This window comes from Corvus hawaiiensis, chromosome 26 (assembly GCF_020740725.1).
Source record: "Corvus hawaiiensis isolate bCorHaw1 chromosome 26, bCorHaw1.pri.cur, whole genome shotgun sequence".
NCBI classification, from domain to species: domain Eukaryota; kingdom Metazoa; phylum Chordata; class Aves; order Passeriformes; family Corvidae; genus Corvus; species Corvus hawaiiensis.
Window position 1 is genome coordinate 15337662 of NC_063238.1, and position 72089 is coordinate 15409750.

At 41.7% G+C, this 72089-nt stretch overlaps 1 protein-coding gene and 1 long non-coding RNA gene across 2 annotated transcripts; one reads left to right on the forward strand and one right to left on the reverse strand.

Moving 5' to 3' along the window:
• The first annotated feature begins 13907 nt into the window (after positions 1–13907).
• On the forward strand, positions 13908–53374 carry STMN2 (stathmin 2). The gene is made up of 5 exons (XM_048286946.1): positions 13908–14136; positions 38777–38872; positions 39505–39677; positions 49507–49698; positions 52015–53374. Exons 1-5 carry the CDS (start codon positions 14118–14120, stop codon positions 52072–52074), a joined length of 540 nt encoding a protein of 179 aa, XP_048142903.1. The 5' UTR covers positions 13908–14117; the 3' UTR covers positions 52075–53374.
• A 6445-nt stretch (positions 53375–59819) lies between these two features.
• On the reverse strand, positions 59820–64926 carry LOC125317379. Its single transcript, XR_007200040.1, has 3 exons — positions 64704–64926; positions 61827–61934; positions 59820–59964 (listed from the first exon to the last, which is right to left on the reverse strand). It is a non-coding gene; the product is annotated as an uncharacterized LOC125317379 (long non-coding RNA).
• Positions 64927–72089: the final 7163 nt, after the last annotated feature.

Sequence of the window (72089 nt, forward strand, 5' to 3'; positions counted from 1 at the left end):
CTGCCAACAGCCCCTGCTATGTGAACGGGATGAACACACTTACTGACAATCCCAGGGAGAAACCTGCAAATGATTGTACAGACACACATCATGGTCTTCCATCCCAAATCCAAAACCATTCAAAGCACTAACTGAACTATTTGTTGTTGTCTTCACTGTTATGGTTATACACATACATAAAGAAGTAATCTGGTTTTATGCCGTAAAAAGAGTGATGCAATACAAGTCATGGGCTACAGCAGTGTAAAAGCAGACATCTTCACTCTTAAACAGCACTCATTTTTCTTTACTTGTCTCAGTCATGCACAAATGCTGCTCAGAGACATGCTACAGAGTGAATCAATGCACCATTGTGGTAGTGGGAGTGGAAATGCCACCTGAAAGCCTTGTTTTGAAAAATATGGATGTCTCTCAACATTTCTGAAAGGTGTAATAGCTCCCTACCCAAGGCTACGAGGATCCTGGATGGTTCCTATTGCTATTACTTGCATGTATGTCATTCCCAACGCTTCCACATTATAGAATTTCTGAAGTATCTGCAGAAGGTTTCAAATTAACTTCAAATTTCAACGTGATATCCAGGGGGTATTGCACTGAATTCATTAGGGTTTGCTTTGAAGCAAAGACCTTCAGGCATGAACCCCAGAGTTTCCTAAGCCTGAGTGAAGCTTTCAGAAACCACTGTAAGCAGTTCAAAACAGCGGTATGACAATGCTCTAACATAAAAGTAAAACAGCACTGTAAAATGTAATCTTTCATATAAATCCAGACTAAACCCATGGAAATATGCCTACTAACTGCAGCTGGTCAGAGCTGTTACACATGGCTTTACGACATTTGGTGAGGCAACAAACTGCTTTTAAAAATCTACTGAGAAAGCAGTGGAGCTGCTGAGCATGACAATTAATTGTTTCCAGTTCAATCAGATGAAGGAAACAAACACTGGAGACCCATGGAAGCTTAGCCTAGCATCCATATTGGGAAGTTCAGCAGACAGTTTTTTGGAATGCTGCTGCCAAAACCCTTCTAACACAAAACTCTTCAGAGATCAGCTCTGAAAGCCTTGGGCAAGGAGGTTGCTACCTCCACCTCCTGCTGGGAATCAGATCAAGTCCTGAGGGTTGGCAACTGTTCTCATCAACTGCAGTGAAAGAACTGTGGTGTAGCCAGGCCTCCCCTCCTCCCTGGCCCCTGTTACTCCCTGCTCAGGGACTCCTGTTGGGGCCAGGTCTGTTTCCAGTTCTTCAGGAGAGCCCAGAAAGCAGCTTTCCTCCAGCTAAGCAAATAATCCACATTCCCTGCCCAGGCCTTGGCTCTTTGCACCAACATCTACAGCCGGCAGGACTGAGCCCAAGCTTGCTCATGGTGTGCAATACTTTGGCTTGAAAGTTGGCACCCTAATGTGCAGAGGATTTCTGGCACATGTGAGTGTGCATAGCAGAATCAGACTGCTATTTCAAGGAATTGGACCAATCTCATCCCAGCAAAGCTAGTGGTAATTTTCGTAATTAATGCATTAGGAACAGTCCTCAGAACTATGCTGAAATGTAATTTTCCATTAGCCTCCACAGGGCGGCAGTTTTACAATGTGACAATTATTCAAATATCATTTCATTGTGAAAATTACAGATTTAAGCTGTGTCATGGGTTTTGACATTTGATAAATTCATGATACTTTTTATTACATGTTCCTACTCAGGTGTTAATGTGCAAAATCTCATAAATGCAACAAAATAGAATAAAACTTCTGACTTAAGATATTAATTAGGTGATTAAACTGTCACACGAGATTTGTTTGTCCTTTATAAATTAGTAACTCAACCCTCACAATTTATAAGCAGAACAAATAATAAAACAAAAGGCTTGGTTCACTGAAAAAAAACCACTAAGCTTTTGCACAAGGCCAAAAGCAGTCCTGGAAAATTGATTTTCCACAGCTTACGCAGTCTTGAATAGGCACTGCTTTGTAAAAAATTTTTTACTGAGTGAAGCCAAAACTCATTATAGCTTAGACCATTAGGAACAGCGTGTGTTTGCTCCATTATTTCTAATGTCATCAACATCACATTTTAATCTCACGTGTTAAAGTGAGAAGAGCTCAACGATGTATTTGCATTTTATTACCAGGGTAAAAGAAGGGTACTATGCTAGATCTTTAGTAAAATGTGGGCTGTTGGAGAAGGAAAACGATTATGCATTATTTCTCAGAGGATAAACTGTGGGTAAAGAGCAGGTTCAAGGCAAAGTGAAGCAGCATTTTTTCTACAATGTACCACTATGGAACTCATTATCATTGAACCTCAGGACAGCCAACACATAAACGGCACTAGACAAATTTGGAGAACAGGACATTCCACACAGCATTCCAGGTGCTGCCTAAGAAATCTCTTGACCAGTGATCACTGGAAGCTGGGAAACCCTGAGCAGCATGGACTATCCTGCCTTCAGAATCTGGCCTCACTATGGGAAACAGGTTGGACCGCAGACCTCCTGAGGATGTCTTCCAACTGGAATTATGGTACATCACTCTATCCATGCCCTTGTCTTACACTGTTAACATCCTGGCTGGCATCAGAAAAAAAGTTAGAGGGCTACACGGACGTTTGATTTGAACTGGTATGGAAGACTTTAAGCTGTGTTAATAAACAAAATTGTGTCACCTGATCTGAGACATATTAAAATCAGCAGTCTGCAGTAGCTTCTCTGGTCATTGAACTGGTCTAGTTGATTTTGCCAGGATTATCATTAATAAATTCATTGAGCATACTCTACACAGATGAATAATATTTGCATAGGGTCTGGGCAACCTGCATTTTACAGTTGATACAATTTCTGATCCACACAAGAACCACCAGCTGCTCACCCAGCTCTTGGCAGAGACCTGATCTCATGGAGTCACAGAGTTTAAATCCAGAGTTGCCACTCACGATCACCTAATCTGATCTACTTTTCACAGGCCATTACCTTTGTACCGAGCTCAGTAACTTCGTGTTTGACTTAAATACATCTTCCAGCATGACATCCTGTCTTAATCTGAAAATGAGAGATGGGGAATCCATCTCTTCCCTTCATCATGTACTTCAATGATTAATCACTCTTCCTGTTAAAAACGGGCACAGAATTTCTAATTTTAATTTGGCTGGTGACAGCTTCCAGCCATTGCTTCTGTAGTACTTGGAATTTTCTTACTGTGAATATGCGCAAGCATTTTAATGAGGTCACCTCTGAGTCTTGTTTTTCATTCACTGACATGCCAATTCCTTTATTTCTCCTGGGATGAGCTATTTCTTACAGCTCATGAATCATTTCAGTAGTTCTTTCCCTTGCTCTTTTAAATCTTTGAACCATTTAAAAATATTAATATGAACTGGATACAATATTCCATTTCTGTGCAGAGAAGTAAGACATCTCCCCACTCCTATCAGGAATCTGTTTTTTAATGGACATCCTACCATTGACTGGAATATACAAACTGGATTTGTTTGGCTGAAATAAAGTCATATTAGAAGACTGACAGTTACTATATGAGTGAATTTTCTTATATGAAAAGCTTTAGTTGAGCACCCAAATTCCTGAGTAAAGATAGCAAATTTCTTAGTGAAGCTTGCTGACTATCAAACTGTGGCCTTTTAAAAGTCAGATTACCCCCTGATCTCAGTTTCCATAACTATAGAATTGGAACAAAATCTTGTTAACCCTGGCACACCAGGAAAAAGAAATGTTTGCTGTAATACTGTCATAGCAATTCTGTTCCTCACCACTACTGAAATTTTCACAGAATTATGCCACATCAATGGGATTGTTCAACCTGGAGAAAAGAGAGCTGCAGGGAAACAGCTGCAGGGAGCAGCCTTCCAGTACCTAAAGGGGACTACAAGACAACAGGAGAGGGACTTTTTAAAAGGGCATGACATGATAGTACAAGGAGGAATGGCTTTAAAATGAAGGAAGGTAGACTTAGATTAGGTATTAGGAAGAAATTCTTTACTGTGAGGGTTCTGAGGCACCGGAACAGGTTGCTCAGAGCTCCATCGAGCCGGGCCTTGGACACTTCCAGGGCTGGGACATCTATGTCCAGAACAGGGAGGGTGGAACCAGATCATCTTTCAGGTCCGTTTCCGCCCAAACCATTCTATCATTCAATGAAAAAATAATTTTATGCAACAGTTCTTTCTTCTCCATGGGCTATTCAAAGCAACTTCTTAGGCTGTAAAGCCCCCATATCTGTAAGAAAAGCTTTTATCCTAGTGCTACAATGGTGAGATAGATGACTACTGAGGTAAAAAAAAAGGGCACGGGCTGTACAGTATTAGTTCAAACCTACTGAATTTTGCAAACTTTAAGCTGACAATTCTCATTTTAGAATCGTTGCTGCCATAATAGATGTTTAATAATGCCAATTTAAATGCGTTACTGAATTGAAAAAAAGAGCTCTCTAAATGTGCATTATTTACTTTAGAAATTATTCCTTTCTAGCGATAGAGATACATGGTTTCTCAGAAATGATGGATGCTGCATTCCTTTTGCTGTTCAGGATTCTTATCATCCTTTCAGACAATTGAATTTCTTCCATTTGTAAAATCTATTACCAGCAGAAGGACTGCAAGTAAAAACCAATGACTGGAATCAGAACCGGTTTGGCAATACAGGAATACTTCACTGAGCCATAGTAATACCCAGGAATCCCATTAAAAAAAAATAAATAAAATAGTATTTACTTAGAGACTTAGGAATTAGAATTTGAGCAATACCATGAAAAAACTCACAAGGGATAAGAATTCATTATATTCATACAAAAGATTTCTGTACAATACACTTTAATTTGAACCAATTTGATGCTTTGATTTTTGGAATTGCACTAAATAAATACAACCACATTTAATGTCTAAAGGCTGATTAACCAGAGAGACTGAAGAAAGCAATAGTAGCTTTAGCAACTTTATCCAAAGAGGTATTTTTAGGCAGAATCTACTTTAAATCAGATTGAAGGAGCATTTCTTAGTAATCTAAATGGGACTATTAAATTGATGCTAGTAGATATGAAATTACTAACAAAATTTGTGATTTCATAAATAATTATTTGCAGAATGACTCAGAGAAAGTAATAGTCCTTTCCAGATTTAAAAATTTATGAACTGATTACACTCTATTGATTGGAGCATTTACTGCACTTTCAATAGGTTTAATTAACAAAAGTGCTCACAAAATTAAACATAGTACTTAGCAGGATGACACCATGGCCCAGTCCTATGCAAACATCTCCACAGTCAAACACCTTCATCCTCATGGAGTGGCCTAAGGAGGAGCTGAGTTAATGAGTGTTCCTCATTAACTTCAATTATCTTATGCTTACCTACATATGAATATAAAGCTACCTAGAAAACATGTAACTTGCAGGATCTGATCCTTGATGAAACAATACTGCTAAAAATCAGATGTAAAAGAAGACTTGGTTTGCTTCTTCTATCAGTTAACTTTAAATCATTACTATAGCATGGAATATGTGGAAAAATAAATTTGTCACTTTTTCAAATAATATAAATTTGGATTTTAATATGTTCCAATGCACAAGTATAGTTCCAGCAATAGGCAGTCTAACATAGCAGAGAACAACATCCTGGAAAGCAGTCTTAAAGTGATCTGCAGATCCCAGTGGAGAAATGGCATGAACTCTTAAAAGCAGCTATATTATGACAAGGTAAGCGAATACAATTTTTAAACATGTTAAAAGAAATAAGCAAAAGCAGAGAGGCAGTTTTTGTCTGTTGATGAGGTCATTCTAGAATAATATGTTTCTACTACATTTTTTTTTAAAGATGTTAAAAAACAAGGACAGAAATGGAATAAGAAGTGTCAGAAAGCTAAGACTTAAGATAATGCCTTTAAGCAAGAAATTTCAGGGACCAAATGGTCTTGGTTTTTCAGGAAAACAACTGAAAATAGACTGAAAATTCAAACAGAAAAAGACACAAATAAAATCAGAAGACAGAAGGCAGAGAAATTCAGATGCTGAACTGGAAGTTTTCATCTAATGTGTTTTTCCATGTTTGGTTATTAAAATGGCTATGGTACCATGGAGCCATTGACAAAGATGGACAGCTTTTTCCTCTTTTTTTTTTTTCCTTTTTCTGTCTAAAATTCTTACATTACTTGAATCTAATAACATTTGACTGAATAGGAAATCAGAGGTAAGTCAGGAATTTTTCAGCCCTAGAAAAGATAAAAGTGAGTTACAGCTTCAATTGGCCATTGAATTAGCTCATAAGAATAATAGCTCACGGTCTTTTCAAGTTCTGTGGCTTAATAAGACTTCCTTTTACTTCTTTGTCTGAAGATTTACTGGAAAATATTCATTTCTTCTCAACATAGTGATTACATTCAAACTTCAGACATGAAAAACGAAATAGCTATGCAAAGCAAAAAGCGTAAGTAGCATAAGCTGCTGGGAACACAGGTTTTTTACCACCTTCTGTATGTCTGCTACAGGACAAAAACTGGCAGGGCACACTGGGACATGGGATTGCACCAGACAGGCTTTGCAGGGCTGCATATAAAAATAAGAAAAGACAAAAGGGGACAGAACAGAGCAGAACCATCACCCATGTCACAGAGCTGGAACTCAGGTTGTACATTGGCTTTTGTAAGTTCAGAGCTGAACTAACAAACATGAGGAGAGATTTTATGCCATTCAAAACCTGAATTCCTACTGAGCCCCATACCTACAGTGCCTACAAGCAGACACTAACAAAAAGCCACCTTGTGTACAACAATAATCAAAAGGGTCAATACAGAAGGAAACCATTCTTTATTCTCTGTCATGAGTTACTAAGCCTGTAACTCTCTACCTGGATAAACTCTTACTAAAACACCATTCTCCTTGCAAACAGCAGCATTAAAGATGTTTAGTTAATCTCCAACCAGTCACAAGCTGTTAATGCATTGGACTATTTTCCATGACACAAATTAAATATCTACCTAAGTACTATTCATTCTTAGTGCACCTAACCACACTACTCAGAGGCGGTGGCTGTATGGGAAGTAGTTTGGAGTAAATTTCCATGAGAGACAGGACCCTTCAAAAACTCCACTACCTTATTCCCTCAGCACAAAGTGCACTCATGAACCCTACACATTTAAAATAGTATAGCCATTAAAGTACTCATCAAAAACTTGCAGCTCCATACTACCCAAACAAGCGACCCTGCCTAGAGACAGAAAGAAACACATGGGTCATCAGTACACCTTTTAATCCCCCACCTGGAAATCTATCCAGTACAAGGGTGCTAATAATTCCTGTATCTATGTCATAGTCTTTAATTGCTATTTTTGCATATGACCACTATGCTATATTCACCAAACAGTTAATCAATACTTTGCTTTCACCTCATAACACTGTGTGGCCTGTGCTTTGTTCACATTATTCAATTGCCTTATGATGCCAGAAATATTAATTTCCTCCAGAGCTTCTCAATTCTGCTCATCACTTCAACATCTGAGTGCTGCACAAATTCAAATTAATTCACAAAAATCCACAGCAGCAAATAAAAGGTACTACTGCTGTTTAAAATACAGGGCAAGGAGGTGCAGGAAAATTACAGGCAGAGGTATTCACTGAATTTAGATCTTACGTCTGAGGCATTACAAATGTAATTTAAAAGTATTTAAAAATATTTCAAACACAGACATTGCAATATCACTTGCAGGTGTGATTGCTGAGAAAATTGGATTTAGGGCTCTAAAAGGGGTCATTAAAACTTAGATAATTAGAAGCTATTAGACCATTAGAGGTTCCACACAGAACTGGTTTAAGCATCTATATTAGCACTACACAGGAAAAGTATCTTTCATGCAACAGTGCATTATTACAGTCACATGGCCTTTCTTTCCCCTCCTATTGTTCATTATTGACTTCCCAGCAGAAGCAATAAATGAGGCAGGAGCCACATGGGCATCACTCGTCTCTCCCGCACAGCCCTAGTACATCCCCAGAGCAGGTCCATCCTGCACAGAGACAGAAATCCTGCATAAAGACAATATGTGATCACCCATGTATCATAAGGGGACCAAATTAAGGTTGCCAAGCAACCACCTCCCCACATTATGCCACAAATCCCTGTTCTTCATCTCTTCAGCAAACACATGCCAGGCCCTGTCTCACAACCCGACTCTCCCTTGTCTGCTTCTGTGACCCTAATTACCCATTCTCCCAAAGGCTTCTTCATTGCAGTTTCTTTGTCCAGCCAGTACCCATTTTCTCTCATTATTCCAGTTGTTACGCTGTCTTTCTGTTCTTCATAATTAGCATTTAGTTCATCCCATTTTCCTATTTCCCTGACCAGCTCTCAGTCCACTGACATAGCTAAAAAAATAAGGGGCAAGCACCACTAAAAATGTCAGATTAAAATAATGAAGTCTGGAAAAGCCATAAGAAAAAACAGTTGTTAAATTAAATTTCCTGTAAACATTTTAATGTACTAAGAGCAAGACTAGAACTAAAAAGTTCTCTTACACTTCATTCTCAAAGTGATTTTCTGACACTGTTTCCTCCTAAGTGTGAATTTCACACTAAGATTTCAGCTAATATCTTCAAAGTCTGTTTTATCTAACCTCAGCATATTTTTACTTTATCATCATCTGTTGTTTTGTGTGCTAAATCACTAAGGCAAAATAAATTTTAGTTGCACAAAGAATAGATTATGTGCCTGGTATCAAGAACCATATCTTTATTTGACAGTCAACAATAATATAACAATTCTTGTCCTAAAACAAATATATCTATGGATATGCCTGTCTACACAGAGAAAAATGGTCTAGAATACACTTGGAACATCAAATGGCCTGTTGGTCTTCTCCAAGGCATGTGAGAAAAAGACATGATGAAACAGGTGATAACCAGCCAACAGTGACAAGAAATTTAGTCAATTCAAAGAAGAGCAAAAGAAAGTTAAAATAGCTCAGTACTTTCTCACAGCAAGCAGTAAGGCAGACAAAGCAAAGTGAATTAGGCACTTTACAGCATGATTTTATTGCTGACTTCATGTAACATGAGGCATTTTGCTGTTCAGAAAATTACAGTCGGGAAAACAAATCAGAGCCATGTCAGGATAGGGCCTCATTTTGGCATCTCATTTGGATAGAGCACTTGGAGAACACTTTACAACTAGGCCTCATGGTCTCATGCACATGTTGTCATCATTCAGAATGATGTAATTGGTTTTCATCTCAATTTTCCCAGTCTTCCTCCACCAGGCCTATGGCAGTTTATATATTTTTGGCACAGCACAGATCAAGCTGCAACCAAGTCCCTCCCATCATGTGGCCTTGCACAGCTCAAGCTCACATCTCATGGACAAGGTTGTTGAGGGAGATCTCATTATGTACAATCCCCATGCTAGCACTAAGCCACTGCTTACAGATTTCTATGAAAATTTAAAAAAAATAAATCCACAAATGCCATAATACCATTATTCAGCTTCCCCACGGTGATCCTGAATGCTGCTGAAGGAAGCACCATGTGCAGCCATGCAAGTATGAAAGCCTGCATGAAACCAGGCGAGCGCTACAGCTGCCTTACTCCAACATGGATGTGGAACAAGCAGCAACCGGAATCACTAATGGCGACATTGTTTGCAGCTGCCTTATCAAGCTGCTACCAAGCTTCTTTACAAGATGATTTTTAGATAGGCTATGCTCAGCAAAAACAGCACAACTTCAGAAGTGGAGAAATGCTAATGGGAATGTAACAGCACCCTACTGCTTTATAGCACGAATGTTACATAGGGAAATGAAAGGATAAGAAAGATAAAAGTCGAGAAGAAAATGGTGACCATGCTTCAGATACAAGGCACAGTCATACACACATATATATCTCTGCTCTTTCTTTCTCCCAATGTTTTCAGCACACAGCTAATCTTTTCATCTGCTTGGTATATTTATACAATTCTACAGAAAATTTCAGAAAAAGTTAGCAAACAATTCCAAATGTTACAAAGATTATGAAAATCACACATGCATATATTTGGAGTCTTCTCTCTCTAAATTTCACATTAAAATATGCAGGGCTTATCTGCTTATTGAAACACAAACTATACTAACATCTTCTGATCTGTGGTTAACCTGCTGTGAAAAGTAAGGCAAGACAAAAGATTTTTTCACCTATGTTAGGAAAATATTCTGGCAAACATTCCTGCAAGAAAATCTTTATTGTACCCATGCTTTCAAGGACACAGAGGACTGTGTCAAGGTTCTTTTTTATGAGAACAAAATGAAAATAAAACATCAAATAGTGCTCAAAAAGGGAGTACCATCCATCTTGCTATGTATGTAGAGAGAAAAAAATAGCATGTGAGTATAAAATTTAAAACTCTATCATTATATAAATGCATAGGAACAGTAATTAAGGTTGTATAGGCACCATTCTTCTTTGAGTTTTGAAGACATCATTGTACAGTCTGAACAATATCTTTTATCATAAGTTTTGGCAAGGACTTGAAAGTAACAGGGATGTAAACAAATAATGAAATAATTACTAAGTAATTTTCTAAAATTTCATAGACACAAAGAGAAATCACTCTGGAAGGCCTAAAGAAGGAGTAGAATTGAACAAATAGAAAAAAAAATCAGCTCCTATGAATAAGGTCCATTACATTTCCTAATGACAAAGGTTAAGTGTAAACAATTCTCCCAAAATTCAGTGGGAAAAAAACCTGACTTTTCAGGTTATTAAAGAAAACTAAACAAGGTGGCAAAGCCTCCCAGCCTATGCAGTGGAAATGCATAGCACACGCACAGAATAAGAGATTCATGACCTATTCCCATCTCTGTGATTCACATTTCAGTGCCAATGCAGTTCATTTACTTAGCAGCAATTGCCTTCAAAGTGCTGCACAAACGTTTTTCTTTCCAGTACCACCTCCCCTTCTCCCTTGTCTGCAATGGGGTAAAATGTAAAATATTTTCTAACAAATGGAGAAAAGAACAAATGGGAAAAATGAACAAAGGGTTTTCAGTGATCTGGCCATGGCTAGAGAAATGTCCAACAAAAATGGGATGAAAGCCACGCCCCACTGCTATTTAGAAGCAATTCAGAGGTGTTTTGCTCAGTAGCACATCCTTACAACCCATACAGCCACAGACCTGGAGGTAGTCTGGCCTGCAAACACATTTTAATGTCAATCAAGAAAAGGCCCAGACTGTGAAAGAAAACAAGTCCTAGCCTTGCTAGGACATGGTGGAGCTTAATTCATGCTCCTATGAAATTTATGTGAAACACAACATCAAAAAGTGGCAGTCCGTGGAACAGAAATGATGTATGAGGTGTCTGGTAACTGCTCCTGCACACGCCAAGATTTGACATGACAGTGATTGCCAAGCAATTTCTTGCACCACTTTCTCGGCACTCCCCGCCCTACGAGCCCGGGAACTGCTCCTGAGGGAGACCCGAACTGTCATCCTCGCCGTCCCACGCCCCCCAGGCCTCACAATCCTCGGAAAGGACTGCGAGGAGTCCCGGCCCCGGCCTGGGGCACCCGGGGATCGGGCCGAGGCGCCGTTCCCGGTGGCGGAGGGAGCGGGGAAGCGCTGCTGCCACTGCGGCGGCTGCAGGGAAGCGGGAAGCCAGCGCCCTCCTGCAAGGGCGGGGGAGCCTTCCCACTGTGCCGGCCGTCCCGTGCCGCTGCTTTAGCTCGGAGAATAGGAAAATCAGAACTAAAGAGAAGAGACAGACGCCGGGGCGGGTTCGCTTCCTACTGGGCGCTGCCTACAGGCGGGGGATGGGGACCCGAGCAGAGATGCTCTGTGTCAGCGCACCCCGGTGTCACGTCCCTCCCCGGGCAGCTGAGCCCCGCCGAGCCAAGCCGAGCCGCGGTGCCACCCCGTGCCAGGAAGGCATCAGGGCGACAGGGAGCGGCGGAACCGGGCGGGGCCGGCACCGAGACCCTCACCCGCTCCGCGGCTGCCGGGGTCAGCCGCACCTATCCCTGCCGGCCCCCTCCTCGTCCCTCCCTGCCGCCCTGCTTGTCTCCCGCCCCGCGTCCGACTCCCTTCCGGCCCCTCCTTGCCTGCCCGTCCCCCATCCCGCCCACCCGCCCGGTCGGGCTGCAGCTGCCCCGGGAGCGCCGCCGCCTCCAGCACCACGGAGAGCGCCCGGGTACCCTCGGCCCGCCCCGCCCGGGGACAGCCCACCCCTGCCCGGGATGGGGCCTGCGGGCGCCCGCGGCTGGGGCGACGCCCCCCTTGTATGCGCAGCACTGCGTCGTTGCTCACCATTTCCTCTCGGGAATAAGCTCCTCTGACGGACATCCAGGCACAATCCTGTCCCCTGCTCACCCAACGCCCCACAGAACCAAGGGCCCAGAAGTGAAACACCCTAGAACGCCGCCGGGTCCCGGGGCCGTCCCGCTTTCCGCGCGGGCAGAGCCTCTCAGGAAGGTGGACCGGCCCTGCATCCCGATGCCTGGTCTCATCCCCTCTGCCTGTGCCTCGGCAGGGAGCCATCACGGCGTCTGCCCCGCCTCAGCTCACATGCTGGTGTCTGTGCACGGGGATGTTTCTCTCCCCAGACGCACTTCTAGACTTTACTATTCTCATTTAAAGAAAAAAACCTAGTTTCTGCAATTCAGAAATCGTCATTAGTGTCTCAAAAGAGAAAGCTAGCCTCATGCTCATGCTCATGGTGATGCTTCACTCAAAGATGCTCTTCACTGACTTCAAGGAAGCTTGAGAAGCATAATCGTGGGTCACCTGTTCTAGGGAAGCACACACAGAGTGAGACCATCGCAGTTAGTGATGGCACACAGCGTGGCCTGTGCAGCTGCAAACAGCCCCACACAAGGAAGAACAATGGTGCCAATACCCTGCTTTTCCCACCCACCCATACACACACCATGAAACAGATCTATAAGTAGTGTCCTCCAAATTGCAAGCCCTGTGCCCTGTCTGTCTGCAAGCAGTGTGGGAGTCTGTTATCCCTGAAAGCTCTTAACAATAAGGCTGGTTATCCCCTGGGAGAGGAAAATGAGCTCCAGCTGGACAGTGTAAAGATGAGAAGGTAAAGGTGGAGCATCCTTCTCTTTGTGCCAAGGTCTTGGCTCCTCTAGGCCAGCAACTGCTTCCAGGCCTAGGAGGTGTACAAACAGGTCCCATCGCTGCCATGTTTCTAGCAAGGAGTTCAATTAACCTCCACCACATTTGTTTAGTGGCTGCCAGTTATGGCACTGGCTTTCCTCTTGCCAGGGATAGAGAATCCTTGAAATTAGTGGAGGGAATCCTTAGAACGTGTCCATCCCTTTTCATGTAATGCCCACATCAGATCTCATTCTTCACACTTTATCAAGGAAATCAAGCTCTCATCTTCCCAGTGGCTCTTACCATAGTGCATCAGGGAAGTATTTACTGACTTCTGTCCAAATTTATCCTGGTCTGGGATTTCCAGAGCCCTTTGAGAGCGTAAGCAGGTCCAGGTGCCGTTTCCCAAGGTTAAGAAAAGTTCTGCAAGACCAAGGTTAGGTCTGGGGACACTAAAACAGGTATTAAAATACAGAAATATTCAGTATAAAACAATTGTATAGGATATCTGTGTACCCTTGCAGGAGGCAAAAATAATCTGAACAGCTGTTTTACTGAAATGGTCTAGGAAATCCCTTGCAATGGTCCCTCTTCTTGTTGTATCTTTGGAATGAAATACATTAAAATGAGTTTGTGCATGTTTTACAGGTAGCAACAGCAGAGCCTTCAACACCAATAGGCTTTTTTCATGTAAGACATAAAACATTTGACATGGAATGTACTATTAACGCCAGACCGAGGGGGGAGAAGCATCCAAGGACTGATTTCCATTTCAAACTGCATTCTGGCACTTTGTACTCCAGCACCATTGGTGGATCAATATTTAATGCCCGGAGATTCTGGCTCTGCAGGAGTCATGTCAGGGGACCTCTCGAGCCAATCTGCTTGGGTAGAGGAGTGATAATTATTCATGGGCTCCTGCCTCTTGCTCCTTCTCTTGCACAGCCCCACTCTGCTGACTCAGTGCCTTATTCAGTCTTCTCTCTCTCTCTCTCCACTGCTGTAGCTGGACCCCTTTGCCTTCACCGCCTCTGAGAGCTGCAGATCCCAGCATGGCTAAAACAGCAATGGGTAAGAAAACGCCTCTCTTTTCCTTCAGCCAGTACTACGACTGCTCTCTCCTAGGTCTGCTACCTACACTGTGTGTTCTTCTCGCTATCCCAAAAGTTTAGGGAAAAAAAAAAAATCGAGAACACTGAACATATTTTTAATTTAATTGATCAGAGGAAAAAAAGCAGGGTGGGTGGGACGCGGGGCTGTTTTAGCATCGTAACCAGAGATCGGATTAATTATATACCGGTGGGTGAGGTCGGCACATGAGCACGGCATAATTTTGAAACGGTTTTCATTATTTTAAAGATGAATAGATATTATTATATATAGATATATAGATATATTTTTATATATAGATGTGTGTGTATAGATATATACATATAAAAGAAAGAAAGAAAATTAAAACAAAAACGAACGGTAAAGTTATCCCTGTTGTCAGTGTGCCTCCACCCGTCCCCGCCGGCTGGAGTCAGCGCTCCCCTCTGCCTCTGAAACCGCGTGGGGAGAAGAAAAGAGGCAGCGGGGAGAGGCACCGCCGCCCGAAAGGGGCACGGCGCGGCTCGGGGGGCTGCGGGCGGGGCCGGCCGGGCCGGCGGGGGCTCCGCGGTGCCGGGCGGGGGGGGCTGCGGCGGGGCGGACCCTGCCAGGCGCGCACTGCGGCCGGCCGCGCCCAGCCCAGCCCGGCACGGCGCGGGGCTGCGGGAGGGGGCGAGAAGGAGCCTGCGCTCGGCGTTGCCCCGGCGCTGCCCGCACCTGCAGTCTGCCGGGGGGGCCGGGGGGCCGGCTGAAGTAGGTCACTGCATCACGGAGAGCTGGTGTGCGCTAGCAGTGCCCGCCCCGCTCTCTCTCCCGGGGGGCAGCTGCCGGGGCTGTTGTTACCTTGCGTTTTCCAGCGGCAGGGAGAGCATCTCCCCCTCCCCCGCAGGAGCCGCGCCCTGCCGCCGCGGCGCGCCGCCCCCAGCCCACCCCGCCGGGCCCGGGAGCGGCCGGGCGGGGCGCGGCTCCTCCGCCCTCCCCGCCAGCCCGGCCCCGGGGGACTCCCGGGTCTTGCGGAGCCCGTCCCGTCGCGTCCCTGTTGGTCCTGCTGGTCCTGGCAGGAGCGGAGGGCGGTAGCCCGGCACTGGCCCCTTTGTTCGAGGGAGGCTGCTGGGGAGGGTGGGTGAAAAAATCCCAGTGAGGATGTGGAAGAAGGAGAGGGAGAACAGTCGTGGGGTCGGGCTGCTGAAAGCGTGCAGACCCTAACGCTCCTTGGGGTTGGTTTTTGTTGGTTTTTTGGTTTTTTGAAGAGGAATGAGGCTGGACCTGCGTTTGACGCATTCAAATTCAAGTTTTCACAATCATTCACCATTACTGTCGTACACACGCAGATCCCACAAATAAGGTTGAAGCACTCCCAACACAATTAACTGTCCTCCCCAAGAAGCAAATCCCGTTCAAATTTCCATTTGTGCAGGTTCTTGTTACCACTCTTGATCACATTGCACGAAGTTACACCAAACCCTCCTGGCACCGGCTGAAACCGATGCATTACACCAATGCATTTATCTGACTGCTTATGTTCCGCTCCCAAGGAACAATTGGTGTGGATTGAAAGCATTCTAGCCTGGCTGTGGCACCCTTGGGAACAAGGAATGAGACAGCTGTAGATGCAAATAGAGGAGGGAAGTGAGGGCTGTGGGAGCCTGGCCAGCCCTGCAGTGCCGAGCACGCCGTCCCCTCCCCACTGCAGCAATCCTGTAATCAGTATTGATAATTTGTAGTCGGTCGGGGACTTATCCCTGCAGAAGGCCTGTTAGGAATTCTGTCGCAAGGGAAGGAAGGGCTCTTCAGCCTGGTGTTAATGATCTCGCAGCACACAAGTATAAAGATTTCTGCAGCAGGAGTGATGCCAGGAATCATTAGATGTACCCAGAGACGGAGGGACTGTGTGACGCCGGTTTGTCTGTTAATCCCTGGTTAATGAGCCACCTATACCAGCAATAAAAGGCTGTGTAGCTACCTAGATCAAGTTTCAAAAAATACTAATTACAACAACATTCAATTAAAAAATTAAAGTTACTTTATTAAAAGCATCTTCCATCTTTAAACTGACAAAGCTTAAAGTATTCTCATAATTTCTTTAAACTGTATCTTCCTTGTTATAGTTATTAATAGACAAAATTTGGATCTAAGCAGCTATTAGAATAAACCACCTTATTTCAAGAGTTACTACAAGGCAACAAATTTTATTTTCATGTGGAAAACTAGATGCATTCTCAGTAATTTCCAGCTAGGGCTAAATGAGCTACATTTGTTCTATGCTCAAACTTTACCCAGTAGAACACTGAAAGAACTACAGAGTGCCGATTTTTTCCCCTGTTGAGCACCATATTTTGCAAAGTAGCAATAAAGGCTAGGTCCTGCTACCACTGGAGCCAGCAAAACATTTCTAATCAGCTTAACCCAGCCCACTATTATATTTCTGGCCCTGGTCCAGCAAGGCACTTAATCAGGTGTCTGAGCATGAGAATAGTCCTACTGGCTTTGGACAGAACTGTTCACATAACTCAGGGTAGGCAGATGCTAAATATCTTGAACAAGCCTGTGTTTGTATTCTGCCACAGAAAGCAAAATTAAGCCTCATTTTCTGTGAGACTGTGTAAAATAAAAGGTTTTCAAGGAAAGGTTCTTTTACTTACATAGGAATTTCAACAGCTGCAAGAAGTTCTGGAGATCATTACGCTCTGAATGCCCCTGAGATTTTCCTTTCTGTTTAGTTTACATAGTATATGAATTATGCATGTCACATAACCATCTTTGTTTAGTTGGGTTTTTTTTTTTTGAGTGTGTCTTTTTTGAAATTCCATGTAACACGACTGTACAGAAATTATGGGGGCTTTTAAACTTCATCCTTCCCCTGACACCATCTCCCACATGAATTTTGTATTGGATACAGGGACTCCTTCATACCTTAAGTTCCCAAGCAAATTGGATGTGTGTTACATAAATCAGTGCCTTTGCAGGTAGGGTCACTACAGACCAATCAGGCCACATACCTGGTTTGATAAACTTACTTAGTGTAAGGTCCATGGATGGCAATGTGAGGGTGAAGCAGTCTGTGATGCCACTGGAACTAAAAAAGTGTTTGAAACCATTATGTCATTGTTTCATTGTGGTGTTTTATTTAAGGAATATTTATTATTTGAACATCTTCAGATAACCATCATACAGAAGATCTCAGTCCCAATTATGGTTCCAATTTATTTTATAGGAAGCTGTTTAACAGAAATACATGGGGTATGTGTTAATAGTGTATTAAGGAAGTATTTTAATGTCAACTCCTTTTGAGATAGTCAGGAACACTGTAAGGATTATGAGGATACAGGAATTCAGGCAGGCCCATGCTCCCTCTTTCACATATCTCAGTAAAATGGATTAAACCATTGTAAAAGTGCTTCAGAGTTGCTCTTCTACTTTGTCATTTGCATTTCAGTTACAAGCTCAGACCTCGATACTTAGCTTGATGGATACAAGGCCACTGCTAAGTTTTTCTATTAACTGAGTACTACATTATTGTTTTATCTGGTGTGTAACATTCGTATGAAGTCATAAATAAGTGTATGGTTGTTAACTGGTTCAATTCTTTTAATAAGTAGGCTTTTTTTACTGCAAAGGGGTAAGAATTCTTCTGATCTGCCACTACACTTAAACAATTGTTTGATCAACAATTGCTCATGAGTGGCTATCTGAATATTAATGGCAATGACAAGCATCAAGTTAAAGAACATATGGCTAAATGCCAGGCTGAATTTGGACTGAGCACACTTCCTTCCACAGTCTTCAGTTTTTAGCTGAAGGTTTTAACCTTCTCCTTTTATAAATAAATGAACACACGTCAGCTCTGAATTATTTCCAACTGTCAGAAAATTACATATCTGTAAATAGGAAATTACTTTAAGAGAAGAATGGACATAGGCAAGAATCCGAAACAAATTTATTGTATCATAATGTTAGCAGAAATGTGATTTGACTGAGATACGACTATTCCAAATTCTTTCACTAGGAGAAGAAATCACAGACTGTGCTGAGTTGGAAGGGACCCACAAGGATCATTGAGTCCAACTCCTGGCCCTGCACAGAACATCCCCAAGAGTCACACCATGTGCCTGAGAGTATTGTCCAAACACTTATTGAACTCTGTCAGGCTTGGTGCTGTGACCACTGCCCTGGAGCACCTGTTCCAGTGCCCAAACACCCAGTGGGTGAAAAAACCTTTTCCTGATATCATTTTGATATGATAAGGAAACTGAAGTGATAACATTTCCGTTAGTTTATTTTTTTTCTGAAAACTTTTATTACTGAGCTAATATAAAAATGTTGGTAAGTAAAATTCGCTAAAGAACTGAGGTTAACACCTATTCACATTCTTTTCCTGATTTTGAAAGACTAGATTACTCTTCCTGCTATTAAGGCAGGAATAATTTTAAAAACAGTCCATATGGCTAAGGAATTATATTGCCTCATAGCAGTTCTTACTTACCCTGTGAGGTGTACAGGCAGGAGGATGGAATGTCATCTGTTCCATTTTCTTATGGAAGATATCCCATAACATACTGAGGAAATAAAAATAAAATTCAGCATCTTGAACACTTCCAAAATGTTCTCTCACCTCCACCTCCATTACCATCACCTCTTTGTCCCAATATAAGTTCTAGTTAGACTAAAAACTTCCCTGTTTAATAATGTATTCCTGTAATTAATTCACACTGATTTTGAGAATTTGAATTTTCTTTAATTGATTATTTAAGCCTGGAATTTTTTTCTTTTTTTGAATTGGTATTTGTACTACAATAGTACATTTCTCCAGATCAGCTTTTGCACACCTATTTTTTTTATTATATATACTGTGTAATCTACCCTTACGGTTAGATTTATCTCAGGTGACATTTGAATTAATTTCGTTAGAAAATAATTCTCCATTTTCAAATTAATAGCATTAATCTGAAAAAAACCAAAACAACATGACAAAGGAGAGATGGGGCACTCATATCCAGCAGTATATTTAGATAGTGTTTTAGCCTTCAAAGACTATACAATATTAACTGATTCTCCCTATTGCTGGCAGTGAGAAGTCAGCATTACTTTGTAATGTAAAACACAGGGAGCAGAAGGTTCCCATGACAGATTGGTCTGGGCAATACTTGACCTGTGCAGCATTTTCATGTAGGTCTAATTTAACTACCTTATTAGTTCACAAACAAAAGAAACAAAGAGATGCTCAGCACTCCTGAAAAATAACAAGCCTTAGGAGTCCTAAAGCAGGCATCCAAAAATGGTGTCACACCACATAATTGATATAGTTGGAAAATTAACTCACTAAAAGCTTTGCTAAAGGTAGTACAGCAAAAAAGCTGAACATAAGGGACTGAGGGTGGCATCTGGCCCTGTGACCAGTGGGCAACACCACCACTGGAAGTGAAGTCCTCCAGCAAGCCTTCTCGCAGGCTGGTGAGAGGGAGTGTAAGTTTGCCTTTCAGCTTAGGTTATCAGTCTTCAAAAGCCTTTATGCTAGCACTCTCAGTAGTTCTGCCCAAGAGGAGGAGCAAATGTTGTATCATGAAGCAGCAGTGCTTGCTTACCTCTGCAGTAACTACCTTCAAAAAATCCGCTGTCTGTTCTCCATAAAGTCACCTTTATAAACAAAAACTGTTGCCATCCTCGGGTGCCTTGTAGAGAACATGTCTTCTTCAGCATTTATCCATAAAATGGATGACAGATGAACCAACTTTGCAAATGAGTCTTGCCTCACTGGAGCCAATGGAGTACAGCCACTGGCCTCAGCACAATCAGCTGGTCTTTAGCCTATGGGGACACAGAAACTGGCAGCTGATTTGCGGGAATGGCTGCTATTCACAATTCTTCCCTCACACTTTTCTGTGGATACAGTCTGAGGTGTTGTTGATTTTCATTGGGTTTAAAAGTACTGTTGATCCCACTTGGAAGCGTGGGTCCCCACAGTGAATGTCAGCCAGCAATTCTACCTGGGACAGGTATCTCAGTCCTGCAAGGTGCTGTGTACCCATGACAGCAGTGCAGAAAGTACCTATTCCTCTAGTTGCTCAGCAAACGTTTTCAAAAACAGACAAAAATTCCTTTGGAGACCTCAATCCACATGGACCTGCATCCTGAGTCATAAAAAAAAATGGACTGATGCAGAAATGCTGGCTCCTGGGAACTGAATACTAACGACATCATGTGTCTGAGAAATACCAGCATACAAAGCTGATCTGAAATTATTTCATTTTCTCTTCCACTTACGTTTTTCTTTTTCCTGTCTGCTAATACATAATTTAACCAATGAAGTGAATTTAAGCTATTTTTGCCAGGATGTGGGGTTAAACTGGTGTGCAGCATCTGCAGAAAACATTAGGCTTTGAAGAATATATTTAGAAATGTTAATCTTTTTAAGGTATAGGTGTCAAATCCAAGCAGTTCATAAATAAATTACGATTTATCCATTCATTCCAATACACAAAACCTGTCACTGTTGTAGCAGTTATTGTGTGGAGAGGTTGTGATCCTTCACACACACAATCACAAAACAGGATCGCTAGGAGTTTTTCACCAATTTTGCCCAGGCAGGTAATTTAGTTTAGAGAGGTGGCTGAGGATAGGGTTAGTAAACTCTAAAGCACCTGTGGTGAGATACAAGCATGACTGTACCTCCACAGCATGCAGGGAGAGGTCAGCACCTCTGCCTGTGGTCAAGGTCTGCCCAGAGTGAATGTACTCCTAATTCAGTGACCCAGAGGAAAATGCAGAGAGGAATGGTGAGACTTCAGCTGTCCCTTGGGCACTTCACCCACAGCCACAGAGAAGCCCTGGTTTTGTCTCTTCCATTGTGGTGGCTGGAGAAGAAGAGGTGGTAATGTGTGCACTCCTGCCCCTGAGCCAAACAGCTGGTGGTTGGTCTCCAGGTGTGGTGCTGGAATGTTGTGGCCCTTGTCCCTGTGTGTCCTCCCTCCCCACAGACCACCAGACCACCGAGCTGTGTCTTCTTTCCACTCTCCCATGGGAAGAATATCATGCTAGAGAGAGGAAAAGAGTGCACAGAGAAGGGAGGATGACCTACCCCTAGGAACTGGGGACCCCAGGAGCATCGCTAGATTTTGCATGATATGGCAAAATAGAAACAGTTGTGGGAGCAGAAAACACAGCATGAGTTTCTTTGGGTGGTGGTTAGGACCCTTTGGCTTGAATTTCCTCATTCTGAGAGTTTGACCCCAGCTCTGGCATTTCCCAGTGAAAGATGTCACTGTAGGCAGTTGTTCCAAAGGGCAGGAGTAAGACAGCCAGCAGCATTTCTCCTCAGCTGCATTTTAAAAGAAAACTGTGGCTGCTCCTCTGTTTATGAAGAATCCTTCCAGGAAACAGGGTACACAGATTTCTTCAGAAGACTGACTGTGAGCTGGAAGAACACGCAATTCCCAATGTTAGTGGATTAAACATTTCAAGTCTGAGGCATCCTTGCTTGTCCAAAGTCTAGCACCCTTCAGTGCACACCAATTTGAAGAGCACAAATTGTGTTTTTCTGTATTCTCATGACCTCTCCTCATCTGTGCAGGAATTTCTAGGATCCAAGTTTTCGATTTAGAAACCTGAGTTTTCTTAAGCATCATTTTAGGCTCCTAGTTCCTTTATTGGATTTGTAGGTTAATCATTTTATGACCTGACTTTCTCTGCATTAAGACAGGGATAATCTTGGGTACTTACCTCAGAGCTGGGATGTGAGGTTATGTTCCATACTGCATGGAAATACGTAACCATGCTCTGATGTTACAGAAGTTGCCAGAATCCATACTGATCAGATTAGGAAACAGAGCAACTTACCTACTAAAGCTGTATTAACATTCTGTGCTATTGAGGGACTTTTTTATAATCCTTAGGGAGCTTCTCAGGTAAAGAAAAAATAATAATATGTGTATTTTATACTACTGACTGGCATAGGGTTCTACAAACTGAGAATTTACCCTAAGCTAAGGTACACTCTACCTGAAGGTAGATGAAGTGCCTTTTAATGCTTAAGGCTTTTACATTTAAATATATTCACTAGTCACTAAGTAGCTGTAATTTTTCATCTTGATGCTATTTTTGATGCTTTCAAAATTATTGAAAGCACAAATTGTCCTTTTGAACTAAGATTTCTGATAAAATACATGTTCAACTTCTTCCTCTGGTTTCCACTAGGATAACTCTTGATGCCATTTCATTGGCAGAGCTCCCTGGAGTGATAATATTATCACGGGTATTCTTTTTTCTTTTTCAAAAGACTGTGGAGACCACAGACATGTCAAAGATGCACTAATTTTTTTTTAGCAACACTGCTACATGGAAGTGTAGCAAAATCTACATTTTTTGGTTTACTACTATTTTTGCACTGCAAATCATCCAGTTACCCGAATGGAGCTGTAAGAAATGTTGCATGTACCTAGGAAATCTTAAAAGAAATGCATGAATCAATCTCCATAATTTTTCAAAGACATTTTTGGAAGTGAAATTCACTTCTGTAACCCATTTTATTAGTCAGTTAACTGCTTTAATATATTTTTTGCTTACTTTATTCATGTGAAAGGAAAGGGCTCACTCACTTGTCACTCAAGTCATATTTATATCACTTGAATATACCTTCTTTGTCTCCAGGTACTGGTGTTTATTAAATGTATTATGTAGATGTAATACAAAAAGCTATTTCTAAGATAATATCTTTTCTATGTGCTCAGATATTTTTTGATGCTCTCCAGACTGAAGTTAGAGAGCTTTCAATATTATATGCTGTAGGTAGGAATGAAGCCCTGATTCCTGATTTAAAAACCTAAGTGTTTAATATTTGTCAACAATAATGTTCTCAAGGCAAATACCTTCTTGCTGGGAAATGATGTTCTAAGTCTAAATATCATCATTTTCCAGGTAAAATATCAATAATGACTTCTTAAGAAAAGTAACAGGAAGATATTTATCTTAAATTGCATTGATGATTCAAGTTACTCCATTTTGAAGTGCATTCACTTTTTTCGCAGTGAAACATTAAGAGAAATACCTTACTTAGAGAATCATACTGCATTTGATTAACAGTGTAAATCCCCTTGTTGTGAGGGGCCTGAAAAACAGTATTAAACATGATAGAGGTATTTTCAAGTCCTCTGCAAAATTCTAATTACCAGTTTGCACAGTTTGCCAGTGCTGTTCAAGAGGTCTCATGTCTGCTGGCATCCTGGTTTCTGCACAAAGATGTGCACGGGTCTGTCAAGGGTAAAAAATTGCAATAGGAACAAATATTGAACCCATGCAGCAAAATCAAGGCATTTAGATAAGCAAGCAGGTAATCTACAATATGAAGGTTGCAAAATTATATTTAGTACTTTTCTATGTAGTTATACAAATAGAATTTCCAAGATTAAAACAAAATTAAGAAAAAGTATGGTGGAAACAGAGTATTATATGAGATGGACCCCAGTTTGGATCATCTATTCCCTGACTGACTTTACCTGCTTGGCTTTCCTTATTTATTTTTTTTTTTTTTAATTTGTCTGCTCTTGGCAATTACTTCCACAACGCAGATTCATCTCTCATCTCTTCACACAACTTCTTCATTCTTGTAATCCTTCACACTTCTCTGAGGCCAGAAGGGGAGGAATTGAGACCACAGGATAGTTTTTTTCTCTCATTTCCAGTGCTCCTCTGGTCCACAGCATCACTCTCAGCCCACATGGAATCAGAATCCAGCACAAAGTGGCTTAAGAGAAACTGGCTGTAAAGCTTGGGTTTGTGTATTTCAGACACGGCTGAAGGCTGAAATCCAGTATTTCACTGACTTATTCCATGGCCAGGCCTGGACAGATTCTTCAAATGAAGAATGATTCCCTAGCACAAAGGACTAGAACCTTTCAAAGAAGTGCAATAACCACTCGTTTAGTTTACCACATGCATGTATTTTTCCCTAGTCATTTTCACAGAAATAGTGAAATGTTTTTAGTTAAAAGCTTCTCCAAAATTCATCAAGAGGCAGCCAAGAAAACTGTAGACCAAACTGAAGTGTAACAATGTGGTGTTCAGTGGAAGGACGTATTTTCTAACGCAGTAGAAGAAACAAAGCAGCACAAGATGGGAAATAGCAATGGCTGGCTGTGGTTTCCCGTGTAAATGGTTAAGATGTGCAAAGGCCAGGAACACTCATCTTGCTAGAATTAGATCCTAAACCAGTGGAACTATGGGTGTGATAGACTCATGTTGATTTACATCTGATAAACCTGGTTTTCTCCCTTTAAATCTCCCAAAGCATCAACTTAGAAGGAAATATCTTCTTTATTATTTTAAAAAATCATGTGAGAGCCAGCTACACTAAAAAAAAAAGGAGAATTTAATTATGCAGAAAAATGAACTTTTTTTTTTTACTGGAAAAAGAACTTGATCATATAATGAAAGAGACAGAAGAGGCTGTAACAAATTGATATTTGGATATATCTAACTCCTGCTACTTTTAGAACATATTAAAAATCCGATGGACAATCCAGTTCTGGAAGTTTGATAAGTCTGTTATAAAGGACAGGCTGAACAACAAAGAAGTTCTGATTTGCCATTGCCATGACAGATTTTTGATGCTGGTGCACAGTGCCCTGAAAATCTCGCTATTGCAAGATCATTTTTTTTAATTCTAAATGAGACAAACACCCTTACACCAACAATCAGTGGAGCATCTCTGCAGGGATCAGCTCCTCATGTGGTTAATTTAGTAGCAGAGCAGCATCTCTGAATTCATCAAGATTTTCTTCTAAGTGGAGGCCAGTATTGCAGAAAAAATAGACACAGACAGAGACAGCTGCAAAGAGAGAGATAGACTGCCAGGGCAAATGTACTCTAGACATATTCAGTAATATTTTGGGATAGAAAAAATACCACTAAATTGAAAAACAGTAAAAAAGAGGGAAGGAGAAGAGAAAGATGAAAAAGAGAGGTGGGTCATGAAAGACTTAATTGGGAGCAGTCACATTCCTGAAAGTCCATATAAATTGTTACAGGGTAGACATTTATGCATTAATTTTATGTCTTCAAAAATCAAAGTGCTTCTATTATGCAAATCTGAGCAAAGCTACTTAAAACACAGGTCACTTCGCTGCGATCAGTGGTTCTTGTTTTAGTTTTATTGTAGCATCAATTGTAATAAAAGTATCCCACCAGCAAATGTTCCCTCTCCGCCAATTTAATCAATTCTGAATAATTTACTAATTTCTTGGCGCCATCAGCATGGTTTCCAAGAAGAGGCTGTCATTCTTTATCTTCCTTTATTTTTCTTGCTAATTTTATACATCTGGTTAGCATATTCAATAATATTTATAATCTATGCCCAACCATGATAGATTTTAGCAATATGCTGTTGAGAGGTGTCATTATTTTTGTTATGGAGGCAATCAAATGTTTGCATATATGCATAAAGTCATGGCAGGATACGATAGTAGATGTATAAATCTGATAATTAGTAGTAAGAACTGCATAGATTGTTCAGGTAAAGATCCCATAGAAAGATCTGAAAGCCACAGAGTGTCAGATGCATGTCATCCAGAAGGGTTTGATTCTGTCATTTCATTAATCTTGAGTACCTGATATGTTGTCCCTTAAGCCACCTCTTTGCGCAATAATCCCTCACCTTCCTGATAGCCCTCCACTGGACCTTCATCTGCTCCTCCATGTCCCTCTTAAATTGGGGGACCCAAGACTGAATGCAGTACCTCAGGTGCAGCTCCACAGCACCAAACACCTTCCATCGATTGTGAACCCAACCCCTCCTGCTGATTCATGCACGCCTCTGCTTCCTTTCTCTGTCTTCCAAACCTGGACCATTTAAAAGAAACATTGAAGAAATAGCAAAAAAAAAAAACCCACCCCAAACCCAAACTCTTCCTTGTGAGACTTTTGGAGCCAACCTACACATGCTGAACTTATTTCTGCAAATTTATTTATTTTTTTAAAACAGTCACTTCTCCAGTATCCATTCCTATTTTGGTTCTTATTCATCCTTGAGCACTGACAGTAATGGGTTTGGGAACCCATCATCCAAAACCTCACTTGGGCATTTGTACTTTTTTTGGACTGTGGAGAAGACTAACAGAAAATTATCCTATGTCTTTCAATGCTGTAAAAATAGATTTTCACACTAGCCCCAGTTTCTAGATTTGGTGACCTGCCAAAAGATACTTCTTGTAGTCATCCTGCTGCCCACTTGTTAGCAGAATACCAAGTGAAAAGATGAGTTTTACAGAATCTGCTTTGTATCGACATGGCTGATGAGGGAGTTGCTGTCATTTTTTCTTACTCTGTGCAGTGCTTTCAAAGTCCTTCAAAACCTGAAGACATTATTTTTGAATCAAAGGATTCCTCCAAAGATAAACATGCCTTTGATAGGCTTCCTAAATAAGGAGACTATCTTAAATTAGGGATTACATTTCTCTAAACCCAGAAATACAGTCCTTTGTAATATCTCATAATTAAATACAGCCCCTTGCTCCCACATATACCCCACTGAGTAGACTTAAAATTGCATAAAAACATTTTCATCTCTATAGTCTTTGTTATAAAAAAGGGGAATTAAGCCTTACAACATAAAGCATCAGAATAACACAGTTTCCATTATCACACCTCCTTGGGTTTAAAGCAAAATCTTCCACAATTATGAGTTATGTCGGCAGGCAAACTCCAATATCAAACAGTTTTATATGAAAACTCAGAAGTTACTTACTAGGAGCTTGTTTTGTTCAGGCATTCAAATTTAAGATACTATTGTTAATTAACACCATTATAATGTGTGTCCCATTGTATTATTGCAAGGATTGGAATTCTTCCTTTGTAAGTAATCTACTTACATGTGTCATTTGCAATTGTGTACAGAAAGCAAACTTTTTAAAGAAAATGCCTTTATTCAGACTGATGAGACATTCTTATTTTGGCATGTCCCACAAAATTTAAATTCCATTCAGAACCCAGAAGTAAATTGGATTTTCCAGACTGTCTCCTTTCATTGTCTTTTGCATTTTGACATTTAGTCGGTAGTCATGGCAGCCAGTAAGAATGATTGTGTAGCAGAAAGATGCAGTTACACATATTTGGCTTTGGGTTCAGTACATTAAATACATGGGAATTGCTCAGAATCAGCCATTAAACTTAAAAAAAATAAAGTATATATATATATATATATATATATACATACACATATACTTTTTTATGTATAGAAATATATATAAACTGAGTAATGAATGCTTCTATGTATTTGATTTTTCAGACCCTATAAAATGGGGTTTCTAGTCTATATGAAATGATTAGTTTTGAAAGATACTATCTACAGCCTTCACAGCAGCATATTTTCTCTTAAATGGATTCTCCTGATATTTATGGTGTGAAAACAATTGCAGTAGGTTTTGCACTCAGTGCGATGGCTCAACAAGCAAGGAATGCATTTAATTATTGTAATGCAAAGACTGAGAGTCCAACCCTGCAAGAAATCATAATTGCGTTTATATCATATCATACAAACACAAATTTCTACTTAGCTGATGGCCGTGCTTCTTTTTTTTTCTTTTTGTCTAGAGAAAGAGAAGAAAATAAAAGGCACCTTGCAATTTATTTTGCTTACTGTTCTGAGCCTCTAGTTACAACTAAATAATATTTTGGCCTTCATCAGGTCAAAGCACAATTTTGAAAATACTGTAAGATGTGAAAGGTATCTGTACTTTGGAATGGCACAGGTTAATGAAGGTTGTGTTTACAACCCTTATATGAGTTATAAAAATGTCATCTTTTATATCAGACTTACAGTCCTGCTAAAACCACATATCTGCATTTCTGAGCCAGAAAAATGGCAAGGACCAGCCTGTCTGTTAATGGAAGCTCTCACTGTAGCAATCTATCTCTGTTCCTTTGATCAAGGTACTCCACAACAGCTGAATGATGGAAACAGAAAAAGTTGGATTCCTTACCCATTCTTTCTTAACTGCTTGCTTTTCCTAAACAATTTTGGGCCATTCCTTTCCTTGATGCTGTATCAATGACTTGCTTTCAAAACATGTGGGTAGTTCTGCTAGAATATGCTTTCTGGAGAAGCTCAGTATGAACGATTTGACTGTAATCTCAGCACAGAGATGAGGGGATGGATTTCATAATGTAAGATCAGCTACAAGTCCAGAAAGGATCTGCTGTGTCCAGATGCAAAAAAACACTAGCAGAACTCCTATTTCAGCCATGAAGACTGGCAATATGCAAGGTTGTGTCATTAGTCTCCAAGCAGGATAAAAAATGGAGGGCTTGGAATAAAATGACACTCAGTGTCAAGTGTCAGTGGGTAATGCATGGCCAGGTGATGCACAACCAGAAGAGTTTGTCAAGCCTACATAAAGGTATAAGGGTGATGCAAATTTAAGTCAGTGGAAGCCACTGAAGACGTCACCAGGAAAAACTGAACAAATGCCACTGTTCGAAACACACATGGCTGACGGTGAGATTCAGATAAATAAAAGTGATACTGGCAGCCCGCTCTCTCACACGCTGCTCTAGTAACCCAGTCTTGCTGTGCTGGAACAGAACCCGTAGCATGATTCATACCTTGGGAAGATGCTGTTTGATCATAGTAGGCTGCATGACTAAACCGTTGCCGTTCTATTTCATCACATTTGATTTGCATCCTCCCTCAAGGGGCTGTTTCACCAGCCAGCACCTGTATTCCCTGCAGCACTCAAAAAGAGACAGCCTGTGCCAACAGAGGTGTCACTTATACAGAATTCAGGAGAGCTCTATTCCCCAGGAATCTTTCCTACAGAACAGGTCTGTGACCTGAGGCTTTTTTCTTTACCTCTGGGTCATTTTTTCTGCAGCATCCCTTGCCTTTCTTTCTCACACCATAAGCTCTGTGGCGTAGGTTGTTTGCATTTGACACATTTTTACAGAAAGCAGCACAGATCTCAGCTGGGCCCCTGCATACTCCCACAATGCGAGGATGAGATGACCTTGAGAGCATACTGGGAGGCAGCAGCCACCCCTGATGGCCTAGTCCTAGGTGTTCTGCTAGGTTCTCTGCTTGAGGCATCAGAGAAGGTTGGAGTGCTCAACACAAGGACTTGAAATTTCACTTCCCCCCAGTGCTCAGTTCAGCACCAGGCTGCAGACACGCTGCTGCTGTGGTGGCTGAAGCCTGCATGCTGCTGAGAAAAAGTGGGCTGCTTGCAGGCTTGGCAGCTTCCAACCTGTAGTTCAGTTCTCCCCACCCCACACTTAGAAAGATACTGAAGAAGTTCCAGCTCCTTTACAAGTCCTTCCCTGGTGCTTCAGTCACCAGAGTGACTCCAGAACCAAGGCAAGCACCACAGCTTTGTACCCAGGAAACAGCTGGGCTCAGGGAGCTCCTGAACACTACATGTCCACTTCTGAGAGAAGGATCAGCAATCTGGGCTTGTCCTATTGCAGGGAAGTCCTGAAGCAAATTCCACTAGGCTGATGTTATGGAAGGCTCATAGCCCCAGTCCCAGGAATGCTGAGACAAGATAACCTACATATAGCAAGGCTAGGGTGTTTGTGTTGAAGAGAGTCTCTCAAAAGCCTTCTGCTTCCCTGGCCTTCAGGTATGTGCATCCAGATTCCTGAAAACACTGCTTTTGTAGCCTGCATGGAGATTGAGATCCTGGTTCAGTGATGCTTTCCAGGAGGGATCTTCAAAGCCATGTCAATGGAAGCTTTGGAGTGAAATATCTGTCTTTTTAACCCATTTTATATGTAACCTGTCTCAGAAGTGTAAAAGAGTTTAATGGCTTTGTGTCCTGGTGAAAGGGTGTATCACAACCCTTCAGGCATGGAGCGCCAAGGAAATACATTACACACCGTGAGCACAAAGTCATGGGAGGCAAATCCACCCATTCAAAAACTCCAGAGCTCAAGGTTTTGTTTCTTAAATCATTCATATAAGACTCTAAGTTGATAGATCAGGGGATAGGGGTTTTTCTTGAGAACAGGAAAATTAGTGATAGAATCAGACCCAGAATGATACATGAAGAATCCTTACTACTACTCTAACAGGAGTCCTAAGCTAAAACAGATTTTTTTGTGAGAGATGACAGAGCTAAGCTTGCTGCAATGCCAATCACAAGAAACTGTTTGCCCCAGGTGCAGATATGTAACAAAACCAACAAAAGTTCTCAAGCAGGTAAGGTGAGCCAAATAACGAAGGTTATTTCTTCCTGGTCTTGCTGCTTTCCTCCTGGTGTTTGCTGAAAGCCTATTTGCATTTTCCATCCAGTCCACATTCAGGAAAATTACTTTGGTTCAGATCATCCCATAGCTGAGTTTCCAGTCTTTTTTGCTTCCAGTGAGTACAGGAGAGAGCAGATAGCAGAATGGTTCCTGGCGTGGGGCTGCCTTAAAAATTTTAGAACTTTTGATGTTTGCATGACTCCCACACTTAGGTGATAATCAGAAACTATCCATGTCTCCAGTGGCCTCTTATGAAGGTAGCTGTAAGTTCAGCATCTTAAACATCAGTATCCTGCCAAATCATCTGAATAACAGGGTTTGAACTTCTGCCTGCACAAAAATTAGACAGTTATGTTCAGTTAACCAGCCAGAAGTAAAGCTTAGGACTACTGTAGCCTTTAAGTTTATTCTTCACTCTTCATCCTCCCCACTGTTTTCAAAGTCTGTTTCAGTAACTTACATCCTTTCCTACATAGTAAGCTCTGTGGGAAGAAAACTGGGGGAAGGCAGATGGGATGCGGAGGTACAGAGGGAGATATGGGGAAGGGATGCCTGGTAAAGGCAAAGCAGACTGTAAAGAAGATTCTCTTTTCCCCATTGTGGAAAAAAATTCTCTGGAATTTTTGTTTTCACCTGGGTTGAAGTTCTCTTAAGTACAAGTGAATTTCAGGAGGGCCACAGTCCTCTGTATTAGTACTGGCTCCTTTGCCTTCCCCTTAGTCCCAGAGGACTTTTGGAGCTTAACAGCCAAGGGCTTCATGCCAGCATAATGCATGGGCTCTGCAAAGGGGTGGCTCAGAAGAGAGTGCAGCATCTGGCTCTGCCACTGCTGCAGACCAATTTCTGCAGAGCTGAAGAAGGAGGAGCTAGCCCATGGCTTTCTTGTCTTGTCTTCTCTTGTTTCCATCAGCAAGCAGTGTGGTGAGTCTGTGGGGCTCTGAGTGTACCAACAGGCTCTGAACAGGCACATGTCTGCTGTATTCGTTCCACACTAGAAGGAAATGTATGTGTTTTCATTTCAGCGAATAGAAAGCACAATATGACAAAGCATCTGCATCAGTGTTTGTTTTGAGTTACCATGACAAAGTTGTTGTTTTCTCAAATTCAAAAGACCCCTCACATCAAAATCTCATTTTGGAAATGGGTTTGCAGCAGCTCAACAAAGAAGTCCCATTAACTCATGTCACAGATGACTGTAATATTCAGGGTTCAGTAAATGGGTCTTCTCATTGTTTCAGTGGTGAAAATTACATACATCAAAATAATACAAAATAGTAACTTTACATCTGAACATTCTGGCATCATAAAGTGAACAAAGACATTTGACTCTAACCACACACAGTAAGTAAAACCACAGACATGGTACCTGAATTAGTCCAAAAAGCCATAGTCATAATCAGTGATAGATTAGGTTGTAAAATTAGGGGCAATTTTTAGTGAGACTTGTGCCACTCTCCAATCTGCATGTTTGTGTGCATTTGTATCTCTGCACTATAGGTTCAAGAAAACCACTTGTACTAGTTTGAAAACAAACCAGTGGGAGACACCAAGTCAGAATAACAATTTAATGGAAATTAAAGAAAAGGAAAAAAAAAGAAAACACTGTTTCAAACTGACAGTCAAGATACAACCTGAGTCCCTGTTAATCAGGGTGGTGGTAGCAGTCTGGTAGAATGGTGGCTGCAGTCCTCTGAAGCAGTGATCCTGTAGTAAAACAGTCTGCTCTTCCTCAGAAAGTCCAGTGGTGGCTGTGTAGCTCCTGTCCTCTGGAAATACAGTGGGAAGGGTTGTCTCTGATGTTCAGAATCCCAGCTTATATCCACGATGGGATGCTTGGTTCCTCCCTCTGGGTGGAGCATCTCACAATGGGGTAATGAGTCATGAGGCCAAGTGTTGATGAGGCTCATTAACAGAAGATAGTCTGGAGGGAGTTATCTCTGAGTCATGCAGCAGGACAATGATGGGCCATTAACAGCAAGATAGTCTGGGGGGAGGAGGCAAGGAAACACTGCCCCACCTGATTTCAACAGCTCCTGAGGATGGTAATAGAATACACTGCAACCCAGGACACCATCACAGGACAGTCTTTCCATAAGCATACAGGTTCTTGTGTGTTCCATGGGTTTGGTTTTCCAGCCAGATCCTGTGCTGTCACCTGAATTATGCTGTGGAAGTGGTATGCAAGGCCTTGCACTCGAGGAGAGGGTTCATTGGGACAATCTGACACAGTCTTAATAAGAAGCTGAAGGTCAGATCTGTTGCTTGTATTGGTTTTTTGGTGTATTTTGAAGAACTGATGCTACAGTGATCCCTGATTTCACGGCCACTCTGTGCTTTTATGGGTGACACTAATGCTTGATTCCATCTCAAACCATTTTAAGACTTTTGTTAAAAGAGTCTCATGTTGGAGAGAATAAAATTGATGATACTTCTTCCAGGAACATTCATGAGGGTTGCAGAAATTAATGCCTAACACTATTTTTTCAAACTCCCAGTTCCCACAAAAGCAGATTAGAGCTGTCCCAAGTTCTTCCTTTCTTGTTTTCTGGGCATATTGTAGGAAATTCTAGAGTCACGGTTGACAGAGGAAACTCACCGATCACTCCTTTTTTTCTGTGTTTTCTGTTTCTTGTTACTTTTTCATAGTACCTGCTTACTCTATCGCCTAGATATAAAAATAGCAAAAAATTCAGGGACAGGGGACATGCCCAAAACTCTGTTCTCATCTCTGTCTTAAACTGCATTGCAGTATATTAAGAGTGCAATTTTAAAGACTTGGCCACCAAAGAATGGCCCCAGGTGAGTGGGAGCCCTGTGCCACCTTTCCCTACAGTGAAGCAGGTGAGCACTGTAGGGCATTGAAGAGTCTCTAAGCTATAAAGCAACTTCATTTTTGTTGGGGAAACTGGAAGAGCACACATATGCATTGGTTGTGAGATGGGCTCAACCTCATGCTCTGGTGAGCAGTGTTTTGCATTCAGAGAGTAACAAAATAAGTCCCACTGATGTGAACCACCAAAATGAGATGTCACTCGTGGCTGAGCATAAGGGATGGATAAGATATATTTACTGCAGGGGCTTTTTGCTTTCATTCCCTCCATCACTGGTGACTCCATAAGTCTATAAACATCCTTAGGCTTCCTGACAGTGAAGATAGATTTGCTGGTCCTAAGACAACCTAATTCATTTAACTTAAGACATCTGAATGGAACCATCATTCTCTGGTAGAGCTCTCCCTTGACTAAAAAGTAAGCTTTCATTATTTCTGCAAAGTAGCGGTTTTAAATAATGGCCAGCATTAATTAAAGTGAATCCCAGGCTGATAGAGCTCAGACATGCCAAAAACTAATTGATACCTAGACTCCGTATTACGGTTGCCCCATCTTGAGTTTTAATTCTCCCAGTCCCATGTGCTTGTCCCAGTACTAGCCCACCACTTTAGCAGTACTCATCATGTAACTTTCTTCAAATACCTCACCACCTATGGGGAAAGAACACAGTTGGGATTATATTATGTCATCTTGTCTGGCAGAAAAGGATGTAGCACATTACTAATATGGATTAGTAAAAAAAAATTTTTTTAATTACTGGCCAACAGAGTGTGGCTGTTGGTATTCACAAAATTACATGACTTAAAACATTGTCTTGACAAACCAAAAGCTCTAGTACCCCAGAGGGAGCATTAACAAAATGACATTTGTAACAAAGCACATTGTCAATAACATCCATCAGAAATCCATACGAAGGACAGGTGTGGTAGGTCTTCTCTACCTGTGTTTCATGCTTCATCATACATCTTAATGCTTCAATCTCTTCCAGAGGAGAAAACTAAGCAGGATTTCAGTTCAGTCTCAGAAAGGCAACTGTTGCATAGGTTCCTGGCAAGGGAGCACGGGGCTGAGCTGTGTTATGGGTTGCACATTCTGACTATGAGCAATGTGCCAGCTTCCTTTTCCTTCCAGGTGTGCAGAACTTCAAGAAATAGTTGGCAAGTGGTACTTGAAATGTCAAAATACAGTAACATTATACATTAATATATGTAATGTGTATATATTAATGTATGTGGTTAATATCTATGCATATTAATGTATGTATAAAATACATTTCTTATATGTGGACTGGATTCAGTAAGGCAAAAAGAATCAACACATTTGCTTTCATCAGATGTTAATTATAAGTAACATTTACACTTTTCTCTCACTGTTCATGTGTTAAAAATAGTCTTGCTTATGAATAATGGTCTCTGCTGTGACACAGCAATCTGTCTGAGCTGTGCTTTGCCAAGGAACAAAATGTGACCCAAATTGCCCGTGGCCTGTCAGTCAGGACAGATTTTCATTTTACAGTGTAAACTGTAAAAAATTCCTTATAGCTATTGGATAACAGATGAGAACAGACAGGAAGGGTTTAGCAGTGCTTTCCTTAACCCTGCTATTTCTCCCAGCAGTAAATAAGTGGTTGCTGACTTCTAATGGCAGCCATAGCACTCTGCTATAGTAGCTTCATTCATTGGGCAAGTGAGCTGCAGGACTGGCAATGGACTACTTTTCTGCAGAGGAATGGAGGATGTATCTGAATAAACATATTATTTGAGACCAGTAGAGCATTTTCAAAGAGGATCATCAAAACACCCCAGCTGACCACGCTTTGCTTCACACATCAGAGCAATTTTGGAGCACAAACTGGTTTAGTTGATAGGTATTGAAACTGGAAGAAGTGTGTTAGCAGTGCCCCAGACTCTAATGGTTGTTCAGACCATGGGACCAGACTGGACTAAAGAAAAGATCCCCAAAATTATACAACATGGGCATGAAATCCTTAGAACTGTTTCCCTCCAGAGATCCAGTCCTGCTGTCCTTCCCTTCTTGTTCATGCACTTGTAGAACTGGACCTCTTAAAAGACCCATGAAGATCTTACCTGGACCATCAAGTAGAGCCCACAAAGGGAGAGCATGGATGTTCACCCAACAGAGGGAGTCGTTTCACAGTTTCTAAATACAGCTGTTGAAAATAATGGAGGAAGTTTGAGAAAAGGGTGAGGTTGGCTTAAAGCAATAATATTAAGGTACACTTGGGACTTTCTCAGAAAAAAAATCATGCATTCTTGAGTCTCAATGCCATCTGAGTTCATTCTTTTCTGAGGCTATCAAAGATCTAGGGGCATTTGATAGTATTTCTAATGCTTTCTCTGCAACTCTGAATATGAGGAGTTTATTCTTAAGAAGTAGATGAGGTTCTGGAATAATCACAGAGTTTCAGAATTTAAGAAGACCTATGAATACTAGTATATTCACGGCAAAACTACAAGAAATGCTAATACTGAATTCTCTTCTGGTTTTAACACAAATCAGTGTTCTTTGTGCATATAAACATTTAGATCTTGCTGCATATAACTAAAAAGATTCTGTTGCCATCTTTTGTCAACGTTGTTCTTTCCTAGCAATTTCCCTATCAAAGCTTTTGTACTATTAGGATTGCCATCATTTACTCTCCTTCATTTAACTTGCACAGTTAATGGAATGATATGTAGCCTACATGACTGCACAAGGAGGGATATAATTAGCAAGCCAGTGGAAACACATTTGGAAAATAAACTTCATTCCAATCACTGCTTGTCTTCATTGTCTTCAAGGGTTTTGAAAAGCTCCACTATGAGGCAGGTAATTTTTCTGGTCTATGTGTGCTGCTTTCTTCACAGAAGAACTTTATTTTTGGGATAACAGGCTTCCATGGCTAAAACACTAATCCTTGGGATTTGGAAAAGTATAGTTACCTCCCTGTCTAACCTGTGAGACATGAGCCAGCCACTTTAATCAGACCATCAACTGGGCTAACATAACTGCTTTCAGCTTTTTTAATGTGTTTTAAGGAAACGTTTATGGAAAGGAGAGCTGAACAATGCAGGGCTCCCGCTACTCAGAGCTGAGCCTGATCAAGGGTGACGTCATCATGTTGTTGATGATGGACACCAGAGGAGGTGTGTGCCTCTTCAGGTCCTTTGACACCCTCAGCCCTTAAGTCTGCAAAAGGAAAACCAGTGTTTGCCACCATGGCAGGTTGTTTGGTTCCCAGAGCTGCAGAAGCCTCCAGAACTTCTGTGAGTATTCAAGCCAAGTTCCAGCTATGGCTGAAGGACTCTCTAGGGCAAGTGGAGACTAAATCAATACCACAAAATAAAAAAAAATGTAGTTCTTGTAAAGGATGGACAGCCATACTAATTTTGCAAGTGGCCAGAATGAACTGAGACAATGATTTTTCCAGCATGATTTCATTGCAGCTATTGCACTGAAGGAAAGAGAGCTGAGCATGTTCTGATCTTTCTCCTGCTGTGCTTTGCAACAGGCAAAGCAAGCTGGGAAACAGATGGCAAGCTGGGAAAACAAACACCTTTCTGTAGTCATTTTAAATGCTGTTAGGAAGCAAAACATATTCAATGTCAAGCAAAGATAAAAAATATTAATAAAGGCCCCAAAAGGCGCGATTCCTAGGATGCTGCTTTGTATGCTTTTCTCTAAAAAGATATTTCAAGGTATACATTTTAGCAGTGATTCAGCAGATCTTGTACAAGATTCTGCTTGCATCATCAATGGCCATGTCTTTAACACACAACCCAGTGTCCATTTTCTCTGTGTTTAGCACCTGCCAGGGTTTGATGTGCACCCACTCCACAACCTTGTTGCTGGGAAGGATGCCATTCCAGTGGTATGAGCAGCTTGCTGGGCAAGCCCTCCTCAAAGGAAAATCTGGAAAACTACACCTGTGTGCTTGTTGCATGGAGGTCTAAGTGAACAATTCATTATGTTTATCATTATTCATAATTAAACAGACATCAGTTGGACATGATTTTTCTCTTCAAAAGATTTTTGAGTTATTCTTTGCGAGTCGGTACTTCAGTTTCAAATCAAAATCTTGTCAAGACCAAGTTTCCATGACAGCCTAAGTTCACAGAAAGCAGAGTCTTCAGTACACTCTTAACCTCAAAGCTGTCTTTTACCTATGGTTTCTGAAAAGCTGTATCTCCTTTAGGTGAGTTATTCAAGGTACATGATTAGAGGCCCTTGTGCAAAGCTTAATTAAATTAACTAATCCTTTACTGGCAGCTAGAAATTTCTTCTTGGACCATTATTCAAATATCACCATACTGAGCAGCACCCAAAGACTCTCAAGCCCTCACCAGTCTCGGGTTTCTTTCTGAGTAGGAAAAGCAAAATCAAGAACCACAAGAGCATCCGTGAGAAAGGCTGATTGAGAATTTCATATGTATCCACAGTTTGAAGATCAAAGGACCATCAGATTTCCATTCAGCATCAACAAGGGTTAATTTGGTCTAATCTGTTAAGTACAATACTTTCAGTCACAGATATTTTAAGCCGCATTTTCACATGCTGGCAGCAAATGAGTGTCCGCCTCTGTAGAGATGATGTTGATAATAGCAGGGATCTGTGTGTGCCAGGATGAATTTTGAAGCACCCTGCCTTAAAATCGATGTGCTGTGGGCAGTGGGCAGTGGGCAGGATATTGCCCCAGGACCCAGGAGAGCCAGCTCTAGTCTGGGCTCTGTCATTGGCTTGCCAAGTGACCAAGTGCAAGACTGTTCTCTGACCTACAAGCAGTTAGGAAGGGTGAACACAGAAAACTGTATAATGATTAAGTATTGGTATCACCATTTTTAGATCAGTGCCACCTATATTCCTAACTGGGGCCTACAGGCATTACAAAGTCAGCAAAGATAGCACCATAAAGGTGCTATCATTAATTAGAAGGGCGTTAATCGCATTGGCTAATACAGACTAGACCTGAGTGTGAAAGCAACATATTTTGGCCAGTAAGTGGGGAAAGAAAAGCTTTGTTTGAGGTAGTTAAGCATATTAAGGACATTAAGCAAATTTTTTGATAAATGTATCCTCATTTCTGGTTTTAATTTTCTGGATGACATTTTCATTTGTAAGATAATGTATTTAACATCTGCCTGTGGCAATATATGGCCAGCTTTCCATAGCTGTTCTCAATTGCATTTGGATACATCAGAGAAATTGTAAGAGCTTCATGTCTCTCCACCGGCCAGGGGAGAGTGGAGTCATGGCACTCTTCCAATGCTAAATGCATTTCCTGGTAGCCAGATTCACTTTATATAAACCAGAGAGGACTGTCTGCATTATGGCGAAGGCTGAGGTCATGTAGAGGACCAGAAGCCGTCTTGCACTTCTGAGGATCGCATTTGTGATTTGATAAAGGCTCAATGTTGAGGTGAAATAGTTGAAAGTAAATATTCTAGAGAAATCTGCCAGGTGGGTGATAGAGTAGGTTTTCTGGTCCCTGGCCACTCATCTCAGCTATAAATTCACTAAGGAGGAGCTGAGGAAGTGAAGCATGCTAACAAGATCTCTCCTTTCAGCTTACAAGGAAAAGATGAAGGAGCTGTCCATGCTCTCGCTGATCTGCTCCTGTTTTTACCCGGAACCTCGCAACATGAACATCTATAAATATGATGGTGAGTGATGTTTACTGGAAATCATCCTGCTGGTCAGAAAATGTGCTAGTGCTGGGAAACTACTCCATTCACCTCTTAGTCCATAGTGTTAGTTGGTGAATATTTTGCTGGTTTAACAATTTAATTGCTGGTTTGGGCCGTTACTTTCTACAGATTATGCAGTAACCATGATGCTGGATATTGTTCCTAATAGAACTAACTAAACTTTTAACGTTAGCCCTCTCGTAGTGAGCTGTTCTTTCCCTACTCCCCATTTGAGAATTACAGCCCTTCACAGCTGACATAATTCCCAAGATTATGAAGAAAAGATGAAAGCATGCTTAAAAAATTAATCAACTTGGGCACTGCTCGCAGGGGGTGTGAAATGGCACAGAACCCCAATAAGCTTGCAAAATTGCTGTAAATTTTTATCTTTATGAGATTAAGGTATAATTAAGCTATTACAGATAAAATGGAATGTACTCCCGAGAATGGTTTTCAGCCCATAATCTGCCGTTGCACTTAAAATGCCCAAGGCAAAGATGCTAAATCATTTTTCTGTTCTTCTGATCCTACTCTGATATCAATGCTGCTTCTCTCCTCAATACTGCTGGTGTATTGAAGAACTTAAAATTTCCCACCTTATTGTGCAGACATGGAAGTGAAACAAATCAACAAACGTGCCTCAGGCCAGGCCTTTGAACTGATCCTAAAGCCGCCATCTCCAGTCTCAGAAGCACCACGAACTTTAGCTTCTCCAAAGAAGAAAGAACTCTCTCTTGAGGAGATCCAGAAAAAGCTGGAGGCTGCAGAGGAGAGGAGAAAGGTATCTTTCCTTAAAAAAAAAATGCTAGTAATTAGACATGATTTAGTGTACAGAATAGCAGTCCAGTTTCCTGTCCATTTATGTGTTTTCCATTGCCATCACTGACTCATGGTAGCCTGCACGGAGAAAAATCATCAATATGTTTCTAGAAATGAATGAGTTTATTTTCTTTCAGCAGCTTCCAAACAAGATTCACTGGTTTCAATGCTGGGGAAGTATGCATCACAAAATAGAGATAGCTTCAGACAGGGGGCAGGTGGGCTCAAATGCGCTTACTTACTGCATGAATGTAACTAATTGGTTCATTCAGGGCATCAGTTGCTCAAAACCAGTGCAATTCTTGTGTCTGAGTTAAAGAGCTAGATCTGCAATTCAAGCAGATGTTCTCTGGGCTACCAGATCTTGACTCCTCGTAGTGTCCATGAGAATTATTCACAGGGTCTGCATGAGGCAGCTGTAATGTCTTATTTATGCAGTATAGAGGAACACCAGCCCTGAATAGAGTGAGTTTGGGATCTTTCACACACACTTGAATTAAGACATTAGCATAGCACAGCTACTAAGAGGCATTTCTGGCAGTTTCAGTAGTGATGGAAATTGGCCTTGGTAGGGTTTTCCACAGACTAAGTCTTCCTCACTTTATGATCCTACCCATAATGGTAAAGCTCTGTTTCATAATCACTAGGTTTGTCACATAGCATTTGGAAGAGTTGTTTCACGTTTTTCACAAAGCTTGGCACAAAGGCAGCTGGAAGTACCCGTTAACTGTTTATTTGGCTTTCATCATGACTGATGTGTTGAAGAGGTCTTCATTTTCTCTAAGTCAGAGCTAAATCAGGTTGCTTTTTCTTTTTTCTTTTTCCAAAGAGAAAAACTCCAGATCAGATAAGTCAAAGTATGACAATGACACACTCACCATAGCCAGCCTGAATTGCCAGTCTGGAAATTAGCAGTGTCCTATGTAGGCACAGCATTTTTGCTGTGTTGGACCATTTCAGGAAAGTCATGACTGGCTGCAATGACCGCAAAAAAATCAAAATTGATAATATATTTTCCTGGTTAATTTGTGTTTCTTTTTGCTGACACATAAAAGGAGAGCCACGGAAGCTTTAGGAGCTTAGGACTTTCTGTGTCCTTCACCCCGGAGATCAGTGGTTTTTTTGTGGCAAATCATCTTGCACAGTTAAATAGGCGTTAGAAATCCCTTCTACCTGCCCACAGAGTCCCTGGTAGAGGGTTTCTGAAAATGAAACAAACTTATGTCTCTAAGCCTTTTATGTATCTTTTAAATAATGTGATTTCTTGCTAAAACTGCTGTTAACAGAACTTTTCCAGATGTCATCAAAAACGTATACAGAAGTTTGGGGACAGCATCTGTGCCACAGATAGCACATGGATCAGATCCAGGAAAAGCAACTTCATTCTCTTTCACTCCTGTCAGACCAGATCAGAGTCACTGCCAAGAACCCCAAGGGAATGATTACACTGGTGTATGGTGTGATATGTGCCTGCTGAAGTCAGTAGGTCTGCATTACTGACAGGTCTTTAAAACCTGGCACTCAGTTTGGATTTGCAGTGAAACCTGACTCTTCTGGACCTCACAAATTTGAACTACTCATCTAGAGGAGAACTGCAGTGTTGCTATTGTCATTTTTGCTGGCTTGCTAACAAAGACTCTGTGGTTTTAGTACACACTCATAAGCACTATCGCGTCTTTCAGAGCAATACTTCTGCCAGACTATTCATTTCAGTAAGAGGATATGACTGTTTATCAAAGGAATTTCCATTTGCACTAGCAGCTGCTGAGAAGGATGAGCTCTCACAGACCCAAGTTATGATACTCCCCAAAAACTCAGTCCGTGAAGTTCCTCTGTGTCGCATACAAATGCTCAAGTAAAGATACAGACACAGAATGAAATGGCAGCAATAAAAAGCCTGATATTATGCATATACTTGGTGGAAAATAAGAATTGAATGTTTCAGAGATTTAATTCCATTGATTTCATTACTGTTCATTTCTTCCTAAAGAAAAACTCATTATGCAATAGATTGCTAATCAGTGATAGCAATACAGAAACCTGCCATTTCTTCCCCTTGGTACTATATTCATTTTGAATGAACATATAACTGAGTTATTTTAATAGACAAGATCCTCCAAATTAACATTGCAGCAGAAATTGCTGGGAAAGGAACAAAGAACAGAGAAAAATGTTTCCTTACATCACTGTTAAAATCCCTGGTGTTCTCACATCTCAACAATTGGCTTCATTTTTGCCCTAAAAAAATGCATCGTGCAGAGAAGGATAAAAAAGCAATTAGAGGAACAGAAAATCTTCCATAAGAAGATAAATTAAACAGTCCACTTTTCAGCTTGGAAAGAGACAACAGATGAAAGATAAGATAGAAGTCTACAAAGTCATGAATGGTAATGAGAAGGTGAATAGGAATAATTATATTCTATTTCACACAATCCAAAGGGGACAAATCACTCAAGGAAATCATCAGACAGCAATTTCAAAAAGGAATAATCTTTCATGCATTGTTTATTCAAGGTACATTTGTTATCACAGACTGTTTAGAGGTTATTAAAATATTATTTAGTTCAAAAAGATAGTAACAAAATTGATAGAGCACTACCTTGTAGGAAATTATTATGTGAATGGAACTTGTGACTCAGAAAATATGGAACTTGCTGACTGATGAAAGCTAGAGAGATCTGCCCAACTTCATCTAGAGTCTACTTAAGCATCTTCTTCCAGTTTCTGCTGCTAGACAAACCAGGCAGACTTTTTCTAATTGGCAGTTATTATCATACTTTTCAATCTATGTGCAAAGCTCTCAGGCATGGCCATTCTTGATCATGTCCTTCCAGCACAGTTCTAATTAAAATCAAGTATAACTAATGGATGAGAATTGCCTTTTTGGAAAAAAAATCGCTAATGAGTTTTACACCACTTAGGAATTAGGTTTTGCTCTGTTAATTAGGCAGTGTTCATTAATAAGTTTTCAAGCTCATGAGAACATCTAGGACAATACATGCACTTCAGCAGTCTCCTGCTTATGCTTTTTCCAGTTTATCGTTCTTGTTTATTTCCTTGTAAGCTTTTACAGGACTCCTCTTTCCTTTTCTACCCCTTTTTCTCTACCTCATCTGACAGTCATGACCTCATACTCTCAGAGAGTTCCACCTGAGGCGTTTTTTATTTTTTGCATTACACAGCAAAGCCCGTTTGGGCTAGTTACAGATTTGTCCTTTCCATTTATAGAATCCTCTTTACAGTATGTCATTATTGTCCCTTTTTTTTTTTTTTGGCACATGGGTGCTATATTTTCTTACCACGGTGGATAATCAGAAAGATCTTTTCATCCTTCTCACTTAAGAAATTAGAGCACTGTGACATTGTATGCAGCAGAAGTTTTTCTTACAGAATATTTAACATTTATCAGTTTTTACCCATTGGCCTTGAACGTTCAGCTGTTATTATTTGTGGTGTACAGACTTCAAGGGGCACATGTCAAATTATATATTTTTATTGCCCATATTCAATTTACTTACAAGCATAAAAACGAAACGCTAAAGGGATGTGCATTTCTACTAGACTTTGGATTATAGGAGAGAAACTGTATGTAATTAAATCTTTTTAATGGCTTTGTATTGGGATGAAATTGAATCAGCCTTATCTCTAGAACGTGGTGTGACAAAGAATGCAGGAAAACAGTTGTATTCTTTTAACTTTCATGCTGTTGGATATAGACTTAACAGCTCCATGGGTTTTTAATGCCATTTTGCAATGGAATGCCACAAGACAATCCTGCTGTGCATCCTGGGCTGGGCTGGCCTCGCTGTGCTCCCCACATCAGCAGCCAGCCGAGGGTTCCTGTGCCAGCATCAGGACCACACTCAGTGTTGGGCTTCAGCATCCAACTCCCTGCCCCTTTGAGCCAGCCTCACAGCCTGCCCAGAGGCAGTTCTTGATACTCTTAGTCCACCTCTGCTTTGGCCATCCATGCTTTACTGCACCATACAGGAGGCTGATGGGGAAAAGGTTTTGCCAAGGTAGGGAAGGTGGCAGAGCTGGGGGACAAACGTTCCTGGACATGGCATGGCACCTACAAAACTGCTGCTCCAGGTGATGGGCAGAGAAGGGAGGCACACCTTCCCTGTCAAAAGTGGAGCTTTCTTCTTCCATCTCATCTCTGTTCCCCTTTTCCACGAAATTTTAAGGTGAGAAGGATGAGAATGAGGGTAGGCAGTGCCTGAGACATATGTCTTCTGTCTTGCCCACCTACTGATCTCCTTTTCTATTGCTGCTGGCCCTCATCTGTGTTTCTGTGGAGAAGGAATACAGCATGAAGCATTTTTCTATGTAAAGGTCCCAGTAAGAGGTGTAATCAGCACCAGAAACAGATGTTTCTGTCACATTTTGATTTACACCATAGTGTGTCTGTGCACAGTGCTTCACTCCTAAGTTTTACAGAAGATAGCCAAAACTGCAAGAAACTTTGCAGTTCCTCGTCCCAAAAAAACTGTTAGCATATGGAATATGTGCCTGTAGGAAGATGTTTTCTACCAACTAGGAGAGGTTTTGGCATTAGGCACCAGGATCTGTTTCGGAGCACATGGAGCCATGAGCACACATCTCAATGCTGGTAAACACTCTTTCCCCAGTCTGCTGTGGGCTCTGCCACTTATGAACAAATATGAAACAATTCGACATTGATCTTCATTAACTTTATAATGCCAGGCCTCAAACTGCAGCAGACCATGAAGGCAGAGGGCTCAGGTGGTACTTCTTGCATCCCCCCAACATGCCTTGTGCACCCCCACAGGTCGAAACCATGAGAGCAGCAATTTTGTGCAAGTTGAGGAAGAGAAAGTGAGTTTTCTTGAATCATGGCAGGGATGGGCTCTATTTTTTTTTTTTACTCCACATTCCAAAGGTCGTCTGGCAGACTGCACAAAAATAAATTTAAAAAAGAGATCCTCATCTAAATTTAAGCAAATTCTTCATCTAGGTTCACTAGAAGCAGAGCTTCACCCATAGTTACAGCTCACATCTCTGACTTTCCTGCCAAATTGATATTTCTTACAGAAGTCTGAATTTGAGTCCATTCCTATGCTTTTACATGGAAAAATCCCTGACTTGGTTCCTTCCCCTGAAAACATCAGTACTTCAAGTCACCATACCTGGGCTTCACCTTGGCATTTACACTGCAGTAGTAGAAAAGTAGCATTTCCTCCTATCTTCACAATCTGCTCCATTATTAGTGTCTCTTAGATACAAAGTATATTGACGAAAACCAACATTATTGCAGCTTCTTCTGAGCAACTGCATTGTAAAAAAAACCCCAGTCACTGAACAAATGCACAAAAGAGGAGCTCTCATGACTGGTAGTGTGTCTCAGACATCTGAGTAACTAAAGGTACTGGTGTCTGAGGTTGAATGCATTCAAGCTGAAATTCCCAGACTAAAAGCAGTTGTCTGAACCCATTTCTTGTTTAAGAGTAATAAAGGACTGCTTTTATCTCCGTATCAATTGCTTCAATATTTGGATGTATCTGTCAATTAAAGATAGATAGATGTGAGAAAATAAAGCACCTCTTACTCAGATAAGGAGAATTTTCTTCCCATGAGTAATAATTAAACACCCTATCTCCAAAGTCAGTTTCCATAACTAATTTTGCTCATGAAGTGAGTGTTTAGTAGTCTGTATCTATCTCTGGACAGCTAGATAACAGATGTGGATTTCCTTTTGAACCACTCATCTCTGAAAACTGAAGACGCACATGATCCTTTAAAAACATGACATGAACATCACAGGAGTTTGCCTGCATTTTTAGCACAGCAGTGTGTTTCTAGGAGCAAAGGTATCTGTACCGGGAATGTTCTCCAATATTTTTATTCCTCTATATTTAAATATTAACAAATGAACAGCTTTGTTTCTCCACATTATTTTGTGGCCTTTCCGTACCTTAAGGGGGCTTGTAAAATTGAGAGAGAGTGATTTTTTTACCAAGTGCAGAGAGTGATTTTTTTCCAAGTGCATATAGAACAAGGAAGAAGGATTTTGAACTAAAAGAGGTGAGATTTAGATTAGATGTTAGGAGAAAGTTCTTCAGTGTGCGGTTGGTGAGGCAGTGACACAGGTTGCTCGGAGAAGCTGTGGGTGCCCCATCCCTCAAAGTGCTTAAGATCAGGTTTGATGGGGCTTTGCACAACCTGGTCTAGTGGAATGTGTCCCTGCCCAAGGCAGGGGAGTTGGAACTCAATGATCTTTTAAGGTCCCTTCCAACCCAAGACAGTCTATGATTGTTTGATTCTATGAGACAACATCAGATGCTGCAGCTGGAGCTGCATTGATTATGCCTTGTTATATTTAAGAAGCCTTCTGAATATTCCCCTTTGAATACTGATTTTTTTTTTCCCACCATTTCATATTTTTCTCTCCTTATTAGTCTTCCTTATCTTTCATCCTGTTTACAGCCTTTTTTTTTCATTTTCTCACCACAGCTGTATAAGAAACACTTACCATAAGCGGTTTACGACTGTGTTAGAACACAGACTACCAATGATTTAAAAATACCCTTTCCAGCACTTCAAACAGTGTTGAAAATAAACTTGAAATAAAAACCTCCTATGTATGTTGGAATCCTGCATCACTGTAGAACTGTGTGAGTCCAAACACAGCCTTTTAAAAGCCAAGACAAACAACAAAGGGAGTCTATTAATCCCAGTTCCCCTGGGTATCCATGGTCATTCATTTACCCATTTCTGGATGTGTAGTAGACTTTGAACAGGCAGGGTGGCCAAGTTCTTTTGCCAGATGGGTTGGAAACAGAAAATCATTTGACAATCCAGTACGAACACACACCAGCTGCCTTCCAGAATTGTCGTATGGGGATTTCAGAATGGTCTGAACACCAGGGAAACAGGCAGACTGACAGCTGGGGTACAACACCACTAGAGAAGGAAATCAGCCTAAATGAGCCTCAACCCTGTGGGTGTTTTGTGGCATGGAGGGGGGTTCCTTTATTTTGAACCAGTCCTGGGTACCCGTGATTTTCCTCACTCAAAATTCCTTACAATATGCCATTAAAGACATATTGTAAAGGAAAATCACATTAGGGGTCTTCAGTCAGTTCCTGAGGCCTGGTTCAGCTTTCAAGCAGTCTCTTACTGGTGCCAATGCAATGCGCATCCAGTAAATACTGAATTCGAGTGTAAGGATTTTCTTCATTATCATGGATTAGTGGGCATATTACTTTTGAGTGTACTGTCTGCCGGCATAGCATCCAGAAATGTGTGTGCTTTGATATGAAACTCTAATTTTTCACTGTTCTCCAGGATTTATGATAAAAAGTAGTTCCAGAAGGCAAAGGGTTTGTGTTGAAGAAAACAAATCCTGAAAAATGGGCAAGTGCCCCAAAGTCTCAAAGGCATTTTGCTACCTCCATTGAAAGCAAATGCTCTTTTAAAAAATGCTTCTTACATGCATAGTCCAAATCTTACTTTTTATTAGTGCATGGTTATGTCATTGAAAATGTCTGTTTTCCAAATCTGAAAAAGTCTGATTTTATAACATATCATTTATGAATATTTAAACACCATGAAGTGTTAGCCTTTCAAATTAACAAGCCACTTCTTAAATGTTTCATGGGAAAGGACATTAAAATTAGTCTAATAGCATCTTTCCTATTCAAACTCACAACAGGAAGAGAAATATGTTCTCAGATTATCCATTACTTTTAGATCATTTAAGCAAAAGGTTCAAAAAATTCATATCAGCAAACAAAATTTAATGATTATAACTTTTCCACAAGTAGATGAGAGATTGCCATTGAGTAGTAAATTAAACAGAATATGCAGAATAACTTCGCAAGCACTGGTCAAACTGGGCCACTCAGGTTTGTCCTCAAGTGGGAAAGCGAGATGAAAGTGTTTAATTATTTCAGTTTTACATTGCATCAAATCTTTTAAAATAACTTTTTTACATTTTGAAATAACCTACAGTTAAGAACTGTTAAATGCTAAGTATCTGAAATGAAATATTTTGCTTCAAAATAAACTACTTTTTTAATATGGTTATTAAAATTTTTCATATTTTTATTAAACTTATGGGGCTTTTATGATTTTTTAACTGCACTACAAAATTCCTTCTTTGCCTGGCTCTTCTTGTCTTTGGCTTATCCTTCTTCCATACTCCACCAGTGAAAATCCCTCTGCTTTCAGCTTCATCTGTCCGAGGGGTTTTGTTCCCATTTGCAACATCTTTCATCTGGCCCAACAGAGTCAGACATACAAAAAGTGCTTGCTCTATTACTCAGCATATGCTCTGATGAAGGGAAGATCCAGGAGGAGCCTCTGGGAGGTACCAGGCTTTTCAGGAGACCGTTCCTACTAGCAGTTGCTCCAGAGATCAGTCTGAGGAATGAGCCTGTACCTGCAGCCAGGCCAGAGATGAAAACGCATTAAGTGGTCAGGATGGATGGAAGTGGCTCTCTCCTATGATCTCAGGCAAGCCATTACAGCCTTTCAAGGCCAGATGTGTTTTACTCCAACATCTTGCTGAAAGATGTTCTGTCTGGCCTTTGCAGCCTTTTCTAGAATCTGCTTAATTTGCCTCATCAGTGCATTTGGCTTTTTGCATATCTTACTTTTATTAAAATGTTTGTTTTCTCCTAGTTGGGTCTTGCTCGTATAAAAGAATTGCAGCCTTCTTCAGTCCATTTAAAGCCACATGATAGAATTTAAAAGGTTTCATTACCACTAATTATAATTAATGGTTAAAGCCCTTAATTTAGGCCTTAAACTAACTCATTTTTATGGATAACAATGGCAACAGTGCCTTGTGATGAGCACCGAAATACGCGTTTAGCCTCCCGGAGCCCTATTTCATTCTGTTTTTCTGTTTCTTCTCATGCTGGCTCTCATTTGTTTTATCCAAAAGTGTATGATGTTGCTTATTCTTTCCAAATAACTGTCTTTTCAACTAGACTTGCCTGGAGAATGGGCCCAGTGCTGCAAGTTTTTTGGCTTCTTTCCTAGGATTAGTGGTTTCCTGTTAGCAATTTGATTTAAAATAAATAACAAAGCTTATGCTTCTGAGCGGTGAATTTGCTCAACACAATATTGAGCACAGACTGCATCTGTTTAATTCCTACTTGCAGTTTTCATCTTCCTTGCAAAATACAAACTTCTAACAAAAAATTTTTGTCATTTTCTATGCAACCCTTTTTTTCCTTTCCTAATCAGTGAGATTAATCCGAATAGAAGTGTAATGGGAAAAAACATTGTCTGAATTGATGCTGCGTGTCTTTCATGTCAATAAACTTCCAAGCCTGTTATTAACTATTCAAGCACATTAAAGAAGAGTCCAGCCTGGACTGGGTGAAAATTGCCCCTGTCCTGCATCAGTAGTCTCACTTTTAACTCTGTACATTTCTTCAATCCCAGGTCCCTGTCGCCAAAGATAAAAGGCCTGTAGCTAAGAGACTGCAGCTGTCAGAGGTTGAGCAACCACTGTGGTAATCCAGATGACCCAGGGCAGTAACACAACAGCATTTCTTGTTAACAGAAATGATTTGGACATTTCTGTGCTGCTGTCTCAGGCGTGTACCCCACATTTAGCCAGTGCTTCTAAACCTATGTTATTGAGGCTAATCTGGTTCAGTCACAAAGTGACCTTTCCAAAAAAAAGCAGCAGGCTTTACACAGTTTCCGTGCTCAGGGAACTGTTGCCCTGTAGCAACATGCTGTGCTCCTCGGCAACATGGCAATGTGCTTTGCTCCATGAGTATTTCATCTCAGCTATGTCTCTCTGTTTCCAGTCCCAGGAGGCTCAGGTGCTGAAACATCTGGCAGAGAAGAGAGAACATGAGCGAGAAGTGCTTCAAAAAGCTTTGGAGGAGAACAATAACTTCAGCAAAATGGCAGAGGAAAAGCTGATACTGAAAATGGAACAGATCAAAGAAAACCGCGAAGCTAATTTAGCTGCTCTCATTGAACGCCTCCAAGAGAAGGTAACCACACCATCACTCCTCACCTTAGACTAGAGAGGAAAATCTAGTCAACATTTTGCAGAGATGTTCTGTGTAGTCCTTATCTCAGTTACTACACTTGAGCAATTTTTAAGTCAGAGCCACTGATGCCTGTCTAAACCACCACTCACTTTGAAAAAGGACATCACAGGATGGTTGAGGTTGGAAGGGCCCTCTGGAGACCATCTGGTCCAACCCCAGGCTCAAGCAGGGGCACCTAGAGCCAGTTTCCCAGGACCATGTCCAGGTGACTTTTTAATGTCTCTAAGGATGTAGACTCCAGTTCCACTCTGGGCAACCTGTGCCAGTGCTCGGTCACCTCACAATGAAAAAGTGTTCCCTGCTGTTCAGAGGGAACCTCCTGGGTTTTAGTTTTTGCCCATTGCCCCTGGTCATGTCACTGGGCACCACTGGAAAGATCCTGGCTCTGTGTTCCCTTCATTCGGGTATTTATAGACATTTGTAAGATCCCCCTGAGCCGCCTCCAAACTGAACAGTCCCAGCGCTCTCAGCCTTTCCTCATAGCAGAGACTGAGAGATGCTTGTTGACCCTCATGGCCCTTTTCTGGACTGTCTCTAGAGAAAGGTTGGCTTTCTAGCTTTTAGGAAGTGCTGTGAACAAATGAAAGGTCACTTGTGTTTAGATTTCAGCTTCCAAGAAAAGTCACTGACCAAATCAAACAGTTGCCCTATGTCTGTAGTTCTTGGTTTCTCAGAGGATAAAGATGAAAAATTATGGGAAAAAATTCTTTCATGTACAGCAAAAGAGGTCTGTCCTTCCCCAAGTCTTGCAAGGAAGAGAGTAAATTTTCCTATGGAGGTCTTTGGTACAGCCAGAGGAAACAGGGAATCACAAACCCCATATGCAGGATGAAGTGTGCCCTTCTCCAAAAAAACCCTTCCACACAAGGGAGAGAAACATGCAAATAAAGATTGAAAAGTGTTAAGAAGAAATTAAGTAGTTCTGCATGAGGGATCACTTGTTTCTCTCAATAATTAACTTTCTAATATATTAGTAAACTGGCTAAAGAAAATAGCTCTCAGAGGTTTTCAAGGAGATCTTCTTAAGCACAGCACCTCTACATTTTTGGTGGAGACAAAAGTCTTGGAGAGTAGGAAAGAAACATCAGAATCCAAAGGATGATGTTACAAGTAACTACGCAAACAGGATTGTTCTTGGTTTAAGAACTACACCCAGATTACGTGACATTTTTGCATTAGCTTAGTTTGCAGGCACATACCCCAGGCCTTATGAAAACAAAGGCAAAAGCTAATTAGTTACCCTCGAGGTCCAGAAGGAAGTGGAAGGACAGCTGACACATATCTCTGTCCTAGGTTAATGTTAACAGACTGTTAAACCCTGTTTCCACAGAAATACGATGGCATATATGCATGAAACCCAAGAAAGACTTCTGAGGAAAGATGACAGTAACTCACTTGGAAACATTTGTACTGACCCGTAATTAAAAATACAGTTTTGCCAACACCAAAACATCAAAAACAAACATCATTTGCCAACATCAAAAGTGAATCCTTAATATACAGAAAAAGAAGTGAGGTATCTGGTTCCAAGTCTTCCCAAGTTACACAGAACTGTGGGTGCCCCAAGGTATTGGTGTCTAGAAGTTGCAGCAATCAGACGTAACTTCTGTATACTGCTGTTAATAGGAACACCAAGGAACAAGTCCCTTATAAAATCTAGCATTCAGTATTGCAGACCTTTCAAGGACTGATTTACAGGTTCAGTCAGTATAATAGGCAGTATTCTTCATCATAGCCAGAGAAAGAATCAAGAGGACAGGTAGCTTCAGTGCTCAGACTAAGGAGATGTTTGAGACTTTCAGATTGACCTGTCTTGTTGAAACTAAGTTCTTGGGTCTTTGTTACGGTTCCTAAATGCTACAGATAACAGAGTAACTAACGTACAATGTGCAGGCAATTAGTTCTTCAGTTCAATATCCAGGAATTCAAAGGGCAAGTGTGAGTATGTGGCACCTGCTCAAGCAGCACCTCTATATGTGGCCCTTTAAAATGAAACTCTGTGAGGTTCTGAGGATTATAAGGCCGTGTCAGATAAAAAACTGAGCTCCAAAGCAGAAGAAGAAAGCACAAAACGTGCCTCAGGCTGGTCTGGTTGATGACAGCTCTCCTGAGTTGCTCCCTTTAAAGATGGTTGTGCTGTGAAACAAGTTTTGAACAAACATCAAATGCATGACCTAAACAGGTTGTCAGCATGAACCTCCCTGGGCAGGTGGAATGAGAAAAAGGTTTGATTTTTCCCTTCTTGATGTTTTCCAGGAGAGGCATGCTGCAGAGGTCCGTAGAAACAAGGAGCTCCAGGTGGAACTGTCTGGCTGAAAAGAAGCAATGGTGGATGTGACCCATCCCCACCATTAGTAAACTCCTCCTGCCTATATTATTATGGATCATGCGATATCAGTATGGGAAATGTATGACGTGGTTTAAAAAAAAGTAAAAATCAAGAACTCAATAAAAAACTTTAAAAAAGAAACAAAAAAAAAAAAACAAAAACAATGCGGTCTCTTTGCAGAATGATTTGCTTGATGTTTAAAAAACTTGGATCTTATTTTGTAAATACTTACATTTTTGTTAAAAAATACAATTATTGCATTATGCAACTTATTTCATAATCTTACATGTCCTGTAACAGGCTTCTGATGTTGTCTATTTCCACTCGGTTGAATTTGCTGGGTCTGTTCATTTGAAGCACCTCACGTCTAATTCCATTCCCTGCGACTTCTCATTCCAACCCACCATGAGGTCAGTAGTAGTTCTATGGTGCTAGAGACCAGTCATTGCCTAATAACCTAGACTGCTTTGCCATCAATAAGCTTTCTTGAAACAGTGACTAGATCACAGGTATCGTGACTTCACATTCAGCTGTCCAAGACAAAAGGCTCTTAAAATGTTTTTTCAAATGCAGTTTATGCTGCAGGGCTCTGTACTGTGCTGTATAATTGAGGTTGAATCACCATGTGGAGTGTTTGTTGCTTCTGCTTTTTGAGGTGAGAGGCAACAAAAGCAGCTGTGCAACAGAATGAAATCAGGCAAGATCAGTTTGAGACAAATTTAAGAGGCACATTGTAACCATCAAGCTATGACAAATTCTGGATGATGCCAAACAGCCATACAAATGCTAATTGTAAAGTGAGCTTAATTCACCACTTGAAAATTTATTGATGGAGCAACTAATAGATAGCATCAAGTGGCTTTATCTGTAGGTGCCATGATCTATGATACTTATCTGATGCTACCACGTTACATGTGTAATCGTACAAGAGGCTACAGAATATTTCATCTGGAACCCATGAGCCAGTTGTTACCTTTTTTTTAATGACACTGCTGACTTCCATTCATCATGACCTCTACTCTTCAGTGTTAGCCAACCCTACCTAGTGACAGACATCTAGGACTAAGAGGGCTGAAGCAGGAGGAATGACTAGACAGGGTGCTTGTGCCAAGTACAGTATCACCAAACCTAACACATCATCCCCAAAATAGCTGCAGTTTTGAAGTTGTCCCTACCCCCCTGGAGGTTGCTGCCTGCATATTCTACTCTTCATTAGTGCTATTTTCCTGTATGTCATTGTGAGCAAGCTGTGATTAATAAAGAATTGGGGTTCTGTGAACTGAAAAAGGGCTTGTTTCTTCTCTCGCTCCATTACGTCTCTGGCATGTGCCCATGTAAGGGGAAAAACTAATGTAGTCATAAAAGCATGGAAATGGGACTTAAACAAGACTTGTTAATAAACCAAGCCTATTTCTCTGCTCAGATGGACTAACCCCTGCTATGCATTTTCCAGTGCTTAGGCTGGTTGTTTTTAAAGATTACCATATAAACTGAGCCTGTAAATGTGATCTCTAGCACTGAGTTTATTAAAAGGAGCTAGCTGTATACACATGCACAGGCACTCCTTAGTCCTGACTCAATATTGGGGGAAAAAAGTGGAATTTGGGAAAAGAAAAGTAAGTAATGTAGCTCTGGATACTTACATCAATAACTACAACAGGATTCTGGGTGTTAACACACTGGGTTTTAGGGTAGAAAGTACTAATTTATAGGATTTATTGAAGAACAAAATCACTTGGGTTGCTTCTGAGCTGAAGAGCTGAGATGTAAAATTGAATCAGACCCCATTTTGAACTGGACAGATGATAAAGTAATATCTCTAGGCTTAGTTTTCTGATTTAGAGTCATGAAAGTGGTATCAGAGAGATGTTTCAGAGAGATGGACCTTATGCTCCACGTCTGCAACAGTCAGTTTTTATTTTAGCAGACTATTTTATTTTGGAGCCAAGAGATGGCCTGCAGTCAAAAAGCAGCAAAAGTTGAACCAGGAGAAAGGCTGTGAGCTCAAATCTGTGTGCAGTGAGCTCAGTAGCACAGAATGAAATGAGTACTCCAACTTGTTATGGCAGCTGGGTTTTCTTGCCTAAATCTTTCTCATGAAATTACCAGAAGTAAACCTGGCAGAGAAGCCAGATAGCAGACGTTGAGTCTGGACGACATGAACTTCAGTGTTGCCAAGCCTGCAAAGTTTGTATATTGCTTTAAGCCCCAGTAAAAAGTACATTATTATGATTAAATTAAAGATCCAGGATCTTAGTTTGAGGGCTTGTGGATTTCATTCCCTAATGGCAAGCCACTTAAGTTTTCCCTGTCCATTGACTTAACAAATTCTGGTAGTACTTCCAGCCCGTTTCCTGTTTGTCTTCCTGGCGATGGTTGCTCAGAGAAGAAGCCAAGGACAAATCTCTGCTGAGGCAGCCTGCCTCACTTCCATGGGGTTCAACTCTCTTCCCCCACCAACAAGGGTGTCCACACACGAAGTGCCTGCTGGGATGGTGTCCAGCACATGCTCACCCTCTCACAGACCTGAGCTTTGCCTGGGAGATGCTTCTCAACAGGTACCAAGGCTTTTCTCAGCAGGGAAAAGAGTGAAGAACCAGACAGTGGGAGCGCTGCTGCCACAGGTCACAGCCCATGCTCTGCTCCTTCTCACTTGGCTCTTTGAGTAGTGGAGGGTCTACAGTTCACTTTGAAAGTTCGTTTGCAAGTACACTGCCTATTTAATCTCTGATAGCAAGAAGAAATATCTGGAGACCTGCAGCATGATTATTTCCTTCTTCTACTCCTGTTCCCTTATATTTCCTTATATTTTGCTTTAGTATTGCCTTTCTAGCTTCTCCCTGCTTGTGCCACCAAAAGTGTATTTTTGCCACGAGTGTCTTCATGTGGAGCTACAGACAAAGCATCTCCTTGGAAAGTAATAACAAATAAGTATAAAACACCTGCTTTTTAAAGTATTACCATTTTGGTAAGACAGGGCTTTTTTAATTCATTGGGAAGCAGAGTGCTCAGGGCTTTTAGATCAAAAAAATTTGCCTTCTTCTTTGATTTACTGTAGATGCCCAAGTCCATGCCATGAGCTGTGAGCAGCTGCTGCTGAACTGCAGACCGTTTTCGATAGGCTGCCTGAAACCTCCCGCAGGATGGGAAGGAGCCTGGAGCGCTGGCATTGTACCACACAGATGTTGCCTCCTCCCACTGGGCTATATGATGGCTCAGAAGCAGGGCAGAGCTGTGCAGCACATCTAGAGGGGTACTTCTGGCCTGTGATCTCCCCAGCTCCAAGAACTCACTCCAGGAGAGTGTAGGGTTCAATTTTCTCCTCATTAACTCATCACTTGTGCCAAAGCTGCCACGAGGCAACTGCCTGAGCAGTCAAACAGGAATGGCTCAAACCTGCCACAATTCTCGTGGCCCTACCAAAGCCACAAAATTTATGCTCAAACCAAGTCATAGAATCCTAGAATCGTTTAGGTTGGAAGAGACCTTCAAGATCATTGGGTCCTGGCGTCATTGACCTGGCACTGCCAACTCCACCACTAAACCATGTCCCTAAGTGTCACATCTACATGTCTTTTAAATACCTCCAGAGATGGCGACTCAGCCACTTCAGTTCCAATGCTTGACAACCTGGTTGGTGAAAAAAATTTTTCTAATATCCCAGAGTCACAGTTCACAGAATCATTCAGGCAGGAAAAGGCCATCAAGTCCAACCTATGACCAAACACCACCACGTTAACTAGCCCATGGCACTGAGTCCATGTCCAATCTTTCCTTAAACACATCCAGGGATGGTGACGCCCTAGGTAGCCCATTCCAATATCTAATCACCCTTTCTGTGAAAAATTTCTTCCTAATGTCCAATCTGAGCCTTCTTTGGGACAACTTTAGGCTGTTTCCTCTTGTACAGTCACTTGTTACCTGGGAGAAGAGACTGACCCCACTACTACCTCCCAAGTATTTCCAAAGTCAGGAGGCTTGGATATGGGGTTTAAATCCACCACCAGTTTGGAACTTGAAAACAATGCCTTTTCTTTCCCCTTTGTTATCCTGCTTCTTGTCACACAGAGAGGTTTTTGTTGCTTTCTTTTTGAATGACTGGAAGAAAATCCTAACCCTTCTATAGCCAAATAGCAATGTCTGCCTGTTCCCTCACTCCAGAATCCCCATACATGTGACTGATGGCACAGCAGCACTGTACACACACACACAGTTGTCTGCCTGCCTGCCACCCAGCAACCCTGCCAGAGGGATGGGCTCTGTGATTAGCGCAGGAGAGAGTTTTACTCCCAGCACCTAAACTATGCAGAGAAGAGAGGTGCTTCTCTCTCATGTCCCAGAAGGAGAGAGATGTTAGGGCAGCAGGAGCATCTTTCTTATCCAGCTGTTGCCAGATCCCATCATGTCAAATGAAGCCCTCCCATCAGGCTTTGATTGGAGAGAAGCGAGGATTGCGCAGGAAGAGACAGGCCCCACACCCATCCTGCAGCACATTCCCGGTTCCGAGCATATTCCAGTGGTGGGAAGAGGAGACGTTCACTCAGCAGAAGGGATATTACCAGGGTGATCATGAGATAATTTTAGACAGCTTTCCCCGTGCCTCAGGGCTGGTGCCGCAGTGATGCTGGTGCAATACTGCCATGCAGTGGTCAGACTTTAAAAGGGGAGCATCTCTGAATACACCAGGGACTGATTGCAAGGATTTCCTTTGAAGAATATCCATTCCATCTGCTGTGCAGTTTATACTGGGTTTTGGATAAGGTAGATGGTGGCTTTGAAATCTGAAGCCTGGGTCCGGACATTTTCAGGTTTAACTCCAATGTAACAGGAGTGGCATGACCACAGATAGCTCTAAGACCAAAAAAAGGACTGATATTTTTGTGTGGAACATGGAGCAGCCAGAATTACAATTATTGCAACACCACGATCAGAAGCACTCCTGACTATGGTAATTTCGGCATTACTGAACCTTCAAATATGTCTAGAAAGCAACAGATGGTGCACAGCAGCCAGCTCAGAAGAAAGACCGAGAACATGATAAAAGCAATGTCTGAAGTACAGGGAAGGGCAAAAGAAGCTAAATCAGAAACTGTCAGCAGATCGGGGGCTAAACTAACTATGAAACAAATCTCATATTTGAAAAGTAGTTTTCATCTCCCAGCGAAGGCGAGAGCATGGTCACCCTTGAAGCTGTCTCCCTTGAAAAACACTGAACTCTTTCTCCACCCCCACACCAATACTTGGAACTAGGGCACAAGACAGAGGAACCTAAAATCCAGCCTACATTATATATGTGGGTGTGTGTGTGGGTGTGTGTTATCCATACTTCTGTGAGCAACTGAAACCAGAATATGCTTGGATTACCCCATGGATTAGGGGGTAAATGTGCAGTAAAATGCTTGTGCTCCAGCTATTCATAATTCCAGTGCTATGCTGAAGCTCTGATGCCATCTGATCTTTTAGTTTTCCTCCAGGCAAATTCATGGAGATTCCTTTTTCTATTCAAAGACCATAGAAATGAATATAATTGATGATTTACTTAGGGAAACATTTGCCTGCTTCAAGTCTACAGTATAATGCCACGCTCCCTTTCTTTTGGACGGCAGTAAGTAGCTGCTGGAAAATGTCTTCCTGCTGTAAGAGTTTGGCTTTGGTAAAATGGGTCACAGAAAAGAAAAATCCTGGGCAATTCCTGGAGACATGAAAGGCATTATCCCAGATACAGCCCAGACAAATGTGATGTCGAGAACAGCCAAGCTACAACTTAAATTTCTTACAGTTGCAATGGATTTTTAAACAAACTTTGAAAATTAGGTTCACCCTATCAAAATAAATTCTAAAAACATTCACTCTTAAAAGATGCTGTTTTCCAAGAAGTTGTTTAGATAATAATTTCTACATGGTTGCAAAAGTTGACAAATATCCCCATGTACAACTGCTTCTGACCAGAAGATGGCAATCTCTTATTATTTAATAGGCAGCTACAGATGGTAAATTTTATTTTGAAGAGCTTTTCAAGCTCTGCAGAATCCTGAAATCCTGCTTTGTGGAGACTGATGTTCTATATTTTCCCTAAAATATGGGTTTGGGTTTAAATAAAACATAAAAGATAATACTTTTTCCTTGGGCAAAATTCATTGGTTTTGCTATATTTCCTTAAAAATACAGCACTGGGCAGACATTTGAAAGAAACCAAAGGATAAGGTAGCCACATGAATAAACAGGTTAATGTTACCTGTTCTGTTAGTCTGGAGCTTAGAGGCTGATTCCTACTCCTAGCAAGTCTGAAACAGCTCTCCTGAGTGCTGGATGCAAGCAGGAAAACATCACTGCTCTTCAGATGGATTTTAAGCAGGCTGAAAAAGGGTGATGCTCACAGCAGAAGAAACTGGAACATCCCTTCCTGCACTGTGTTTTACACTCAGATGTTTGCAAATGATGAAAAAAATGGTGGGGTTCAGTGGCATATGAACAGCTCTCCTTGAGCTGGTTGCACAGATTGCGTGTTTTCCTGACACAGGTATTACTGGGGAGCAGCACTGGCTAAGTGCACATCTTCTGTCTCCAGGGGTAAGTTTGGAGGCAGCACAGCTGCTTGCTCACAAAGCACAGTGTGTGCTCAGGTTAACAGTTTCTGTCAGACCTTGGATTTCCCCATGAAGGGCCAGCTCGGTCTGCCTTGTGCCGTGCTCCTAGGACACCCTGCCAATGCTGAAGGGAGCCTGACTCACCCAGCCTGGTGCATCACCTTGGGTGCCTGCCCGTGCAGGCGCAGCCTGCGGCAGAGCTCTAGGGAAGGATGACTTCTGGGAAATACAGAGAAGGAGGAGGCTGACGGCTGCCGCTGGGACACAGCAGCAAATTGGCAGCAGCAGCCAAGCTTTGGGAGAGCAAGGGTGAAGCTGGGGGGTGCCGCTTCTGCTCTGAGTTCCCCCCATCCCTGGAATCTCAGGAGGGGTGCTGTGGGAAGGCGATCCATGCACGGGTGTCGTGGTTTAATCCAGCAGGCAGCTGAACACAACACAGCTGCTGGCTCATTCCCCCCAGCACTGGGATGGGGGAGAGAACTGGGGGGACAAAAGTAAAATTGACAGTTGACAGTTTTATAGGACAGAAATGGAAATGGAAAGGTGGTAGTAATAATAATAATAATAATAATAATAATTAGGCTATACCAAAAAAGTGTTGCACAATGCAATTGCTCACCCCCCGCTGACCAATGCCCCAGACAGCTCCCAAGCTAATATACTGAGCATGATGCCGTAAGGTATGAAATATCCCCTTGGGCAGTTGGGGTCGGCTGGTCCAGCTGTGTCCCCTCCTGTCTCCTTGTGCCCCCCAGCCTTCTCAAAGTGGTGTGGTGTGAGAAGCTGAAAAGTCCTTGACTTAGAGTAAGCACTGCTCAGCAAAACATCAGTGTATCATCAACATTGTTCTCACCCGATATCCAAAACACAGCTTGGTACCAGCTACTAGGAAGAAAATTAACTCTATGCCAGCCAAAACCAGGACAGCAGGGAGGGTCCAAGGGCATCCTGGGAACTGCACTCCGAACCCATCCAAGATGCTTTCCAGCACTGACACCACTGCATGGGTGTGTGCCCTTGTTATGATCCAATTTTATTAAGGTTCTTTGGAAATTCCTCTGCAATGAATTTGCAGTTAAGGTGAAAATGAGACTATATTCCAGTGACAATAATATGGGTTTTATTGTATAGTAAATGTGAGAGAAAGAGAAAAGGAGAAAGAAGAAAATGGAAAATAGTTGGGGAGACAAAGAGTGACAGAGACAGAATAAAAAGAATATCACCGCTCCATGGGTCCCACTGGTGCCTCGACGATGCTCTTCAGCAGCTCCTCCTGGTGGTGTAGGTCCCCTGAAAAAGCATAGAATCCCATGGGTATACATGCTCAGGCTAGGTGGGCATGTCCGGCCATGTCCCCCTGGGGTGGGGTCAGTCTCTCACAGCAGACTCTGGGTCTGTTGCACCACGTGCAGCCCTGTGGGGCCAAGCCTCTCACGGGAATGTCCCATGGATGTGCCCTGTGGGGCTGGGGGTTCCACAGCTGGGCCAGTTTGTGTAACGGAGGATGGGTGTTTATTGCCTCTCACCAGAGGTTGCACCATGCACCCAAAACCTCCTCCTCCCCTCTCGGCTGGGGGAGTCTGTGTAAGCCTGGCTTCTGTGAGCTGTGCTCTCCCCACCCCAAACTCAGCCGGGGATAGTTGCAGCTGGTGGCTTTGGCCTTTTGTGGATGCATAACTTTCCCTCAGCCTGAGATGACTGAACAATGCATTTTCCTTTATCTAACCAGCAGTTTGACTTCCAGTTCAAAGTCCCGCTCTTCAGGGACGCTTCTTCGGTTGTAGCTTCCTTATAATGAGCAAAACTTTATATCAATGTTTGAGGCATGAACTATTTTCAGTCTCTGACAGCCCTGTGCTCCCCAACTCACAGCAGGTCATCAGCACTGGGCATTATCTGCTTCTCCTCCGGCCAGCTGTTGGCTTCATATTGGAGCGAACTGTAGAAATGATGCTACTTCTGCATTTCTCAGTGCATTTTTACCCTCATGTTTTACACAATAATCAGGTGCTTGGACTAGCTTTTAAAACATTAATTGTTTCCTGTGAAAGGATTCCTGATGTCTTTGAAGGCACGCAGGTATTTCTGCTCTCTAGAGAGGGCGCCTCCACAGCTTTGATACAGCTCATCGGCAAACCAAGCTGGAATTTACAACGTTGAAATTAGAGAGATTCTTCCACATTATTTCCCATTCTTTTTATGCTTATCCAAGGTGTATACTTTCTCCACATCAAAGCTGAAGGCAAAACTGGACATCTTGCAGAGCTCTGGAACATGCAGAGTTTACAGTATTGACAGGCTCTCTTTTGGCCAGCGCTAGCTGCTGCTGTGCCTGGCAGATCCCAGGCAGGGCTGGGGAGTCCCACATTCCCACCAGGCAGCCTGCTGTCGGGAGCTGGGATCATTTCCTGGGCACGGGCTGCTCGCACCGATTGGCCTCCGTGCCGTCCCATGTTTGATGCTCCCAGATGCAGCAAGAGGTCCTGGCTGCACCGAGTTCTTTGCATTGCCGCAGGCACCTTGCAGCACATGTGCGAGGGTGTATTCAAACAGCCCTACGCTCCTGGCCCGGGCTCAGAGCCGGCTGAGCTCAGCCAGCTTGCAAACAGTATCTTCCCCAGCCAAGCTGGGAGCCCCAGCACGCTGGGAGCAAGCACTTGGCTGCTGAAGCACAGCTACACAGGCTCCAGCTCACTGCCAGCGCAGCTCACCCAGAGGTGCTACTGCTTACTGCTGCAAGCATGGAGCCCTGTCACAGATTTTATGGAAAACTTGAATATTTTCTATGTTTTAATACTGGGGGGAAAAAAAATCCCCTCTTTATATTTGGACCTATAAAAAATAGGAACTGCTTTTTCATCTCCCCATTTTTCTCCTTTCTGAAAGAAATTAGATCTTTCTGAGTTTAGAGGAGAAAAATTCCCTGCACTGAAAGGGAATTGCTCCTTCCTCCTGTACTGTAGCACAGGGGGACCACTATGCAGTCAGATACCATTTTAGCTGCAGTCTTCTGTGGATTCTCCAGGCAAAGAAAGGAAAGAGGTTTCTAAACTGAAGATAATTTCTTCCCAGGGGAGTGGAACACATAGGTGTTAGCCTGTATATCTCCTTTTTTTCCCATCACATTTCAGAATATTTTCCAATAGACTTACAGGCAGGACAAAAGCAAGAACTCAGCCAAGTATTCCAGCTTCCTGAAGAACTCTGCCTGCATTTTGGAGCTCCAAAGTCCTGTGTCCAGCCTAGGATGATGTGCAGGTCTGGGTTGTAAGCAAAAATGAATGATTGAAACAGAAACGCACGGTTTTCTAAGCAGCATCTTGATTTCTGCAGAAAGGAGTATTGCACTTTCTCTCCCTGCAGTGGAAATCAAACACAATTACTTCGATATTGAATCCTGGCATGGCTATACCCATAAACTTAATCTTTCTTGGTTTGTGTAACATAGGAAAAAATGATCTTTCTCCTTATTCTGCTCAGTGATTTATTCATTATTTTGGTGTTAACAATGATTTATTTTCTTCTTGCTAGCCTTGTAGTAGAAGATATAGTTGACTGAAACCACAGAAAAGCTTTTGCACAATGCATATTATCTCACTAAGAAAAAGGTTTAAAATATGACTTTGCATCTTTGCATCACTGTGAAGACAGTATTATTCTCCAAGTGACCACTATGTTCACGGTGGTCTTAAACGAAAACAAATAGAAATTAAATACAAAATTATCTCCATTACACTTGGCCAGACAAGAACTGGCTGAAAATACAGCTGCAAGTAGATAGAGTTGCAGTTTTATTCAGCAACTGGTCTTAAAGAAAGACTATACATTTGAGATATTAAAATGCCTAGAGAAGTGTCACAACAACTTCACAGTTTTCTCAGAACTAGGTAAGACTCATGAATGTTACCATTCTGATGGCTATTTCTGAGAAAAAGCCTAGAGATGGTCATAAATAAAGCAAGAGGCTTTAAGAAGACAAAATCAGGTGGGTATGTGGGTGAAAATACAAATATTCATGGTAGTTATGGCACTGCATGAGGTAGCTGCTCACATCAACAGAGGTAACCCTGTCAGTAACTGCAGATATTTTATTACATTTAAATATGAGGAATCCACTTTGGCATTACAAATATGGCACTTTCAATAGGAAGGGTACCAGTCAGCTTGGTAGTGGAAAATTATCTACATCTCTTCATAGGTGTTGGCTATGATATGTCCCTAAAATAATGCAATCTAAAACACATCAACAACTCCATATGGAATCATAAATTATTTTCACATTCTTATCAAAAGCCAGCCAGATAGGTACATGGTGCTGGTGAAAATGTCCTGCATTCAGGCAGCTGCAAATACTGAACCACCAGTAACAGATTTTAAATGGCCTGTGGAAAGTTGCTGGAAGCACATATAATGTTCCTATAAATGTTATTAAATCCAAGGCAACTCAAAGCAGAAATTAAAGCTTCTCTTATTTTGCCTTCTCACTCGCAGATGACTCACATGCTACCTACCTTAGTTAAGTGGGCTTCTCTCATGACCCAAGTGCCCAGACAACTGCCCTGGGTACCCTTAGAAGCTACTCGTCCTCTGAGTAAGCCTGTGTATGGCACTGGGTTTCATTTGGCACAGCAATCATATGAGAATGAGAGAATGGGAATCCACGAACTTCTTGAGTGCTAATGAATATTTCAGGATGGACATTCCCCCCTTGCTACAAACTGCTTAATATTTTCTGGCAAAAGAGGTCTCAGAGGCCACGGTAGAGAAATAAACATAAAAGAGAAGGCAAAGAGTTTCTAAAATATGTTTTAGCTTACCCCATGATATATATTTTGTCCATCATGACATAAGATAACCCAAATGCCAGTAGAAGTGTTTCATGGCAAATGCAGGTCATTCTTTGGGATTTGAAAGAGGGAATAAAGTAACAAACACAAGGTAACACATCATTTTTGGTGTTTGGACCTCATCAATTCATGTGCACTTCTTGAAACAGTGACCTATGGAAACCTGTTTAAGTCACACACAAGGAATTGCACAGAATCCAGTACTTGTCAAACTGAAGAAGTGTTCTACTTTGTGAAGAATTAACTTTGCCTCTCAAAACCAGATGTGGATCTGCAAAATTACTTGTGGATAAGTTTCTTTCCCTTTCTTTCCCATTAATCACAATCCGATTTACTTAATTTACTTAAACCAGAACCACTTCTATGGATTCTTAAAAGAGAATGGATAACAGAGGTAGCTTTGACTGGGCGTTGGGTAGCATTTCTTTACCAAGAGGGTGGTCAGCCATTGGAACAGATTTCATAGGGAGGTGGTCAATGCTCTGACCTTTCAGCATATAAGAGGCATTTGGACAATGCCCTTAAAAAAATATGCCTTAGCTTTTGGTCAGCCCTGAGTGATCAGGATTAGATGATCACTATAGGTCCTTTCCAGCTGAAATTGTCCGTTCTATTTTATTCTATGCTATACTATGCTTAAATTCTGAACATATATGTGGCATTCTGAACATACATAGAATTCTTTAACTGGACACCACTAGTAAGTGCTGCAAATTTTTTTGTTTACATTAGCATTTAATCGGTTTTGATCATTCGTGTTTTCATACCTAAGAGAATATTGAATGGATTTGTGGTGGTGAAAAAATATCTCAGTTTTTATTATTCTAAAGTAAAATGGATGGTGATGTAACAGCCACAATAAATATATCCTCAAAGTAAAATCTTTTTGGTTATGAAGTTGCACTTTTGCATTTTGATCACACTTTAAAAACCACAAAGTTTAAAATTAACTGTAAACTTCATAGTAAAAAAAAAATACCACTTAAGAGATGTGGTTGTTCATTTGATTTTTGCATGGCTGATGTGAATATTCACTAATACAAACAGAAATTTGTTCCAGGGTGTCAGTTAATGTTGAATCAGGCACTGAAAAGGTCACTCAAAATCCCATAGTTGAAAAGGTGAGTCATTGCAAAAAGGAAGGATTTAGAGTCACTTGAGTGAATAAAAAAATACGCATACCATGACCCTTCAGACGATATCCTCTTTTTATCTAGATGCCACAGCATAACTGTGCCTAAAACGGGAAGTACATTGTTGTTGATGTGGAACTGTGGCAATCGCTCTTTCATTCATCACATGTATCCAAGCAGTACCTGTATCTGACTGCAAAGAGAAAGAAAAAAGCAGTGTCAGTAAATGAAATACTGTCCTTGGCTGCCAACAAAAAAAAAAAAAAAAAAAAAAAAAAAAACAAACCAAAAAACCACCTGATCTGGTTAAATACCTGTGACTTCATGAGTGACTCAGCTCAGGAACTACGTCTCTCCATTCTCTCACATGGATGAACTTTCTGGGTGAGCTACCTTCCTCCTACCCTCCTGTTTGCTAGGAAGAGCTTTTATGAGTTTATCAATCCTTGTTGTGCTGTTAATGAAGCTATCAGAATAGAAGGGTTGGTTCAAGGCATAAAAACAGCAGCAGACTCTAACACATGCCACTGCTTAGGTACTTTCCAAGTACCTAAGCAGTGGCATGTGTTAAGAGAAAGCCCTCGTGTGATGGATGCAGGCAACACTGGGCTCATGTTGGCAGCGAAAAAAAACTGCATGGAGAAGTTTGCTTGCTTTACCATAACTTCCAGACACAAACCAACCTATCTTCACAGCAGCAAGGCAGGCCACGGCCCTGTGCATCCTATGTAATTCTCCCTTCATGTCAAATGCTAAACATAAAGTCAAGGACAAGTTGTATACGTTGTAGTTAGGTATCTGTGAAGATAATTGCAGAGATTACTTCTATCTATTTTCACCCACCCCAAAGAGGAGTTTCTTTATCAGCCCTTTTGGAGAAAGATGTAAATCATAGAACGTTTATGCTCACTTGATTTAACTCTACATGCTCCCAATGTTCCATCAGCCAGAACATTTAAGGGAACCACAACAAGCTGCTAGGAGTAGGAGAGCTCAGCAGTGATCCCACATAATTTAGGATTATTTAAGATTCTGGCAGGATACTCCAAGTGAGCAAAGCACAGTGTAGGAGCTAAATGAGGAAAGAATCTGGTTCATCCTAGTGTTGAAAGATGGCTGACCTTTGAGCAAATCCACTCATAGCTGTTATGTACCAGAGCAGGCCTGAAATAAAGACAACAACAAATGATGCCTGGTGACAACAGCTAAAACCAGAGTCCTGAAACATCTATCTGCTGGGCAGAGCCAAGCAAAGCATCAGCTCATGCCTCTGATCACAGGCCACCAAGAAAGAGTAGCAGCATTCCTTGGCACATTCAGGAGATCCCATGGCTATTTTTGACAACTACCAGGTGGTGGCCAGCCAATACATTCTGCAGATGGGCAGATGATCACATCTTGTTGCCAAAAAGCTTTCAGTGATTTAGTCTCTTAAAAGAGGTCCACAGTATTTCTAAGCTCTGTCCCAGGCAGCAGCATCTCAGCACAGGGTGAGCTGAGAAAAAGTGTCCAGCAGGTGATTTGTCACTTCAGCTTACTTCTCAGGAGATAATGCAGAGCTTAGAGTGTTCTTCCAACCAGCTCAGGGGAGCCCTCAAAGTTACCTGTACACCCGGAGGAGGATTGTGTCAAGCCCTTGAAGGTGTCTTTGCCACAGGTGAAGTTTGTTTCTGAACACAGATATGCTGTTGTGCACTGCATCTCAGGCAAACAGTGCAAACATAAATCTGTTCAAATTCGGGGGTGCTTTATGGAGAGCTGAAGCCCCTTTGAATAGCATGCTTCTGTCAGCAGAAAATAAATTGTGTGAGTCTTATACCAACTGAGCATCCCTTCTTAGCATTGTCAAACACAATGTCACGTAGGAGGATGCCAGAGAAGTAGTCAGAAAACAAAAGAAACTGAAAGCCAGGGTCTTGCAAGTCTCCAGTGGAAATGGTATTCATGTCAAATGACATAAGTGTCACCCATGAGTCACTGCTGCCATTTCTCCCTTCCCAGATGAGGGAAATGTATACTCTGTGGTCAAGGCACAGCAGGACAGGATGATAGATATTATGTGGTTTGACTCTGGTGCAAATGAGCTGTTAGGGTTTAATAAAAGTATCTCTCTATAATGCACACTACATTTCCATAGCACCCAATGAAGGACTGGGAACTGTGTCTTACAGCCAATGTGAGTTTACCAACATTTCAGTAGCAGAAAGTAATACTCTTGGAAAGCTCTCCTGAACCGCTGCCCGCATTTGGTAGCTGTGGTGACTAATACAAAGCTGTTGTTTTAAAAACAGCATTAGAACAAGAGAACTGCTTCATTTTCCTCCCTGACTGTAGGCCAAGTGCCAGCAATGACTGACAGCTTGAGCTGTCAAACAAGAAAGACAACTTGATCTGTCAAACAAGAAAAGTTTAGGTTGGGGGTGTTATTATTTAGACATGAGGAGGGCGATGCACCTTTGAAAGTGTGTACACATAAAGAATGTCTTTTCATTTTGAGAGCATGGTTTTATATAAAACGGGCTGCTTAAACTAAGAGCAGCGTGGGCCAGTCCTGAGCCGTTGCAGTATTGTGAGCAAAGTTCCAGCAGCTCATGAATGCCAGGAATCCGGCCTATTGTCTGCCTTTCCACCCCACTTTATTGTCTGTGAAGTTTGCCTTCAGTGTACCCAAGTTTAGTGTACTTCAATAACTCAGTCAACAGAGGGAAGCAGATGGCAAACATTCCCTCCCAGAAGCCTGGGGCTTCTTTCTGGCGTCTTAGTGATATGAGAGGCATCACAGATGCAAACCCTCTGGCCAGCACCACTGTGCTTTGCCATCAGGTTTCCTCTCTTGTCAAGGCATCACTGCCTCTTAAAAGTCAAAGTGACCTGGTTCGGTTTTGGGACTAGCAGTGTACATGGTTTGAACCTTATCTCACTTCTTCAACAATTTGTCCAGAAAAAACCATCTGTTAGGAGAAAAACTGCTAACACTGGTCCTTCCCTGCTCATCTGGACACCATACAGGCATGCGTGTTGTCACACTGTGTCATCCTTTGCATGTGATGTGCAGGCTGGGTTATCTCCAAGAGTAAAGGAGGAAGTTCAGGGGCCAGGAGGGAGGATTTGCAGTGTTGCCTGAAACTGCTGTTATTTTTTAGGTGTGCTTGTCTGTGAGCGTGCAGGACTCTGACAGTTCAGTGTGCCCAACGCATTTCACTATTTTCTCATTTTTTAATAACACTTAATTCAAACTTATGAATAGTGACTATTTCACCAGGGCTTAACCACAACCTGTCATCTGGAATAGGCATTTGCAGTAGTGCAATGCTTTTGCTCCATAGAGGTACCAGTACAGCTCCAGAACAGAAAGATATTTTCTGACACTAGATTATTTACTGTAAGGGATATCTCAGTGTTCAGTGGCACTGAATTCATTATTTGTCCATTTTGACCATGTCAGACTTTATCCCACATGTTCCAGGAAGAAACAGCAATCTCGGACTGCAACTGTGATCTCATCCCCCTGAAGACAGCAGGGTGAAACTTGTAATTATTACCCAGAGTACCAAGTCTCTGCAAAGTTTTTTTGGTTTGTTTTGGTATTTTAAAGAAATCTTCTTTCCCTTACGCCATAAATGTTACAGCTGAGCCCTGACACAGTTGCTGGCCTCAGAGGGAGAAGAAGGAAAACCCAGGAGAATCAGCCCATTGCACCCCAACCTGTAGAAAGCCAGAGACATCAGGACACAATACATACTATAAAGTTCTTTGCTGGGACAAAAGCGCCCTCATTGCACTCTCATTCTCTTTTAAATCAACAGAGTTGTAAAAGTTATTTCTACAGGCATCTATTTTCTCTCTCTCATAAAATTGTATGAAAGCGTTTCCCGAACAGCCCCATCGCTATTGTGCAGGCGACACCCCCACCCCAAACACCACCGCCCATGGGCCATGCCACTGAATACAGCAATCACTCTGCTGCCTCACAGCCCTCCTCCTCTTCTGAAAGCCAGAGCATAAGCCAAAATTGTTCCAGAGACACTAATCTGTGTTTTCTGTACACTCCCTAAGAAAAGACACAAGTGACCTATTTTCATATGTTCTCCAGAAAAGAGTTTTCCTACCTGCTCTAAGGAGATTTAGCCTTTCTCTCCTTACAAAGGATTGCAAAACAAGTCCTAACAAGTTCTAATTGCCATTTTTTTTTCCCTGACATCATCATGTGAAGACCACTTGCCCAATGGTTATAAGGGCTCCTTGTTCATTCCTTGAATACATCCCTGCCATCACTCCAAGTTAGAGATTGGCCATTTTAAGCAACTGAGCCATGTGTAGGCAAAAGGAGTGATGTTTTATTGTCAGCTTCTCATCCAGGTAATTGCATTCATTTAATGAACAGAGGCAACTTCAGTCAGAATAAAGGTTCAGCGTTATCTGATGGCGATCCTATCTCGTGTCCAAGCAACTGATACGTCACACAGGGCTGGAAACCGCCATGACATTTCTGGCAACTGAGGAGGATTGAGGAGACTGTCCTCTCCTTCCACACATGAAACCCTTTTCTCAACCCCCACCTCTTCCCACAGTCCCAACAAGTTTCCTTTCATGCCTTTAACTCCTCCCAAAGCTGCACTCTAAATGCCAGTTTTCACATCCTAGACATTTTTATTACTGCAGATCTTCCACTGGGATCCCAGCTTGCACCACGCCATGTCCCTACCATGATCCAGTGCCACAATGGCAATCTGTGCCATGCCAACAGAGTCTTCAGCTATGCATGCTCCATGATCACACAGAGCCCTCAAGTGGATCTTTTTCTCCCCTTAAACCCACTCCTATCTAGATCTGGTCCACATAAAGATAACCTGTATGTGTCACCTCTTATCACTCCCTGTTGAAGGCGTCTGAGTAGCAAATCCTTCAACCCTACTGATAAACCATACACATGAGGATTTGAGACATCATAAGTGAAGCCATGACTTCAAATAATTTATTTAAGACCTAGTACATTACACACAAAAGACTGTTAGAAATACCGTGTTGAGGTTTGAAGTCAAACACAACAAAAACACATCTAAGGGAAGTATTAATTTTGCCTGCAAAACCTGTTTCATTCCAAACATTGGCTGGATTTCCTTTCTTCAGGGTGTAGTGAAGGGGTTGGGTTGTTGCTGAAATAGCTGAATGTGTTAGGAGACTTTGGAGTGGAAAATACAGTCCTAGAGTTATGGGTAAAGTGGGAACTGGATTCTTTTTTTTTTTTTTTTTTTTGCTTCCATTTTCTCAAGTGCTGTAAGAGACTAGAAAAAGGCTTCCTAAATGTTCACTGTGCTGAAACTCTGCCATGGGAAGTAACTCAGGCTGATGTGAAGAACTATTGACCCTCTGGGGCTTCCAGAAAATCAAGAGCAGCTTTGAATCCAGAACTGCTGCAGAAGTCCTGAAGAAAAAACTCAATCCAGTTCGAAACACCTCTGCCAAGCAGCTCAACTATTTGATTTTCAGCTTTGAGTCCCAACTTCTTACCCAGGATATAGTACTACACCTCCACAGTACACTGCAAATATCACCTAACTTTGGGGATGGGCAGATGGAGTACTGTTGCGACTGAAAATCCCTGGGGATAGGGATGGGGATCTTATTAATAAAAACCTCCTCCTCAGAATCAGGCTTCAACATAAATCTCCACTTTTCCCCGATGCCTTACCCACTCCCCTGGACTACGCTTCATTCTGCAACTTCAGCAATCTGGGAGCAAAGTCAGGCCAGGTGCTGCATACAAGTTCGGTGTACGGAATTATCTTCATCATCTCCCCTGTCCCACAGGATTAACAGCAGCGTTGCAACAGTGCAAATGAGTGAGGAGCAGACACTGTCGCCAAAAATTAAATCTGAGGTGGCGCTAGCCCCTGGCAAAGTCTTCTCTAGCCTTTTTCAGTCAGTCAGACATAGTTGTTAAGGGAACATTTGTGGGGATGTGTCAAATGCAATCTCATAAAAATCTCCTTTCTGATGGGAGTTTTAGGTTATAAAAGTTAATGCAATGCAGATAGCTGAGTCGAACAGGCTGTTTCCCAATAGACTCTGGTATAAAAAGTATTGCATTATATAAAGCTTGAATCACAGCTTTCTCAGCAACTGTTTGGTACAGACTGAGTATCTATCTCATGAAAGGCAGTGAAAATAGTATGGAGAGAAGGCTGCACTTCCTAGGAGAAGACCTGGCAATAAGATGGGGATTTTGAACCTTTTTTTGCCATTAAAAAGTATATAGCCAAAATGAAAGCTAAAGAATAATTTCATTATTGCCCCCTCTTTATTTAAAAAATGCATAAAGTCAGACTGTCTGGCTAGCACATTATGAGGATATTGATGCAGTTTAAAAAAAAAAAAAAGCACAGTGATTTTTCTACCCGGAAACCTGACGTGTCACTCCTTCAGCTTTGTCCCTGGGGGCAGACCATGGGAATTCCCAGTCTTGGGCCGCTGTGGCTCTCAGCCAGCCCTGCCATTGAGGCTGTGCTTTCAGACTGGGATGTTGCTGTGCTGCAGGGGCAGAAAATAAGCCTTCAGTCTGTTTCCTGGCAGGATGAGGTCGGGTCTGAGGGGGCTGTGTAAAGGGTCCTGCAAACCTCTGTCAGCACCATGAAGAAGCAGGAAGCCTTCTTACCTCCCAGGGAGGAGAGAAAAATTAGACAAACTTTGTCAAAGCCAGCAACAACCCAAAGACCTCTAGAGCCCCACAACATATTTTGCTTTAGTTTCTTTCATGGAGTATCTTACTCATTCAGGGCTCTAACAGCTTCATGGCTGGTTGAGGAGAGTACATGGGATTTCAACTGCCTCCTTTGAAACATGGATTTAGCAGGTGAGGGAATGACAGCCATTTAGCTTCACATCTGCAGTCACACCTCTCAGTGTGCTTGGTTGATTTGGTGCCCCAAATCCCAGGATGTATTTGTAGCCACGTGGTAGTTCAGCCCCTGGCTTCATGTGGGAACTGCACCTGCCCCTTGCTCAGCCCATACTGGTTTATGTGGTGGGAAAGATCTGTGTTGTAATCTGAACTGAAGTATGGAGAGTCAGATTTTGGAAACCTATTGGAAAGGTTTGTCTTCAAAAGAGCTTCTTTTCCTGCTTGCACAGCATTTACAGCACAATGCTGACTAATGCACTTTCCCCTGTCCACACCAACTTAGTGGATATTTGGTGTTGGCCCACAGGTATTTGCACCATTCGCATCTTTACCTATTCCAATCCTTAACAGGGTAAAGTTTAATCATTCTTATTCCTGCTGCTATTTTGGGGAAGAAAAGGAGTCATTCTGTCATTGCGTGCTCCAGAAAACATGAAAGTCTCTAAGGAGCCCAGGCTTCCTGTTACCAATGCCTTAAACTTTGCCCCACCTTTGGGAAGCACAGGCAGCTAGTGGAAGAATGTCATCCACTCT

Coding starts and splice junctions, on each gene's coding strand:
- STMN2 (XM_048286946.1), top strand. Junction 38,873..39,504: donor GAACATCTATAAATATGATG/GTGAGTGATGTT, acceptor CTTATTGTGCAG/ACATGGAAGTGAAACAAATC. Junction 49,699..52,014: donor TTGAACGCCTCCAAGAGAAG/GTAACCACACCA, acceptor GATGTTTTCCAG/GAGAGGCATGCTGCAGAGGT.